Source organism: Sylvia atricapilla, chromosome 5, assembly GCF_009819655.1.
Source record: "Sylvia atricapilla isolate bSylAtr1 chromosome 5, bSylAtr1.pri, whole genome shotgun sequence".
In the NCBI taxonomy this organism is placed as follows: domain Eukaryota; kingdom Metazoa; phylum Chordata; class Aves; order Passeriformes; family Sylviidae; genus Sylvia; species Sylvia atricapilla.
In genome coordinates this window covers 54923748-54981181 of record NC_089144.1, presented here as the reverse complement: position 1 = coordinate 54981181, position 57434 = coordinate 54923748, and the positions used below count along the sequence as shown (strand labels likewise).

The following is a 57434-nucleotide window of genomic DNA, read 5'->3' as shown; positions in this document are numbered from 1 at the left end:
AAACACATCTCAACCCCATCTGCGAAGGAGAAGTTCTAGGAGAAAGCACTCCTGGGTTTCTTGCCCATCCATCCCTTAGTTTTAAATGTTTCCTGTGTAAGAACATGATACAGGGCCAACCATTAGATTTTTTTTCCCATTAAGCAGACACACATTAAATAAAAATTCCATCACTGCTGTTTATACCTGGTATTAAGTGGCTTGCCCTTGGGAACTCCTATTACAAATTGTCAAATTATGTCCCTTCCTTTTTATTTCAGCAGAAAGTTGGATTTTCATTTAAGTATGTTTTAAAAATTTCCAGTTGAGGGTTTGGGGCTAGTGAGCAGCAGACATATTACTTGTACCTATTTTTCCACCAGCCTCACAGAGGTGACACCAAAGTGGCTATCACCAAAAATTGGACTTAAGGGTTTCCATATGCCCACTTAAGAATCCCCAGAGTTTTTTGGTTTTTTTTGTTTTTTTTTTTTTTTTTCCTCAATTCAACCCATTTAAATTCAGATTTAACTGACATTGATTTAGGAGCTGGTTTTCCAAGGTGCTGAACACACACCATCAATTGCAGCTGAAATTCCCAGTGCTCAGCCCTTCTCAGGATCAGAACCTTCCTGTTTAAAAGAGCAAAAAGCAGATTTGAAGTTTATTAAAGCCAGACCCATATGCTCAAAGGAAGGGTTATTAACTCCCTAAGTGATCCTGTAGAGTTAATATGTCTTTATTTGTTGGCTCTTTTCAACTTAGCAAGTGTTGTGGAATATGCCATTATAAATTACAGAAGCGTTATTTGAACTGGCTTCTAGTGAAACATAACACACCTACTGGAAGATTGTTGTATAAATGTCACCTCATAATGAGCAGTCTGGACTAAACCACAGATTTATTTTTTTTTCTACACTACTGCTAATGCACACAAAGTCTTAAATTTGTCTCATGAAACTGGTCCCTGGATAATATTCAGAAGTGACAAAGATGGCAGTAATTACTTTGTGTGCAGTATCTCAACCATTTTACACCAGCTCTCAATTTGGTCCTATGTTTGCAGGGGAATAGAAAAAAAAAATACATCACTAAATAATTAAATGTGTTCTTGTCTCATGCCTGGGAAGACACAAAGTTTTTCTCTGCATACACCAGTAAAAGAAAGAGATGCTTTTAGAGGGGACTGGTCAAGGACTTGAATTTTTTTGAGGCCATGTAGAATTAGGCAGCAGAAACCATGTATGTGTGGATGTAATTACCCACCTTACTTCCAAAGGCACTACAGCTCTCTCTTCAGTCTTGGAGATTTGCCACCTCCATTTCTACACATACTCACAGAGTGCCTCCCCACATGGAACCAAATACAGGAAGGAAAATGATTAAAAAATATCCAGAGTTGACAAGATTTCAATTAGTCACCAGCTAGATGTCAATGCCGCAGGAGTAGCCCTGATTGCATTAACTCACTGCTGGGAGCTCATCTGCCCTCTGTCTTTTTGCAGACTCTGAAACAGCCCTTCCCACATTACTGACCTGGTCTTTCACACTCATTCAGGGCATCTTGGTCATAATCTTCATTCCTGGGCTTTCATGGGGTTTTTTTTAAGAAGAGGGATGCTGACGATGTGGCCCTCAGCACAACTGCACCTTTGAAGATCACTCCCTGCACGTTGACCACGTTAACTGCCAGAAGAAACTCCTAACCAGGTAACAAATCACTGGAGACTGGTCTGTAAGAGAAATATTCAATGAAGAGCAACTCAAATTCCATTTTTCTTTAAAGGGCAGAAGAGAAGTTTGCAGGAGGCCAGGCTTCCAAATGTCACCTTATCCAGGAGAAATAACTGCTGCCAAGCACTGGCCCCCACACTTGGCTCTTTTTTTTAGCCTGATCACAGGAGAAACATTACTAGCTAAGCTTTCCCTGCCCCTCGCTACGGTAAAATTGTGTCCTCAAAGACTCTCAGTGCTCTTCGGAAGGCTCCTGACACCAGAAACAAAACTGGAGTGCACCAGTATTGATCTTCCACCCTTACCACCTCTGTGTAGATTTTCCAGTCGAGAATGGCAGAAAAAAGGCACACAGGGAAGAAATTAGCACTTAGAAGCATCCTTGTCAATCCCTGCACTTCTCTGCATTCCTTATAATTAACTTAAAGTTGCTGCTTTAAAAAAGCCTCAATTTATAAAATTCTCATGATATCTGAAAACTGTTATGTGCTAATAAAAGAAAGGGGAAAAGAAATTTTAGAGAAACAAAGAACATAGTTTTAACACATGCTAACAGGTGATATTTAAAGTTACAACTGGTGGTAGTATTTCTGACAGACCAATACTAAGCTGTATTAGTAATAGGCACATTTGGGGTTCTTTTTAATGCCTTATTTCATGCAAAGGAAATGACTGAGAAAAAAAAATGCAAGGTGGATGCAAGCAATCACAAGAGGCCCTTCATCATTCTGCCTACATTTTTTTTATGAATACATTCACAGAACTGCAACTGTGCTCATTCCACAAGTAGCTCAGGGCAGAAGAATTAAATCAGCCAACCTTTATAATTGTTCTCTAGCTGTCAGTCAGCCTTTTTTATCTGCCAGCATGTGTGGACAATATCATTTCCATTAACAATGCCACTCATTTAGTGGCATTGGACTGAAATGACGACATTAAGTGGATACTTAAAAAAAAAAAAAAAAAGATTATGCAAATCCAAAAAACTGAAACGGTTAATTGGCTGTTTCTCAAACACCCACAGCAAGCAACACTGGCTCCACTGGTGTACCAGTAATTAAAAAGCTAATTACTATTTTATTTCGGAAAGTGAGGAACCCTAAGAATAAAGTAATGAGAAATGCAGCTTGCTGAAGTGAGAATAGTAACACCATTCTCATCAAGAGATCCCTGCAACATCATCACCTTGGGAAGGTTTGCACACAGACTTGTCACAAGAGTAATTAGCTAATTAGAAAGCTAGGAAATACCTCCTTCCCCTTTCACTATCTTAGATCCCAGATATGATTCCAGATTTGAATGGAAAACTAACTCTGTTACTGTAGTTATTTTGATGAAACCTTTTCTGGCCTATGTTCATGAGACAAATTACTTTGGGCCAAAATTTTTTCAATTAATCCCTCCCTTAACTCCACAGGCTGTTTCAGATATGTCAGCCTAAACCTATGTTGTCCTTTCAGTTGAAACCACTGCTGAAAATGCTGGGCAACCTAGAATTGCACAGAAATACAAGTAACAGAATCATCTAAATCCTGATGTTTCAAGTGAAAGAATTACACTTGGCAGAACTGTTTCAATACACATCCAGCATCTGTGAACAGCATCACTGCTGTCTTCAATGCTGTCACTTTCCTCCTGACCATAGAGCTCATCGGAATGCTTAAGCAAGCAAAAACCATTCTGGGGTGAGCCAGCACCAGCACTGCTCATGCTAGGCTGAGAAACAAGAGGGTCCTGAGCTACAAAGGGTGATGCCATTATTAAGGACAGTGCAGAAGGGGTATTTACACTGATGTCACAGAATGTGAAACACAGAAGGGCGTGCCAAGGCACAGACAGCAGAGTAACTCACGGTTACTCATACACAGTCCTCTGGAAAAGGAAACCTTGACAGCTTCCACAAATAGCTGCCACCACACCTGGGGCTGCCCCACCCCTCCTCACCCTCACTGACCACACCTGGGGCTGCCCTTCACACTGATTTATGCAGGAATTTCACTAAATCACACTCGGAGTTTCACACAACAAGCCAAGCAAACCTTGCCGCTTTTCAGATTAAAGCGGAAGCTGAAAGATGAAGAAAATGAGAATCGATCAGGATGCAGGAGCATGGCTGTGAAGTCACCCTGTGTCCTGGTTTAGGGCAAATTTGGGAGGAAACCTCTGAAGGGGGTTCCTCTGGGGAGCAAACCCAAACGGCCCCACCCCTCAGCCGGTCTGGGAAAGAATTTCCTCAGAGAAAAGAGGGAAAAACTATTTAACAAACAAAATGCCCACAAGCATGAGGAATGAAAAAAATTAAATAATAAAACCTCTCGCTGCTCTGAAGAGAGATGGCAAAACGGAGGAAGTTCTCGCCAGGAGTTAGCTCGGCTCTCTCAGTCCCTTATCAGTCCCAGTCCCTTCAGCGCTGGAAAACGCCGAGGTCCAGGCCCCGGTGGGCCATGGAGGCCAGATCCCAGTCCTTCTGTGGGTTTTCAGTTCAGGGCAGATTTAAACAATCCCAAGAAAAAGGAAAAAAAAAAAAAAAAAAAAAAAAAAAACAGTCCAGGAAGCTTCTTTGCCTCAGCTAGCTAAACTAACTAAGAGGGGAAAAAACAAAAAAAAAACCCTCTCCCTGGCTGCTGTCTGTGTATCAGACGACCACAGAGTCCCGAGGAAAGAGGAAAAAGGAATGCGGAGGAGTGAACACTTTCCAAAACAAACTGCGCGCGTCTTCTTCCCTGCTCACCCTCAGAACCGCTCTTAAAGGTACAGAACACAACCTACAGCACACACAGGACAGACGATTGGGGACACAGAGGCGTCACAGTCACCGCAGGACGCCCTGACAGGGCTGGGATGTGGCACGCAGCAGATTTCTCCTGGAGTCCAGAATGGAGTCGGCTGCAGCAAAACCCCTGGGCCGCATTTTTCCCAAACTCCAGAATGGAGTCGGTAGCAGCAAAAGCCCGGACCGGATTTCACTGGGGTTCAGAATGGAGTCAGTTGGAGGGAAACCCCGGACCAGATTCCAGCAGGAATCTGGAATGGAGTCAGCCCTTTGGGGGTAAAACCCTGACCGGATTTCGCCCAAGGGTACGGAATGAGGAAAAACCCACACTGGATTTTTCTGGAGTTTGGAATGGTGGAAAACCCGGATTGGATTTTAGTTGAATACAGAATGGGAGCAACCCAGACTGGATTTTTTCCAGAATACTTAATGGCGATAAACCAATGGGGTTTGATCCACTCTATTTTGAAGGTTTGAACACCTTCTGTTCAGAGGTGTACAGCAGAAAGTGTGTTCCTAAACCAAGAAAACCATATTCCTAAACCAAGGAAACCTAATTGCTCCAGCAGTGCACACTTCTCAAACATTCAAACACCCGACCATGGCTGGAACTGCCCAGGTGCTGTAAGAGACTGGACTGTTGGTGCTCATGGCTTGAACAATCATCGGGTGCTTCTCCACCTGGCAGATTTAGTTCCTATTTAACCTCCAGCGCCCTTTTGGACTTTGCTCAGGTAGTTTCATTCTCTTTAGGCAATTTATGGCTTAATGGTTTTTCTCTCTCCCTTCCTCCCTTCTAGCGGGCAGTTGCCACACAAGCCAGTTATAGGAAGGGAACATCACTAAATTTAAACTATTGCTGAGAGCCTCTGCCACAGCCAAAGACACCGAGTCATTTGTGCCCTTCTGCTCTGAAGTCTCTACAGATATCCACATCCCCCCGTGACAATTCAGGCCAGTTTTCACTGTCCCTGCTGCCTTGACTGAAAACCTCGCAGCGCTGAGAAGTGAAGAGCTGCGCTGCCTCCGACAGAGCCAGGCGGCGTGAGCAGGATCCCCATTACCTGCCCCAGAGGGCTCGCAGCTGGGCCCTCTCCACAAGGCCAGCTCCGATGGGCTGCACGCAGCCCCTCCGAAAGCCTCCCGTGCGCTGTGTCCTTCCCCTGGCGCAGCGGAGCCGGCTGGGGATGCACAGAGGCACCTGGCAGAGGGCCGGGAGCGCCTGCTGCCCCCACCTCTTCTGCCACACGAGCTGTGTGCGGACAGCTTAGCCTCGTAATGCTTCCCGCAGAAGGCACGCGCGAAGCGATCCGCATTAAAGCACAAAGCGCCGGCAGCGAAAATCCCTCGGCCAATTTCTCCCAGCCCCCCTCGGTGCCGAGAGGCGGCGCAGGGCGGCTCCGAGTTTCACTTTCTGTGCCGGCCGCCGGCCGAGCGGGAAATGAAAACTGCTGGGCGGGGCGGGCGCTGCCGCCGCTGCCGCTGCCTGACGCGGCGCGGCCGCCCCTCGCTGCTCCGCCCGCTGTGCCGATCCCGCTCCCTCCTGGCTGTCCCTCGGATGAGCTCGGCGCTCCGGTGCGGGCGGGCGAGCGGCGCCATCCCCCGCTGCCGCCTCTCGGTAACGCGCCGTGAGCGTGGGGTCCGGCTCGGAGCGCTGCTGGCCCCGCGGGAATTGGTAAGAAGCCGGGTTTATGCTGGTTTGTCAGATTGGATGCCGGAGGCGCAGGGTGTCAGGAGGGAAGGAAATAGGGAAATAATAACGGAGAGTAGTTCGGCAGCTAACGGGGAAAGTCTCCTTTCAGTCGCATCCCAGAGAAGTGTGGAAGTGATGCGCTCTTAGGTGCTTCTTTCCCCTCAAGGGTGGGTCGTCACACTGAGTCTCTGCTGGACCCCTTCGAGGAGCACCTCAGGGGAACCACAGAAACACAGGATAGTTTGGGTTGGAAGGAGCTTGAAGATCATCTAGTTCCAGCCCCCGTGCTGAGGGCAGGGATCCCTCAGCACTAGAACAGATCAGATCCCTTGCACTAGAATACATTGCTTAGAGCTCCATCCAACCTGGCGTCCCCACCTGCCCTAGCATCATCTGCACCCCAAGGTTCCCATGAAAAGGAGCTGACAGGGAAGGGACCACAACATGTGCCAGGGGTGGGAGCCCTTCTCGGGCACGGGGAGTGAAGGGACAGTTCGAGCAGTTCGAGGTTTGTCATGAGAAGCCGGTGTTTTGGGAGGACAGATGGACAGTGGAGCAGGCCAGGGTTAAAGGGAGGCTGCTGGGCTGGCTGAGGGAAAGGAATGTGAGCATAGATGATTATGGGATAGAGAGTATAAGGAGGGTGTCACTGCTCTCTGCCCAGTGCTGGTGCCAGCCACATGCACTCAGGTACCGAGTCCTACGCCATGCAAAGGAACCTGAGAAGCAACACTGCTCCTCCAGAGAGAGAGAGGAGAAATGGGGGGCAGGAGGAGAGCCTGCTGCTCGGTTCCTTGGCTCACTCACCGGTTGTTTTCTATCCTTGTGGAGGGAAAAGGAGGTCAACTGCAAGTCTTAGGAAGGCTGTATTTCTGATAGTCGAAACGAGCTGGTTCCAAGAGTTGTGAAGTTCTGTTTGTGTTTCTGCTCCAACAACAGGATTCCTGATAGTGGTGACTGGGAGAGAATTTCATGGAACCAGAGATACAAATCCTCCTGCCCTAATAGCCCTAAGATCTTTCTACCTTTTCCTCAAGTCACCCAAAGCCATTCAGCCCTTTGCTTGCTCTTTAATCCCACTCTTTAGTCCTCCCTTTCCTGACAAAACCAGTGTCTTGCAGGTTTGCTTTTTCCCCACTATATCCCTAGCTGTTGTTTAGCTACCTCTGTGCTGCCTGCCCCTCTCCTTTCTGTCTCTTTCGACATCCCCACTGCCTGTGAGCATCCCTTACCTTCTGGCTGATTCCACACCAGCTAAACCCACCAGCCTGAGATGGGCTCCCACTTCAGCTCAGCTTTCAGAAACCTGCATGTGTCGTTAAATCATCTCCAGGCAAACAGGCAGGCTGTGTTCAGGCTCTGTTTTGGGCAAGGGAGAAATCAGATGAAATTTATCTTTTCCTTTGTAGCTGTCCTTATCACCGGGTTCAGGTATAAAAAGTAATGTTCTTGAATCTGTCTTTCTGAGTTTATTTTTTCCAAAAAAAAACACCTTCTCAGCAAATTCAACAATATTTGGTGAATCTTGGTGTGCGACACTTAGAGTTCAAAAGTGAGCAATCAAAAGTACAGTTGGAAATCAGGATAGTTAAGCTTAAAGGTAATAATCAGGAAGAAAAATCCGTTTCTGTCTTCTCTGCCTGAATCTTCAGTAACTTTGATATTTTTTATGAAAGGCGGGACCAGAGTTTTGCTTATTTCCCTTTCTTAGTAGCTTTTCTTCATTCTTTTAATGCTTGGCCTTAGGCTGATTTTATGCACTGTTTAATATTTGTAGAATAATAATTTCTGAGCTTTTTTTTTTTTTTTTTTTTTTTTTTGGGTCTTCACATCACCTTCCCCATGAATATCTGCTTTTTTCCTGATTCTTTCTCGATGTTGGCAGTGGGCTTTTAGAAAGTTTCATTTTTGCGTAGGTGCATTTGAACTTTTATCAGAATATTTGGTGTATTTTTATTTTGCTTTAGTAGCTGAGTCACAGGAGACTGTCAGAGCAGTAGTCTGTTGAATACTCCCGTAAAAATCAAGGCATTATAATGGCTCTATTGCATGAACAGTTACTCTGCCTGTGATCACTTGAAGGAACAGAAAAAGAAACTGATATGTTGGCGCTTAAATGGCTTTCAAAATTACAGTCCAAGGTGCCACAGTACTGCAGTGACTCAGGCACTTAGAACCAACGCAGGGAGCCCAGTACAGAAACCAATTGTGCTTATCTGGTCAGAAGAGAAGGTGAAACTTGACCTTTTCAATACTTGGGCTACTTTTCTTGATAAAAGATTGCTTTTTCTAAACAGAGGAGTTTGGCAGCATTTGCTTTTGGGCAATTTTAATCATCTTATTTACCTAATCTTTCCGAACAGGGATATGTGGATTTCCTTGGCTAGGTGGAGCCATTTCTGTGGAGCTGAAAGCTCATTTATTTATTTAGCCACAAGAGGAAGACCGGATGAGCAATTATCGTCAGACTGTTTCTGTTCCCTTAGCAATAGCCTGCACACCTCAACATCCATGTTAATTCAAATATCCCACATGTTGTTGCAGTAATCTTACTGATTTTATTGATATTCCAGGCCAGGCTGGATGGGGCTCTGAGCAACCTGATCTAGTGGGTCACATCCCTGCCTGTGGATGAAACTAGATGATCTTTAGGGTTCTTTTCCAGCCCAAACCATTCAGGGATTTTTTTTATTTCATCTTTTTCATAATGAAAATGTCTCTGCAGTCCTTCTGTCCTTGAGCAATATTGTTGATGGGACAAAGAAGTGGACGTCAAGAAAGAAGCAAGAAACCAGAGGTAGCACTAAGCGAGACCATGGAGGCAGAAATTGAAGTACAAAATAATAAAGAGGAAACCCAAGAGATGAAGGCAAAAAACCAGAAGCTGACATCAGTCTTTGGTGTGGCAGACTTAAAAAATGGTAATAAAGTTTTGCTTATTCTTCACTGTCATATTTTCTATTTCTCATACCTGCTGTTCTGTTTTCTGTCCCTAGGCTCAATTTTCTCCTATTCCTTACCTCTTCACTGAGGAATATACAGATTCTCATTTTGCCTTGCCAAGTAACCATTTTGAGGTTTTAAGAATGGAATACATGAAGATCTCAGAACTTTCTCCCTATTGAAGTCCTCAAATTGGCCATTGCAGCCAAAAACTCCTAGTTGCTGGCTCTGTCTCTTTCCAGACACATTGCTGGATTTGCTAAACCTAGCTGGTTGCTGGACTAGGCCCTGGTTATTCTCCTCATACAGGCAGTCTTTGCCTCCTGTTGTTCTATTTTATGTTTAGGTGTGTTATGAGAGGACCGAAAATAGAGGAACTGAGAGAAATCTGAGCGTCATTAGCCAGGTTTACTTGGATTTTTTTCTGTCAGCTGCCAAACAAGCCCAAATGCTATCTGCTTCAGTGACAGAAGAATAGATTTAACACCTTTTCAGGTCTGACCAAGATGCTGGGCTTATGCACTGAATGCCTGAATGTGCACAAGAAGAGTTTCCCCATTCCAGATAATTCTTACTTTTTTTTTTTCTTGTACCTATCCCCAGGCCTCACTTCCCCTTTTTGTCCCCTGCAGAAGCTATTGGACTGTACAACCTTGGCCAGAGCTGCTGCCTGAACTCTCTGCTCCAAGTGTTCTTCATGAACATACGCTTCACAAGGATACTCCGAAGGTACCACCTGTTGGAGCTGCCTGACAGACAGATTTCCAGATTTCCATTGTTGCACTGTTGTCTCCACTTTTTTTTTTTTTATGTGGGATGTACATTTTGAAGGCTTGGATCCCCGAGGTGCTATTGGGATGCTTTTGGTCCCTCAGCAAGGTCTTGTCACTGTTAGGGACACAGAAGAATGAAGCAGGCAGCAGAAAGGTCAGCAGGGAAAGCTCTCTACTTTATTTCTCTGACTACATACACACTTTGACAAACAGGCCAAAGATTGGCTACACAGGTAGCCACCTCTTCGACCTCGTTGGTGAACATCACCATCAATCAGCTTTCTCCTCCCAGAGGAGAAATATGTGAACAAAATAGATAAATTCTAAAAACACACATAGTTTTCTTGAAGCTGCTTGAGAACAAAATGCAAACAATGAAAAGCAGGCAAACTTGAGGCAACAAGGTCTCTGCCTTGTTGTGTCTGTCAGACACTGAGAGGCCTTGCAAAGGGAGAATTTGCAGTGCTCAGGCTTGTTAATCATCTCTGCTTCATGTCCTGAACTGAGTCTTTAAGTCTTTATGTATCCCTGTTTTCTCTAACAGGATATAATTGTATTCCAGGTTTACTCACAGGCCATTATAGTAAAGGGTGTGTCACCTGTAGCCATATCAACTATTAATTTTGTCACTTGAAGCATGTCAACATAAACATGCCCAAATCCCTGGCCTCTGGGCCCTGGCTAGCCCCTGACAGAGAAGTGTTGCTGCAGGTCATGAATACCTAGCATTTCTTTGTTTTGCTTGACTGTTGTCCCTGCGTTTTGAAGGAGATTTGGGCTTCTGTCTCCCTACTGACCACATTAAGGACTGGTTTGATTTGTTTCCAGTTTACTCACTTCACTGCAGATTTAATCATCTAAGTGGATCATTCCTATTCAGTCCTTTCTTATGTGCTCACTACTGAGCAGAGGAGAAAGAGAACAAATTACAGACATGCACAAATGATAAGTGTCATAAATGGGCAAAGCTAAATAATGTAGACTCTAGGGTTACCATGCTTATTTGAAGAAAGAAAATCTTGTGAGCTACAGTAAATTTAGGGAGAATTAAGAGGTTTTGTTGGCATAGAGTTGAAATGCAGGCATTATGATATACATGCCTGTGAAATTTTGAGGTCATTTTGACAGTGAGGACATCAATGGGTGGGAGGCAATAAAGGTCTGAAATTGGCTGTAACAAATGTTTTTTCTAGAGGCTAGAAAGCACTTGAAGTCCTTCTTGGCTTGTCTCTTATTCAGGAACAAGCCAACTTAAAATTTTGGCCTTTTACTTTAGAACTGTCAGCCTGCACTGTGGGATGAGCTAGTGCAGGTGACTGCTTTCCTTTTTTCCTTCTTTTGCTGAAAATGTTACCCATTTGAGCTGCTGTCTCTGCTACTGCCCTGTGCTCTTCTGGTGTGATGTCTGATATTTCTCCATTGTACCTCTTAATCACCACTGGTGTTGCTTCTTCCCCTTTCAGGATCACAGTGCCACCATCTCCTGGGCAGAGGAGGAGCAATGTCCCGTACCAAATGCTCCTGCTGTTGGAGAAGATGCAGTGTGGCAAGTGCAAAGCTGTTGGTCCCACAGACCTGGCTTGCTGTCTTTCAGAGCACAGAGTGAAATGTAAGCAGCCCTGCCTCGTGCCTGCCTCTGTCTGCATTATCCAGCACTTACAAGCAGTGCAGACTCCAACATCTCCTTCAGGAATTCAGAAATGCCAGGAGTTAGGTACCCAATGACACAATGCTCTTTGTAGCTGCCTCCCAGCTGAGTGCAATGCTGTGTCTTAATTGTGAAGAGAGGAAAAAAACAACCAACCAAACCCAGCTGGATATATTTGCTGATATCCAGAAGGTGGGAAGACTGTCAGACTGCTGGAAGGTTCAGCTGTGGATACTGGCCAGGAGGAAAGGGCTGTGCAGGGCAGAGAGGACAGTTCATTGTTTGATTTGTCTTGCTGTACTGGCATCATGATAATTATTAGAAGAAAGAGATAGTGTGGAAAAGTGAGTGAGTTCTCAAAGATCCCCCTCCTGCTCCTTCTTATAAGGGCAGAGAGAAGAATTTGCAGGCTAAATCTCCCAACCTGTCAGAGTTCTAAAAGAGAGAGGTCTTTAATGCATGAGTGACCAGTGACAATGGGATGCCAAGAGTATATGTGCACAAATACACAGGGTATAACCAAATGCCCTTACCTTTGTCATATAAAAGCCCAAACAGAATAGGGGAGGTGCCCTGACCTTAATGAAAGAGGAACACAAGATGAACTCAGTATCTCTCCCTGTTGCATTATTTTTCTCCTGACTCTGGGTGGCTTTGCAGTCAGCCATCTCTCTCCCAGTTAAAAAGAGATAGGGATCAAGAGGTTTTTGTACTACCTGGTGTGTGAGATATATGGATATGCCCTCCTGTTGTTTTAATCTCAGCACTCAGGAGCATTTTAGCCTTTGTGGGGCATGAGGGGATGGGGGAAGCAGGTCTGTGGAGTAAAAAAGATGAAAAAGGAACAGAATCTTCCCTGGATTGTTTCTAAGGAGGATTCAAAGGGGGCTGTTCACAAAGGGCATGGTAGGACACGTGACACAGAAGTGATAGGACAAGGGGTTGTGGCTTGAAACAGAGCTGGTTTGGATTAAATATGGGGAAGTTTTTAGCTGTGGGTGTGGTGAGACACTGATGCAGGATGCCCAGAGAAGCTGTGGATGCTGAGTCCCTGCAAGTAAGTGTTCAAGGCCAGATTAGAAGGTGTTTGCTGGTCTAGTGGAAGGTGTCTTTGCCCATGTTTAAGGCTCCTTTCAACACAAGCCATCCTCTGATGCTGTGAAATGCAGCCCTCAACTCAGTGAGCCACCTGAGCCCTCCTCTGGTGGTAGGTACTGAGTATCCTCTTGTCCCTGCATCTGGTGACAAGGACACGATTTTTGCACTGGGTGATACAAACACTCCTGTCTCTTCCCACTGGCTCCCTCAGGTCACACAGAGAAATTGCAGCTTGTGCCCAGTGTAAGCTGTCTCTGCAGGGAGGAACAAGGCACAAGAGACTGGATCTAAGGGGGACAATAAATCTCCCTTTGCCATTTGTGGGAAATATGGGCTGGGTGCTGTTCATGATACTGACTAAGGTTGTGTTTTCTGTTTGTGCAGTGTTTGTGCAGCATGATGCTGCTCAGCTCTTTCTGACTCTCTGGAACTTGTTAAAGAAGCAGATGAAAAATCCAGAACTGGTAAGTATGGTGACTGAACCTTTGCCTCTTATAATGTGTGGTTTCCTCTGCTCCTTGAAGGATCCCATTCGCTTGCAATTTTCCTAAGTTAAATTTTTAAGATTATCTTCTCTTTCATTGGATCTTTAAAATGGGACAGAGAATCTTTATTTCATAAGCTTTGACATTTTGAATCACAGTTAAGTTTGCTCATCTTGCTTTCAGGGCATGCCAGTCTCCATTCTAATGGGAGAGCTGATTAATAACGAAAAGATTGGTCTTTTTGCAGCATTGTATTTATTTATATTTAATTTATTTTTCCCCCGAATTTCTGTAAGCACTTACTGGTGTATCTTGACACAGCTTTTCTATTCTTTGAAGTCAGCCACGTGCATTTCATTATAATTAGTCACTGACAGTATTTGATGTATATAACAGTTCCTCCCATGGGACTGGGAAGAGAAAAGTGACTCTTTCCTGACTGACTGTCACAGTTTTATTAATATAGAAGACAGGCTTCTGTTGCAGTTTCAAGCAAAACAGAACAATTCTGCATCAAAGCAGATATTTTACTCTCTGGTCTTATAGGCTGTGTCTTTCCCCTTTGTTATGGAATGATAGGAAGAAGTTGTTCTCCTTTAAATTGTGAGAAGCACCCTGTCCACATAAGTCATTGTCACACCTTGGTTCCAACCTTAAAGCAATAATGAGTGAAATGTGCTTGAAATGTGTGACCACATGGGCTTTCCCACCCACAGGGAAACAGCTCAGCTGTCTTCTTCATAAACCTTGTTTTGGCCTTTTTTTTCACCCCTCCAGGTTGCAGAGCTGAGTGATTTGTACACGATCTGCATACAGGAGCATCTGGCCTGTCAGAAATGCTCTTTTGAAATAAAGAGCAACAGCACCATGTTAACCCTTCCACTCCCAGTTTTGGATGCCAGTTCTCACAGGCTGAAGACTCTGGTAAGTTTAGCAGCAGCACTGTTTCCTTAGGAGATGATTCCCCTCTGTTCATAGTGGACTTTTCAAATGCCAGTGGACCACTGGACCTTATTGATTCTCTGACCACTTTTTTACTGTTTCAGCATAAAGGAGCTGCTTTGAAAACCTCTAAGGCTTTGAAGAAGGTATAAAAGACATACATACACCAACACCTTCTATGTGGAATATTTATACTTTTTTTTCCCCAATTATTTCAATCACAGCAGCTGCTAGGAATAATGAGGTACCTTTTGTTTCAGGCTGCTAGGTCCTTTCACTCTTGTCCTTTGAATAAAACATGCCTTCTGTAACTTTACTGTTTGCTTGGACCTTCTGAAATAATGTAGAAATAAAAATCCAGCTTGAAGGAATTCAGCTGAAAGAAATCTCTGTCTTCTTAGGAGGACTCTCTGCAGTACTTCTTCCATCCAGAGGAGCTGACTGGACAAAACATGTGTTTCTGTCAACAGTGTGGGAGGAAAACAACTTTCCTGCAGGTAACTGGAGAATTATCTCCCCATGTCTCATACCCAGAACTCCTTTGAGGACTGGGGAGAGTGGAGAAAGGACTCAACCATATCAGTCTAAGAGGAGAGGCACAACTCAGATTTGCCAGCACAGCAGTGTCAGTGAGATGTAAACCACAGACATCTTTCCTGCTGTTAGGAAGGAGGTCCTTTGTCACAAGGCAGTTGATTTTCCTCTCCTCACCTTCCTAGTCCTGCCAGCCTAGGGTTAGGAAAGCACATGAGAAGCGAAGCAGCCCTTGAGACACCCAAGGCTGGGTGCTGATGGCACTAAGGCTGAGCAGCTTGGCCCTCACAGCTCTGTCATATGGATGTGCCTTGTGTGCAGGTGGGCTACAAAGCTTTGGCATCTGCTGTCCCGTGGAATTGGCAAATACTGGAGAACTGGCTCCTCTCCATTCTACACACACTGGGTGGCAAAGGCTGCTTCCACCCTGCTTGCCCAGGGTTTGTTCCCCGGTTTTCAATTGCATTTTTGATTGCTTTACAGAGCATGAAGCTCGTCCATCCACCACAGACTCTGACCTTGCACCTGAAGCGCTTCTGCTTTGAGCGATCCTTTCGCACGCACAAGCTCAGCCACTCCCTGCCATTCCCACAAGAACTTGACCTCAGGGAAGTCTTGACAGAAGACCAGTGCCTAGCAAATGACAGTGAAAAGGTGAGATGCTCCTGTTCAAAAAGGGCAGATTTTCTTCTCTCAGCTCCATTCTCATTAAATATTTAAGAGATCACACCAATACTTGTCTCAGTTCAAAGTGCCAGTCTTTGGCACTTTGGCAAAAGTTCGTGTCTCAGACTTTAGCTGTGCCTGTTGTTGTCTCACATACCATAGTTTTAACTGGTTCAGTCATTATGCAACATTCTGTGCTCAGATTAAATCACCAAAGGCACCATAACTGTCCTCCTTGCCTTAAGGACAAAAGCCAGGCTTTGCAGATCTCACCTGTTCAGGACAGGGGACCTCTATTCCTGGTACTCCCCATGCAGTATTTGTTGGTCTTGTTGGCCAGAGAGTTTGGCATTGCTGGCCACAACAGCTTTGCCAGGTAGCTGAGATGGATCTGCCCCACTGTGGATGTGTTTCTGTTTCTGGGAAATAACAAGGAGAGGAGTGACCACAGTAGTCGCCGCTGCAGCGTTGGCTGTAGTGAACCTCCGTGCTGCTCCTTTGCTGTCCTGCTGTCTTTTACACAATCCTCTGGTCTCCAGGGAGGCTGCCAGCCCACAGCTGACAGGCAGAACTCTGAGGATAAGAGCAAAAAAACCCCAGGATACTCAAGGCAAATCTGACCTTTTTTTCCTTACAAAATGCCCATCCTTGCTGCCCTGGCTGCTGCTTCTCTCCAGTCCATGGCAGATGAGAATTACTGCCCTGAAAGCTGCTCTTTGTGTCTCTCTGCAGGCTACCTGGCAGTATGAGCTTTTTGCTGTGGTTGCTCATTCAGGATCAACCAGCTGTGGACATTACTGTGCCTACATTTGGAGCCTCACAGAGTGTAAATGGTATTGCTTCAATGACTCTGAGGTTTGCCAGGTGAGCAGAGCATGCCATGTTTCCTTTGTACCTTCCTGGACACTCCTCGAGGTGTCATCCAGTCTGACTAAAGAGAGGCAGGAAAGGAAACTGAGGCTGCAGAGCTTTGTCCACCTCTGCTACAGGATGCTCTGACTCTCACTTCTGTAGCAAACAAGGCCTAGGTTGTGTTTTGTGACCTGCAGAAGCAGCCACTTGCTGAGTATCCCACTCGGTTTACCCTACATCTGTTTAATGCATGCATTCAGAACTGTTTTTTTTCTCCAAGAGTAAAAGCAATAAACCAATTTATTGAAAGGTGTTTAGTTCCACTTACACCTCTCTTATGAGAACTCCTGGGATGGTATCCGAATGTGTCCATCTCTTAAAAGAGTTTTGACCAGTCTCCTCTTGTGTATTTTTCTTCTCTAGGTATCGTGGGATGATGTTAAATGCACCTATGGACATTCCAACCTCTACTGGTATGCAAACATATCCCTGATTTCTCCTAATGCTGCTCTGGGCTTTGGAATGAGGGTAGCAAAGAGAGGGAAGACAAATTGGTTTGGGCTGAGTATTGCCTGGGAGGTAGTGGGGATGCAGGATATGTGCCAGTCAGGATTATTCCATGCTTTTATTTTGATGCATCATAAGAAAATGAGCTTACAGGAGGGAGATAATATCTCCTATAAACTGTAGCACTGCCAGGGAATCTTGGGAACACTGGAGAGGACCAGCTTAGTTGACCTAAAGCTCAGAATGCTGAGCAGGAGCAATTCTGGAATGTTACTTGTAACCTAGATCTTCAAACATACCTTGTGTTTTGCTTTGTCTTTGCCTCCACAGGAGAGAAACAGCCTATCTCTTGTTTTACATGAAAAAGCACCCTCAGGAGCCTTGTTCAGGCGTAACACAATGTCTCTGAAAGCTGTGCATTGTCCATGGAGCTCAGCACCTCTGTGCCACCATGGACATGTACAAATGTTTCACAAGAAAGACATTCTGCACTCAGCAGCCTCGGTCTTCACATTTATTTATGAGAAAAGTGCAGCAGACGCTCAGCTAGAGAATGGATCTGGGAACTGTTGCAACTAGAGACCTTGTCTTTCATGTATTTTTTCTATTTATGTGACTCTACATGTTCATTTCCTCTTTAAAAGATGATGAAGTTATCCTTGTCTCTGCTGCTTTACCATTTTCCTTAGTGCTGGTGCCTGGATTCCCCAGTCCAGGGGAAGTGTTTGGCCTGAAAGCCTGTGTGATGTTCCAGGGAGGTGTGTGCTATGACTGGAGAGCTGTGGGAGCCAGCCAGAGCCAGTAAGAGCTTGAGATTCACTTTGTCCTTTTAGCACCATGTTAGATGCTGGCAAGCTGGGCAGGAGACCCCAAAGATCACCCCAGAAACAACTGGAGGAAGGATCAGAACCCTTAAGACATACACATCAGTGGCACACACTCCTGAAAACCTTCCTGAAAATGAATTGTTGCTGGGGCAGAGATGTGTCAAGAGGTGTTTTAAATCAGGAGCTATTGGAGCAGTTCTGATTTCCAAGATGGGTTTGCATAAATTTGTGCAGGTGCTTATTATTTCAGCAGGCTTTTCAGGCTTTTAGATGCCTTTTCTTTGCTGTAGAGGAAAATATTCAGAGCAGCAGAGATTCTGAAGCTGGTGAGTGATTTTGCACAGCACAAGCCATGCATGGTGATAAGGGAAGTGAGATGCCTTGATATGCTTGAACTTTTGGAATTTTTGGTTGTGTGGCTTTCAAAACACTCCTGGTTTTAACTCTTGGTGATCTTCTTGGATTGAGGATCCCAGCAGTTTGAGATCTGGAAGTGCCTTCAGCATAATACACCCTATGACTGTATCTTTACAAAGGTGCTGTTTTTTGTGGGACTGAGCAATTATGAAATTATATTAAGATGATATAAATTATATAAAACTAATGTAGATATACTACCATCTATGTATAGCTTAATTTCATTTTGGTAATGATGATGGAGTTCACAAATCATGTCCATTTTCTGAAGGTAAACTGAGAAACCTTAGGGCATAGCTGTGAAATTACTCTTTCATGGTAGAGCAGGTATTTATTTTGCTGTGTTAGCAAGGTCCATTATTCTGTTCACCTCTGTATTTGTATTATTTATTCTGTGTATTATTTGCCATCAAGATGAGGAATTTTCAACCTGTTTACCTTCGGGAATGCATTGCACTCTTTCTAAAGCGTCTTGTAATGGGTGAGCAAGAAAACCAAGTTTCTGTTTGCTTTTCCAACACTTTGCCTCCGTGAGGGAGCTGAAAAAATCTGCACGTTCCGGAACTGAGAAGTTAATGGAATAAGAAACTGACATTTCTAATTAGCAATAACTTGAAATTTCAAAATTTATGCTTATGAAAAATGTTTTAAGTGCATCATAACCTTCCAAGGATGTCATTCATCAAGGAAACAATTGCAGAGATATATTTAGCAATCTTTTCAGTCAGTGAAAAAAAAAAACCCATTTAATTTCAATGAAAAGTAATCAGTGGTTTTTTTAAAATAAAATATTATGGGATACATTCCTTAGAAAATCAGTCTTGTGGTTTATTCTTGATGTATTTTTCCCAAACACTGTGAATGCAGGTCAAGTATTCAGGATAGAGCTGCTGCTAATGTTTATCTCCAAGAGCCAAGGAAAACCAACTGAGCCTGGACACAGTGAGTTTGTTTTCAGGTTTGCTGTCACCTGAAAGCTTAAATTGCTTCCACATGCAGATGGGCCATGGGGGAGAGGGAGGGTGAGCAAACTGCAGGCCAGTGCAAAAACTCAGGTTCAAAAGCTGCCTGAGCTGAGCTGCTTTTGCAAAAAGTCACCTTGGCTGCTTCTGTGTCCACAGCAAAGCTCAGCCTTGTGCTGGATAAACTGCCCAAGGAGTTATTTCCATCCAAGGCGCCCCCTTTCAGCCCAGTGCCTGGGGTGTGCAGCTGAACAGCCATAACACACAGAGTGGTGGGAGCCTCGCCCCAGCACTTAAAACAGCTCCTGGCATTTCTGCCAGAAACACTTTTCTACCAAAAAAACTGCTACAAAGGAGCTGGGATTATTTGTCCTGTGTTTGACCAACGGCAAGGGCTTTGAAAAGCCAGATAAAACCAAGAGGATGTGTTTGGAGAGATTATTGTAGGTCCTGGTAACTCCTCGTTTCCGTTTTTTGTTTGGTTTAGGATTACCATGCAGTAGCAAATGACACATTCTCTGTTTCATCTCTGCTAGACTCTTGCTCAGATTCAAATATTCCTCACCTTCAGGAAATGCACAGAAAACCAGGAAAAATAAGTAAATGCATCTAGTAAATGTCTCAGAAAGGTGTGATTTTGAAAATGTCAATATGTAATTTACAAAATCACTGAAGGACAGGGAAACAATGATTCAGGTCATCACAGATCTCTCTTCTACATAATTTTCTCACAAATAAGGAGAAAAACCTCATAGGTGAATGAAATCTCCCCATTAGCCCTGGGCACAATTGCTGGTTCACCCTGCTTTCACTGCAGAGTTTAGGCTAACAGGCCTAACCTTTTTGAGCTCAGAAATAAAATTAAAAGGGTTCTGAATAGAGTGACTACTCATTGTAGAGGCTGAGCAAAAGCTATGGGGAGCCTTGAGATCAAATATATTAAAAAAATATTAAAAAGTATAAAAACATAGGTGCCTGGTGCTGTGGGGATGAAGCCATATTGGGAATTTTTTTAACAATGATTCTTCCCGTGGACAGGTTTATGCTTCCCTCTGAGACAAACAGGTGGCCAAACAAAGCTTTTTGGCATCTTCTGGTGATGAGTTCAGGGCAGGTGAGATGAGAAATGGTTTTGGGGCATGTACCAACTCTCCAGATACCACTTGCAGAAAAGCCGTGACCCTGAGGTATACAAACACTTGTTTTGTATAATGCCAATTTGCCAATTGCCAATGCAAAATTGCCAAAATTGCCATGACGAGCTCACTCAATTAATTCATGAGGAGCCTGCAATCTGTTTTTGAGATCTCCAGAGAGTGAGATAAACTAAAATCCCTGCCTCCTCTTGTTGGAGCACTTCTGCCCATATTTTCCTTGTCTGCAGCCAGTCAGCAGGCAGGAGGGAGGGGCAAAGTTGATTTAAAAGGTTTTGCCAGAGATCCACAGCCTGTCTTTGCCTGTGGTGCTGAGAGGACGCTGCACATGGCCACTTACCTGGAGCTGCCCAAGATGCCCATCCTGGGACTGGGGACCTGGCAGGTACCTGCTGCAGCTGGGGACCTCTGGTCAGGCAGGTGACACCAGTAGATTGCTGAGAATCACAATAGGTGTTTTTTAGCAATCTCCTCATCGGGGGAATGCAGCAAATCCTCTGTGCCATATTTCCTTTTGAAATATCTCTGGTAATGCAGGTGTTTATTCCTGGCCTTCAGGAAATCTTTGGAGCAAGTGGAAGTAGTCAAGTAGGTACAAGATTTTTCTGAGCTATGGAAAAAAAAAATTACATGCTACAAAAGTAAAAACTTCTGCCCAGCTCATTTTTCCTTGTATTTTGGTCCCTTCCCTTCCCTTCCCTTCCCTTCCCTTCCCTTCCCTTCCCTTCCCTTCCCTTCCCTTCCCTTCCCTTCCCTTCCCTTCCCTTCCCTTCCCTTCCCTTCCCTTCCCTTCCCTTCCCTTCCCTTCCCTTCCCTTCCCTTCCCTTCCCTTCCCTTCCTCTTTTGGTACTGGGTATTGATATCCCAGCATGTCATGTAGGTATCATCTTTCGTGAGTGTGTGTAATATAGGAACTTAAGGGGCAATAAGTAGATTTGGAAATGGGAATTCACAATAATTCTTTAGAGAGTGAGGGTAAATTATTAGCAAATGAGTATGCAACACTTTGCAGGAATATAGTTTGGGTGATTCTTTACCTGCAAATGTTACCTAAGGGATTTAGGTAAGAGAGAGTAGGTTGAAGAATATACTGAATTATAAATGCAAAAGGAGTCTGGAAATGAGCTGAAAATTTTAAGAAGCTGATTTTCTTAAGAAAGATAAAAAAATTTAAAAAGTAGATTTTCTCCTGGATCTGAGACTGGGAACAAAATATGCCATATCCCAACTTCCCAGCTCCATGAAACACTTTTCTGGTCGCCATAAAAATATCTTAAATCCTTACCATATTTTTGGGTCACTTGATGCTAATCAGCATTTAACTTTGTGTGCACAAACGGGGGTGAGTTTGTTTTTAACCCTTTCAAGTGTTTATTTTTCTGATGAGGAAGCATACTACGAAGCCTAAAGCAGTTCCAGCAGGCTTTAAAAACCAAAGTGTGCCTTGGGGGAGCCTCTTAGGGCACAAGGCTGTGATGAAGGGGCTCTCTGCAGGAACTTGTTAAGTTGCTAATAGAAAGTTATGAGGACTAAAGAGAAGGAAACTTTTGGACACATGATCCCTGCCACCACAAGACAATATCTTCTGTTATGTAATGAAAACGTGGCCCACGCCCACAGTGATTATTTAATTAAAGCTATTTGATTTCAAGGTTCCCACAGCAGCCTCAGCATTTCAGTGCAGGAACAGGGCCTCCCCTTTACCTAGAGGCTCTGACTCGAAGCTGAGCTTAGTGAGCACCTTGTAAAAGGAAAACAATGGATTATTTTCTCTGAAAAACATCTCACATGACAGAATTTTATGTAATCTCAGGGTATGCAGTGGCCTTTGCTCTCCATGGGCTCCTCCCCTGAGGAGCAATACCAATGGTTCCTGCATGGCAGCTTTCCCAAGCTGCTGCAGCAGTGCCCAGAGATGAGGTGCTCCAAAAATTCCAGAATTTGGCTACTGTTAGCTTGCTTCTCCATGCCTGCCTCCCCATGTAGAAAGGCATGGCATGGGAAAAGAGACTGCAAAAAAGAAAACCTGTAAAATTTTCAGCTGGCTTGTTAGTTGTGTGTAGCCTTGTGGGGGAAAAAAATAGCTGCCTTTTCTATGTTTTTGCTGTTGTTGTTAATTCAGGAGAACCAACTCAACACCCTTTGACTGGAAAAGCTTGGAGAAGTGATATAATAATAATAATAAAAAAAATCCAAAACACCCCCCCCCAAAAAAAAAAAAAAAAATAGGAGGTGGTCATGGTTTTGAATCACGTTTCTGTTTGGAGTGCCATTTTCTGGATTCAGTCATCAAACAGCTCTTTGGCATCTCCAAGCCAAGAATCTGAAGTGGTTTATTTTGCTTTTAAGTACCAAGTGTATGTTTTACCCAGGAGGTGGCACTGTCTGTAGTGTTTTGAGTCTCCTCACCTCCCTGTCCTGTGTCAACAAGAGCTGGATTGTTTTTGTGCAGGGCCAGCGCACATTCCAGAGGTGATTGGTTTCCTCATGTCACCAGTATGTCACACTAAAGTTGTGTGGGAACACAACTAATTCCTGGGGAAATTAGAACTCATTTCAAGTAGCCTCGTGTCCCAAGGTAAACTTCCAATCCTTAGAACAGGGAGGATCACCTCAGGCACCTCAACAGTCACTCCCTTTGCCATTTGATTTCACAAATCAATTCCAGACTGGAATACCTCGCTGTTTGGGGGCTTAAAAACGCCAGATTTGCAGAACAGCAAACTTCTTCATCTGCCATTTAGCAAATCACTGGCTCCTCTTCTGGTTTCAGTCTCTGCAGGGGACAGCAAGGGACGCAGTGAAGTTCGCCATCGATGTTGGGTACCGCCACTTCGACTGCGCCTACATGTACCAGAACGAGAGCGACATCGGGGATGCGCTGAGACAAAAGATTGAGGAGGGCGTGGTGAGACGGGAAGAGCTCTTTATTGTCAGCAAGGTGTGTCCTTGGAGAGTGTTCCTCACGTGGGGCCAAGCTCTAGGGAGGAGAGACGAAGCCCCGACATGGAAAGCGCCCCGGGATGAAGCTGGGAATTAACTCCTCTCTGTCAGGGCAAAGCGATTTGTGGGTGATGGTGGGGGGTGTGAAGGAATGGGTCAGCCCCTGAGAAACAAAAGGCTTGGTTTGAGAGGGGTTTTTTTGTAGTGTTTATCCATTGTCAGCCATGGAGACAGGAACTGAGGCCGTGCTCTCGGCGGCCTCTGGGATAGGAAGCGGGGCTATTGTTTTCATGGTCGCTCCCGCTGCGCCGCCGGCCTCAGCCTGTCAGCTCCTGTATGTTATGCTTTGTTTTGTTTTTTCCCCCCAACAACAATGGTAGGAAAAATAAAGTAACTTCTATCTGCTGGAAGCTGGCGGGTCGATTTTCACCAGCTTCACTTATTTTCTTTTGTTTTAATTGTTGCAATAATTGATGGGATTTTGGAGTATCCCGTTCTCATTTTACTTACTTAGCAGTACCACAGATAAATTGAGGTGCCTCAAGTGGCTCCTCCTCAAGATGAGAAGGTGTGCCACATCCTGAGCTGTATCTGTGCCATGTGTTTCCCTGCCAGGGATGCTCTGCCTTTATGAGGGCAGGAGAGCAGCTCCCAGGTTTTGTGTTCCCCCACAGCTGTGGTCCACCTTCCATGAGAGATCCCTGGTGAAGGAAGTGTGCCAGAAAACACTTGCTGCCCTGCAGCTGGATTATTTGGATCTCTACCTGATGCACACTCCCATGGGATTCAAGGTAATGCAACTTTAAGTCCTGGCATCCACACGTTAGGGCTCTGCCCCTTTTGCCTTTGGGACCAGACATGTCTTTAGTCCTCTCCAAGGAGGAGTGTTGGTACACCTCGTTAGGACATAATGATAAAACACTGCAGGGAGAGAGAGCCCAGGAGGAAAGGTAAGGTCATGGCTGCTTAAACTAAGTCTTGTAGTACAAAAACCAACCTATTTTTCCCTGCACAGCATCTTCAAGTAATGGATCGAATTTCCATTCAGTTCCCATTCTCCTTACAGCGTGGGGTTTGGCTGCCATTTCCTTACCAAAATCAAACATACAAACTACTTAGTTCCAATTTTCTCCTCTCTCTACGCTCAGGTTAAATTAATCCTGGTTCCTTCATCATGTCACCTCCCTGGCCTTCTCCCAACCTGAGGCACACAGAAGTGCCTGCCCTTCCTCTGCCTGCAGGACACAGTCCCAAGAGACAGATTTTCTTGAAGATTTCTCTGTTGGTACAGGTTACTCATTTCAGTCATGTCTTACCCCACCACAGACATAAGTCAGGTCCAGCTCAGTGCCTCCAGCTCCACTCACTTGCCCAAATTTCTGGTTTCTTTAGTACTTGTTATTCAGCTGACCTTAATGTTGCTTTTCTTTTTGTGCTGATAGGCAGGAGAGGAGCTATTTCCTGCAGATGGAAACGGCATGATCATTCCCAGTGATACAGATTTTCTGGATACGTGGGAGGTACATTCATTTACAGGCCAAAAATATCTTGCTAGTTTGAAATAACAACCTGAAAACTAAGCGTTCTAACTCTAAGCTGTGGGAATTGTTCTGAGAGAATTTCTAACTAAGTATTCAACATTGCTGATTTCTCTGTGTCCTTGGGCTCCTTTTTGTGTCACTGTGCCAAAGTCTAGGTATTTTTATATCTACTGCTTACTAAACTGGCTGGGTTGGCATGAGAAGAGGAAATCTTTGACTGTGTGTGTAGCCTGCAGTGGCTTGAGCTAACAAATGCTGTCACTCTCATCCCTACCCCACTCTGGGCAATTTTTGGTGGCTTTAGTTGTAGCTATACTCATCTCACTGCACCTGAGCTGTCCAGACACCAGGAAAGCCAACAAGCCTGTGCCAGTGTACCAGAGCACTCAAATTTCTGTCTCTAGAAGGTAGTGGAACTTGGCCCAAGTCCTTTGCTAAGCTCTGTGTGCAGCACAAGCTGCATGGGAGACCAGGCTTGGGCACGAGTTCAAATTCCTGCTTGGCTGATAGTTTGAGCTTCCTTTCCCTTCCACTCCCACCGTGTGCTCAGCACAGCCAGGCCAAAAGCAGGTAAGAAACTCACCAGAGTCAGAAGAATTCAGCGATGCTTTTTGCCCTCTGTCAGATGAAGAATAAGACACATTTTTGTTGTTCATCTAAAGGGAAAAAGTGCTGCCTGTGACAGCAACTTCAAATGAAAATTATTTCTGCTTTGGAACAAGGGGATCTTGTGCTCTAAAGGCTCGTAGTAGATATTTTCCCCTGTTTAATTTCTGCTGGATGTGACAATCTAATTAGGCCTGTCTGGCTGTTTTACTCTCATTAGTGTGAAAGAAAACTGGTGATGGAGGGGGAACACAGTGCTGCTTATCCTATAATCCAACTGCTAAATGGTACATCTCTCTTGGGAAATTAATCAGCGTTGATCATCAGTACCCATCCTGTTCCAGCTGTCTTGTAACAGCTCCTTGTTCAGCTGTTCTGTTCCAAAGAAGGTGCTTTTTATTATGAGATGATTATTTGATTAGCTCAGGAATTACCCTGAAAGTATTTCTTTCATCTGTGTGAAGGTCTGCCTGGGAATAGTATTTCAAAATAGTCGTATTTTACTGAAATAATACTACCTCAGGAATTATGTGACTGTTGCTGTTATTTATCTGTATGGTGACACACAATGTGAGATCCTGAGTCTGATCATGTCCTGTTCTCACAGCACAGCACAGGAGGGAGTCCAGCCAGGGAGGTTTTTACCACTGAAGTTTTTGTGTGGGCATTTTTTCTACATAAAAATGAAAGAACTTAATGGGAAGTGTGATTCTGTGGTGTTTCTAGGCTATGGAAGAGCTCGTGGATGTGGGGATGGTGAAGGCTATTGGAGTCTCCAACTTCAACTGCAAACAGATCAATCGGCTCCTGAGCAAACCAGGCTTAAGACACAAACCTGCAAATAATCAGGTAAATTTTCCTCCAGCTCCTCAGTACTGACATCACACCTGTCTGGGGTGTTGCACTAGATGAAACATCTCTTAGATTCCTTAAAAACCCCACACCTGCAAAAAGAATAACTTCTTCAAAGCTGACATGGCACTTGGTAGGTCACCACAGTGATGGTAAACCTCGAAGTCCCTTCTGCTTCTGAGAGGTGAAAGCTATTTTTTTTTTTTTTCAGATTGAGAGCCATCCCTATCTTCCTCAGGAAGAGCTGATTAAGTTTTGCCAATCCAAAGGGATCTCTGTCACTGCATATTGTCCCCTTGGAGCACCCAACTGGCCAGGGTAAGAATGTTTTGTGAGATTTCTTTCTTAGATGTAGACTGGAGTCAATGCAGTAAAGCAGTCCTAGGATGTGTATGAAGCCTCAGAGTAAAACTACTGTAATTAGAAAAAGATTTACTAATTCATTAAAAATCACACCCACAGAAACCTCACACTTGTTGTGATATTCAGTTCACTACAGTTTTATATTTCGAAGAAAAATGATCAGTTGGTTGATGAAAGCAGAGAAGAGAATACTTAACTGAGCTTTGGTGAGCTTATTAAATGTGTAGGAGAATTTCTGAACTAAAAATAAAACCCTCACCCACAACAAACCAAACAAAAAACCAAAGCAGCAGATGCTTATGGAAATAAGCATCTTTGAAATAGCAGCTATGGAAATAGCAACTTTGCAGTCCTGCTGAGACAAAGGGATTCAGTTTTTAAAAGGGTAAGCTGCAGAAATTTTGCCTTTACTTCCATTTTCATGGCTTTCTCTGACCCAGGACAGAGTGTTTGCCAGAGCAGCTGTGCTTGTAAAGGACAAGATGAAATTCTTGGGATCTGGATCAAAGAAATTCCCAAGCTGGACATAAATATGTTACAGTGACCTGTTTTTACTAGAAACTACAGGCTTCTTCTTGTGTGCTCACTTATTATAAAAGATTGAAGGCAGGAACTGAAGTAATGAGATATTAAATTAAAGTGTTAAAAAGCAAGATTATGCTTTTTTAATCATGTAAATAGTGTTATGATACTGGGCTTGAGGGAGAAAACAATGGGTCATTCAGCTACTGAAGTCTGTTTTTTGTTTTCACAGGTCCAAGCCTGACCATATTTCCCTTTTTGATGATCCTCAAATTAAGGAAATTGCACTCAAGCACAACAAAACCCCAGCTCAGGTTAATACTGGTCAGAGTTATTTTCCCTGCTGACATGTATTCTTCCCACTTGTGCTAAAGTAACTGTTTACAGAGGTATTATGGAATAATATGGAGTTCCAGCTGTGTCTTGTGCAGTTTGATGCTTTAGTAAAATATTCTCTCTACCTTATGATGGACAGAAGATTACCAGTGGCTTTGGGCTTTACCTGGCACACTGGCTGCCTTTCCACAGAGCATCCCTGCCAATCTTGAACTCTTGCTCAATGCACTCCTTTGCTGTCATCTCAGCTTCAGAGCTGGATAAGGACTTAATGAGCTCATGTAGTAATTAGGAAGGGTTTAGGTAGTGCTTCTCCTCTTTGAACCCTCTCTGATTACCAGTAGAGCTGCTCTGTGTAACCATGCAGGTACCTTTGGTTTTCAGCTTTCAGAAGACAGGCTGCACTTCTCATCTCTAAATTCCCTATTTGTTCCTGCAGGTGCTTATCCGCCTCCAGATTCAAAGAAATGTGAGTGTAATTCCCAAATCTGTCACGCCACAGCGTATTGAAGAAAATTTTAAGGTAAGAGGGTCCTTTACAGAGTCATGAATGGTGTTAAACTAAACAGGAAAAAAAACCCACTCTGCCAATGGTACAAACCACCCCCCTCAAACTTACACTGGCAAGACCTTTGCCAGATACCACACAGGTTATTACTTTATGAATGTAAAAGGTCACTTAGAAAGTAAGGAGCCACATCTTCACTAGAACACATCAGGTCAGGGCCAAACTCTCCCACGCTGTGGTACAACCATGACACCTGCGGACCCCACCACCACTGTAAGCTGACACCTTCATTTATTGCTCTCCTGCATGGGTGCCCGCTGCACACCTGGCGGGTTCAGGCTGCTTTTGGTATTCTTTCTGCAAATAAACTTCCTTGTCTCACTGAAAAACTGAAGCAAACTGTAGTAATCAGCTGTTTGGGACCTTCATGCAGGTGTTTGACTTTGAGCTGACTAAAGAGGAGATGGAGACCCTCCTTGGTTTCAAGCAGCGCTATCGCATCTGTGCATTAAGCCAGTGAGTACCTCCTCCTCCTCCAGGCTTTATGAGGATTGGATTAGCACTGGAGATCCTCTTAACAGACACTATTTGATAGCCCCACCTCCAAATAAAAACACAGGGAGCCTTAGCCAACACCTGGTCACATCTGCTGGACTCTCACTCTCGGGTTTATTAAAGCATTGCCCATCCTGTACAGGTTGGGAACACTGGGATTTCTGCAGGCACAATGTTCTTAAGATATCCTGTACTGGATGCATACCAAACTGATGTCTGAAATCAAAATCAGCTGGAAATTCCAAAAGAAATAAGCAGCCATTCCCCCCGCCCCCCCCCAACCCTTTTCTTTGGCTCCTTTACATAAGGGACAGTCAGAGTAAATAAACTCCATTTTAAGAATGAGAGTTGTAAGGGTTTGGTTTTTTTTCTTCTTTCAAGGGAAGAGCTGTGCCTATGTACTCCTGCCAGCACTGGGCAGTGCCTAGATAACAGAATGGTTACAGACTCAGCATGCTGGGGGCTTGGGAGTTCCCAAGAGAGAGATTTATTATCTCTAGGAACTTGGCAATTTCAGCTGAGCAAAAGATACATTATCCTTTGAGAAGATGATCACTGATACACGTGAAGGTTACAGAGAATTCACTTCCCCTACCCTGGGTACACAAACAGACAAACGTGCTTTTAATGTAGTTCAGTTTTAGCCCTTTTACCAGGGGAAAAAAGCTTTTCCTTTAATCTACATCCTTAAAATGTTTTCATCATGCTCTCTTTTTCTAGATGCAAAAATCACAAGGACTACCCTTTCATTGAAGACTGACATAGGCATCAGCTTCAGATCGTCCAGGGATCCAGACCATTTATTGTTATTTCAAGCAAGTTGCAGTAGTTTGTGTATTAATTCATGATGGAAGGGGAATATATATTAAGAAGTGGGAGAAGGTAACTCACAGGCATTCTGAAGAGTCAGCTTTGAACATAGACACATTTGCTTCCCTTTTTATCAACCAGTTGTATCAATCCTTTTATCTGCTCTTTTAACACAGTTTTCAGTTGCAGCAAACTATATATTCTCTCCTAATGTAGTAATGATAATGAAGTTTAATAAACCCATGTATTTGGATTAGGGAAAAGCAGTCCTTGTCATAACTATAAATCCTGACAAAGTTCAGCGAAAATCTAAATTCTCTGATTAGTTATACTTTAGGACAAACAGTCAATACATATAGTATCTTTTAATTATCAGTACATGACAATCCATTTAACATCAGAAGACCTTAATGGCATGAGATGCTGCTTGAGATGCTGAGTTCAGTAATTGCAGTGTGACAGACTGAAAACTCTTTAGAGGACACTGCTGAATTACAATTCAGGAGCTCTTTTCTTAATGAGGTTTCCTATTTATGAACTGCTGAAAACTAATAAACTACCAGGAGATTTGTATGTTTGGTTTAGAGTATCTACAGGAGTATATAAATACTGCCTTTATCAGTAGAAAGGCTGCAGCTGAGACTGTGAATCTCTCCTAGAAAATCCAAAGTCTGATAAAGGAGACACACAGGAATTATTTTGTTTGGCAACTGTCATATTTAGCAAGCAGAAAAGCTGGGCAGCTTCACAGAAGCCAACAGCAGATTTTCACTCTCCTGTACTGTTCCCTAGGAACTGTTTGCTTGTGTTTTGACTTAAAGGATGTCTCTGGTTTAAAAAAAAAAAAAAAAAAAAAAAAAAAGAGTCAGTGCTGCTGCAGTCCTTGCTGGTGTTTTAGTGAGATGTCTGTTAACCAAGACTTACTCTTAAACTCTAACACTTGACTCAAAACTCCTGTACTTGCTTTAGGCTCTTGCAGCCCAGGATAACAACAACGTGGCTCAGCACTGCATGCAGAGAAGGACAATTGTGTTATTAAGGTTCAGGACTAGGGTACACACTTTTTGGATATCCTCATCCAACTGATTTTCTATGTAGTTGATAAAGGAAATGATGAGATATCTTTGAGCTACTTCAGACTTTTCCAAGAGGTTTGAATAACAGGTGCCCTAGAAACAACAGATAAAATTTCCATCAAATCGGATTTCCTACAGCAATTCTTCTAAAGAAAGAGGTCTAAAAAATCTATCAGGAATTGACACTGAACAGATATAATGCAGTGATATGGACAGGAAGGTGCCTGTAGTGGGCATTCTCTTTTTTTCTCCTCCTCAACATGCTACATTTAAAAGGCCAGTTGCAGGATATCATCCTAGATGCAATCAGAAAGTCAACTCTGTGAAAGGTGCTCTGCTCCAAGGTATTCAGCCTGTGGTCACTTGTCAATCTACAGCAGCAGCAGCAATACCTACTCTGAGGCTGTAGCATACAGCCTGTCTTGAAATATTCTCTACTTCTTAGGAATTTTCTAACCACATTCCAATTTAATCACAGCTATCAGACTTGAAGGATTTACAGGATGTTTATAGACTGCGGTAGGCAGGAAGTCAGACTAGATGATCACAGTAGCCATATAATAGTAAAAAATTCAAAACAAGTTAGAAGCCAGAGATTGTGCATTTGTTTCAGAGACAATAGATCTTTTTCAGCTGCAGAGACTTTGGTAAAGGTAAAAGGAGAAGAATTTGGGTGGTGTCAGTTACTGGGAAATAAAGCCCCTCTGTTTTGCAGCAGAGCCACAGCCCTATTTACAACATGCCTTTCTAGAAGAGAGTTGCTGCCTCACAGCAAGCACAGCCCTGAGCCTGCTGCCAGGAGCTGGATGGAAAGGTTTATAGTATCCCAAATTGATTTTCAGTTTCTACCAGCTGTGCAGCAGTGCTCTTACACCAAACTCACACATACATCATCCCTAGTCAGCAGCAATATTATCTGTGCCAATGAGCCCAGTAAAATGAGAACACCTTAGCTTAGCATTTTGTCTTTGTATCACAACGTGTTGTCCCATGACTTCAGCTTTTCATTGTGGCATTCATCCATTCTGGTAGAGTCAAGCCTCATGAAAAGTTCCAAAGGGGCTGAGTGAAAAAAGTAAAATGTTATGTCTGTGTTTGGGAGGGAAAACTGGATAACACAGGTCAGGAACAATAGGTAAAAATCCCAAACTCTCTGCAGATCATCACTGCTCAAGGTTTCCATCCATTGTAATTCCAACCTCTCTCCTAGTGAGCTCAAGACCATTCAAAAGCAAACGGAATGAGAAGCCAGACAGTGAGATACAAACCTATTTCATGAACTTTTTGCATGCAATCCTGCACAAGAAGTACTGGTCCTTGCCTTCCTCTGAATCTTAAAAAAAAAAAACCAACCAAACAAACAAAAAACCAAAAACAAACAAAAAAACCAAACTAACAAAGACTGATTAGAATAATCAATAGCCTTGGAATAATTTGTACAGATGGAAATTAAGTAGACTAAGACTTTCCTTGACCTGACACCAGTACAAGGAGTTGTGCCAGGTTTACCAAACCTGGAGCAGCTTGCAAAGTGTGACTGGAAATAGACCAGCTGTTATTTCCTTCACTGCAAAACCCATAGAATCAAACAAACCTTTCAGCAAATCAGCCCGAGACAAACAAGAGATGGAAATTCTTCACAAACTGTAAGTGTGAAGCATCATTCCCTTGGAACATGACAGATTCAGAAGGTAATTGAACAACAAAGAGGTAACTGGTGGCTGTTAAACATAAAAGAACATAAGCTGCTGTCAGAATACTTAAATAACACTGCTGCAATGCTCAACTTACTCATCTTCAGCAACTTATTTTGACCACAGCTGGAGACAAGATGCAATATGTAGATACTCAGTCTGATTCAGTTCAGCTGTTCTTATGAGCAACTACCAGCTGGCTTGTCATCAGGCCTGCTTCAGTTTACAAAAGCTAGCTTTTGTATTTAGCTTTTTTTTAAAAAATATGGAGTATTGTAGATGTTTGCAGTAGTGGTCCTGTATCATGCACTTTGACAAGTAAAATGCAAGAGCAATGTGGCTTATTTAAGAATTTTAAGAACTGCCTCACAGCTAAAATAAACAAGGTCCTGCCAGAATAAGACAGGGCTCTGTGCTTTTAGAGAAACCAAGGACAAGGCACAAATGACAAACAGTTACTGACAGTTTGTAGATGTTACTCTAGGGGAGTATTAAGTGACTGAAATGAAAAATAATTTGTCCCAAGTTAACTGTTCTGTGCCCCAGTTAAGCAAAAGACAAATAGAAATCTGGAGTATCTCCAACAGGGAATACAGATTAAAATCCAGAGACAGGATTTTCTTTTCCAGTTTTGAATACTGTAACTCCCCGTGCCCTAGTTTTCACAACTCTGAAACAAGTGCATTCCATAGCATTTTGCAGTCTTGTGAGCTCAGCAAGAGGAGAGGTCCTATCTCCTTTTTCCCTGAGGGAAGCAAACAGCAAGTTAGAGAGCATCATACAAAAAGTGATTCCAGACAGGCAGGCCTGTGTATTTGTGTTCCAATAGCAGAAGTAAAGCTATTTCTCTCAGAAGAACATCAACTGCAACCTGAAACAAACGTGCTGTGCCTGTCAGACTGTGCTGTCCTACCTTCCACCAGCAAGATGCCAATTCCAAATATTTCTTGTATTCTCCTCTACCACACAAAAAAACCCTTGTAGGAACATTATCTTGCCTTCTCTAATGAGATCGATAATTGCTGATTTTCCTTGCCTGTTTTTCCTGATAAATCAGCTAATCGTTTTTTTGTTACCATGTAAATGATCTGTCAGGTGAGAGCCATTTTCTTTTAAACATGAAATAAAGGCCTGCTAATCTGGTGTCATCTGGAGCAGTGAGTGCAACTGGAAGTGAAACAGATTTTGTGCAAGTACTCATTTTACCAGTTCCAAGGACATTTTTTTTTTCTGTTAGCTGCTCTTATTCTTTCCTTGTAGACTGGAAACCCTCTTCCCCAGAGTGTGCTACAGTGTCACACTAGCTCAGCTGCTGCAGCAGTGTCCCCAGAATGTCTAGGAAGAGGCTGACAAGGCGGAGCTGAACTGCCAAGTTCTTAATTTAAGAACACAAAACAAAACACAACCAACTTTTCATTGGAAGAGCTACAAGACTCTATTTGTCCTTAAAAATGTCTTTGATCAGAAACCCAGAGATCTGTCAAATCACAACACAAAAACAAATGCTGTGAACAGTTTCAGCAGGAAGAGCTCAGTTAGCAGGAATGCTGAGCTCCGGATATGGAACTCTTTGATCTTTCCACTTTACCTTTTAGGAGATGAAAAGAAATCTTTGCTCTTGTATGCAGAGAGTATGGCACAAACATGGGGGTACAACAGACTGTATTTTACTGTAACAATTCCTGGATCAACCTAGACTAAAGGACAACTGCCTCTTCCTCTATCTCAGCCTTAATTACATCTACCCTTGGAGAAGCAATCCAAAACCATTTAGGGTGACAGGATTCCCTGTCACTCCCTTCCCATGCTTCTTGACAACAGCCTGCCTTCTGTTCAAGCTTGTGCATCATCACCCCTGCACTCGGGTGCTTCTCTATTTTCCCTTTATTGCCACTCTGATACTTCACCAAGATCCAAAGCCCTCTGCTGGCTAAGTGCTGCACTGTGTCCCAGAACGACCCTTTCCAAATTCCTTCCCACTAAGTCATCCAGTGAAATACAGAGAGCGCCTGTTACAATGCCACTCCACCCCAAGTGCTCGCTGCTCTCCCTTCGGCTGTGCAGCAGTCTGTCTTCCAAGCTGTCTCCAGGAAAATTCCTACTTCCAGAATGGAAAATTTCAGGCACAAACTTTATGAAAGTTACAGTGAAATGAAAACAGAGGAAGCTAACAGAACCTGATGTACTATTTTGGAAACCCTGACCCTCAATGTAACTTCTTGCCAGAACACATTTGTCACAAAAATGTTATTTGCAAGCAAGTCAACATTGCCCCGAACAGTTTTCTGTCACAGCTCAGACTGAGCAAAGAACATCAGCTCTTCTGGCTCTTTTAGATGCCTAAGGGCTTTTGTTTATCACATTAGAGATTCCCAAAAACACTCGCAGAGCTGAAGCTTTCTGTACGTGCTTTTAAGCCCAGAATTTAAAGTGATTTATAATCAATTTATATTAAAAGAATCAGCATTAGAGAAGCATATTGCTTCAAGTCAGACACTGATTCTCTCCTCCTCAGATTTTAAGCTAATCTTGTCTGCCCAGGTTATTGTTAATTATTGTGACCAAAAACATGTTGCATGCTAATTCTGGTCTCAGCATTACTGGAAAGATGTTTAAAAAGAATTTTACATTTTTTCTTTGTAATAAATACTAGCCATTACATTGAGAAAGCAGATTATTTTTTGTAGTTTCCAATTAGTATGACTCCTTAGTCAGACTCCTTTTGATCAAAACCAGGAAACAAACCACTTATTTCACAAATACTTTGCTATCAACTTGCCTTCATGTTGCATTTTAATCTGGCAAAGTTCACTTTAAGGTTTGCTACACAGTTATGAAATTACAGTCCTACATTTACCATTTAGATTGGTTATGCATTAACAGCCCTGGTATCTCCCTTTTTCCATCTGTTCACAGGGAACCTCCTATAAGCTGCCAGGTCTACACAACCTCCTCAGAGAGACCACTCACATCCCAGATCTACTAAGACATCTAAAAAACTCTCACAGGAATATGCAGGAAATCAGCATATTCAACCCAACATTAACCACTGCCCAAACAATTTTGTGAACAGTCTTGAGCAGCTCTCAGATGGCAACAGCTTTAAAACCACTATATGCAAGTACTGTGAAAACAAAGGGACAAACACACCTCACAAACCACAAGTTCATTATCAGCCTATTTTTCTGTGTTCCCTGAACAAAGCATTTTCTGATCTGCTAGCTCAATGACAGGATTCTCTTAGAAAGCCACTTTCACTGTATTTGCCAATGGTATCTTGTACAAGCACAGAATTCCTGCCTGCATCATGTGCTCCCTGCTGGACAGGGCAAGTTTTCTACTGCTTATTAAAGCAATCCCATAGGATGCTGTGCAGGCTTCAAGTCTTCAGTGGAATAAGTTTTCTACTAGCAAAAGTGTACTATCAGCTCAGTAAAATAAAAACTGCATTAAAACATGACTGTATTGGTTGTCAGAACCAAAACAGTTCTATTTAAGGAGGCAAAAACAGATTAATTGGCCACAAGTTCAACCATGAGAACAGCAGGCAGCTCCCAGGGAACACATAAGAAGTCAACATCAACAGATGATCTTTTGGGGATGGTAATTTTCCTTGCTTTTGTGTGATCTCTAGAGACAGCTGATATTATACAGCTGCTCCAGCATTACCACCATTAGAGCACTGCTGAAATAACCATCTCATTACACACAGTAATGAAACTGTATTTTATTACAAGCAAAACAGCTTTTAGATCAACAAGAAACCAGGATCTATACACTTTTCAAAGAGCTACCCATGTAGAAATAACTTAGAAATCAACTTGTACTTCCAATCAGAGGGAAAAAGAAGGTATGGAGTGTTACAAAGAAACAAAATCAACCCCAAAAGTAATCAGAAAAAAAAATCCCAAAACACCAGACCTCATTATCCAATATCTGCCAATATCCTGGTCCTTCCAGACAACAATAGTCACTAGCTCCAAATCACAGTATTCCAAAATAAAAGTGACTGCGTGTTCAAACTTGCTCAATGCTTTCTGCTTACCAATTCCAGACTTGCTGTTTGGTAAGGAAATCTACCAGTCCACACAGTGTGCTCTTCAGAACCATTTCAGCATTTCCTTCTTCCAAAAAAGAAAACAGCACAAAGGCACGGAGTACATATACTGCATCTTTGTGGGGAAAAAAGGAGGAAAAAAAATGGGAGTGTGGAGGGGTGTCTGATGCAGCTACACAGACAACTGATAGGCAACAGCAGAAGCATAGCTGGGAAGTCTGGAGAAAGGCAGGAAACCATCTTCAGTATTCTGCATTGAAAGGGTAGCCCTTGTGAGTTTTGCACCTGGAGGAAATCAAAAAGCAAAGATTATCTGAGGTCCCAAAGACATTGTCTGCAGCTGTAACCACTTTAAAGAACCACCAAGGGAAGAGATTAACTGTACAAAAGCAAAGTCTGTCTCTCTTTTCCATGGTGACATGCTGGCATTTCTGAACAAAAAGATTCTGAGTGCCTTCTGGTGTTTGGGTGATGGGACCTAGAGGTGCTTTGTAGACAACTAAGTCAAGGTTTTGCTGTTTACTGACAGGGGGAACTTTTGTGCAGCCTTCCAAAAAAGACTTCATTTCTGGATCTACACTTCCAAGTTGCAAATCCTCATGTTATATTTTGAATGTTCATCTACCTTCCCAACAACTCCTGAAGAACACACAGATTTTGTAACGTTCTTAAGAGTGACAAGGAAGAAAGACAAAACATCACAAGCAAAGCTAATCAAGATTTTAAGCCTGCATCATGTTCATTCCTCCAATACAAACAACAACAACAACAACGAATAAGCAGTCTTCTATTGCAATTCTAGCTCAAAGAGTTTCTTGGCAACTGAACTGAAAATGAAGTTTGCTCAATGCTCATCATGCTTTGGTTCATAAAATGAACACTTTTAAAAAATCTTACTCTGGAAAGTTATTTTTAAAGATGACCCCTTTGAAAATTGAGTTTGCATACCCTAAATTTCAGTCAAGACTACCATCTGTAACTTCATTTACTGAACTATGTGATAACTTAATAGCTTAAAGAAAAGGAAGTGCCACTTACATCATCATTTCACAGGCCCTCCAGTTTCTATTAAAGCTGAGAATAGTTGCCATCTCCTCTTTAGTCAATTCAAAGTCAAACACCTAACAGGAGAAAAAGCCAGAAATCACCTCTTTGAACAAATCAGTGTTTGTAAGCAAATAAAACAAAATAAGAAAAAACCCCACAGAATTAAAGAACAAGTCCACAGTGTAGGGTTCTTGTTGGAAGTGACTGCTTCATGAAGGGAAAGGACAAAGACACAACTCTCTGGATTACTGGGCCTCCAGGTGGAGTGGGAGAGGAAGGGGTGAGCAGGGAGAGTCAGGAATTACAGAACCTCAAGTTTCAGTTACACATGCCAGATGTTTTAAGAACTTTGGGGGGCATTGTGTAGCAGAATGCCTCCATCTTCCATTAGTGAAGGATGCATCTTTCTGGGCTATGCCAAAGTAGTAGCTGCAAGACCTCCATATTGCACCTAAAGCCACTGAGTGTTTGGAAGCAAAATCCCAACACTGGGTCCAGTCCAGGACCACTGAAAAAAGATCAGCAATGTGGTTTGTGGACACCAGGACTATTTCCTTAAAAGTGCTTGCTTTACAGAAGTCTTTTGGGGCATGCTACTGCACTCAGGCCCCAAGTGAGCTGTCCAATGACTCACTCACATGACACAGGACAGAAAGAACCACAATGTGACTGCTCATATTATCGGGATATAGTGTTTCCCAAAGCTTTGGTCACTCTTGCTCTCTCATTGTGATCTTAAATTCAGCCCTCAAGTGACTGTAGGTAAACACATGGAGAAAAAGCCCAGTCCTCTTGTCAGAAGAGCACCTGGGAAGGGTGGGAAAAGATCACTGCTTGCTGTGCAGGGAGAAGCCAAGCCATGTCCCTGGACATGCCATGCACCCAGCTCACTCCCAATGCCTCACCTGGAAGTTCTCCACAATGCGCTGTGGGGTGACGGATTTGGGGATCACAATCACGTTTCTCTGGATGTGGAACCGAATGAGAACCTGCAAGAGGCACATCACTACATCAGACAGGGGGTGGCTCTTGCTCTGTGGCAAGCAGGGCCTGTTTAGCAGTTACAGCAGAATTAACCCATTCTTTGGTGCTCCTCTTCAAATGATACCTGAATTCTAAACAGCACCTCCTGAAGTGCACATAGGAGTAGTGGAATCCCACAAGGCCTCCTTTCTCCTCTCCCCAGCAATTTAGTGACACTCAATTTCTTGCCTGCTCACCCAGATTTTGAGTAGGCTATTCATATGTTCCCTTCTTTGCAACAGCATTTGAGATGGGAAGACAAACATGGCAGCATCTGAAGTTGGATCAAGAAAATGTTTGTGATGATCAGAGCACCCTTGCAACCAAGGAAGGCCACATAAGGAACAAACCTGAATTGCTACCTAACACCACAGGTGACAGGGAATGAAGAGACAGCCTGTCCTTTACACTGTCATTAGCTGTCCTTGATGCTTGGCTACAGGAAGGGGTACTCTGCCACCTACCCACCTGTGCTGAGGTTTTGTTGTGCTTGGCAGCAATCTCTTTGATCTTGGGGTCATCCAGAAGGGAAGGATCCTCAGGTTTAGCCCTACACAGAGAAAACAAATCAGTGGCAAGAAACCTCCACAGGTCCAGTGTTGTAAAGATCTGTATCTGGATGAAAAATGAATGCTGCACATGTAGTCTCAGCACTTGCAAAATAATCCACACCAGCTCCTCGGCAAAGCAGTCTTACCATGGTCTGTCAGGAGAGCCAAGGGGGCTGTATGCTGTCACAGAAATCCCTTTGGAATGGCAGTACTTGATCAGCTTCTCCTGGGTAAGGTATGGATGACACTCCACCTGCCAACATAAAAGGATAGAGATTGACAGTGACCTAACTGCTTTAACACGTTCCAGGGATTAGTTTTTAAATCAAAGGCTGATTTTGACTCAGTAGTCTCTAAGCAATATTATACATTCTTTATTTTCTCTATGCCCCACCCCCTTTCTACTCTTTGTAGTAGCACTCCTTGCAGTGAAGGGTCCAAGGAATGTGACAAAACTCCTTAAAATTTTGCTGTTCCAGATCGTCTCCAGCATATGGGTGACCAGCTACACGATTGCTTCAATGGGACAGTAAAATGCACACCGAGGAGCACTGTAATCATAGCAAGAGGCGTGCAGACCAGGAAAGCACAAAGTTCACTTTTCACCCCTAATTAAACATGCCATAATATTTCTTTACAGCTACCACATTTACCTCAAGGTCAGCATTGATTTATTAATCTTTATTTGCTTTGTATCAATACTCACACTAAACACCTCTAGCCTGAAAATGTTAAGAATGGTTGCCTGCTACAGATTTTAGACCTTCAGCCCACTGCCCATTACAGACCTTTTATGAACACACATGCCCTCAGCATGAACTTCCTTAAGAATAGCTGGAAAATGGAATACAGATTCCTCCACAATGGATCTGTGTTCTGGCACGCAAATACAGAGATATGGAGTATGGACCAGGAACTGTTCACGTGTCAGGAGGCAGTGAATGAGCATGAATATTTGATACTCTGCACGGAGGGACTTTCAGGATAGTTGCACACCAGGGAGCAGTACTTTTCTTTCAGCAGGCAGCAGCAAGAACCCTTTGGACTACACTGCCATTTGACCTCCTGCAGCTGCACTCTGAGGGCAGTCCCTGGAAACTTGTGCTGCTGGCAGGTGGAGCAAGGGAGTGCAAAACATGGAATCAGTTTACAGCCTCGAGCACTTTATTTATGGTTCTAGCTGCCTGCTGTTATCAGAGGCCTGCATGCCTGTTTCCCCTCTGAGACATGCTGGAATATTAAACAGAACAGAGAGCTCCATTTTTAGGACATATTATACATATTTGCTTTGCTTCAGCAGTTGCAGAAGACAAGCTATTTAAGAGTAACAGAACATCTAGTTTTCTCAACTATTTGGTAGGTAGAATTTGTGCAACATAAGCAAGGCACAGTCATCCTCACCTGTCCACTGGCACTCAAGTTGAAAATTTAAATTAAGTACTAGCATCACTGATAAGTAATTACTACATTGCCAAATTAATTTCTCACTACCATTGAAACCAACACACAGCCTGGCTGCCTTCAAATAAAAAATGGGAATGACATGAAAGACAGTGGATTACATGTGAAATAACCTGCACAGAGAAAGTGTTTTCAGGAAGCACTCTCACTATTAGCCCAACTGGTAAGTGTTAGTAACAGCAAGCTTTCAGGCTTGCAAGCATTTCTTTAGAAGCAGTAGTTTATGGACAGGGAGCAAAGACCCAATGCTTTGTGCTAAACTTGATTGTAGTCAATCATCTAGAGCTTGGGAGTATTTACAAATGTCAGAGATCCTTGATCAGTGAACCCTGTGCCAGAGATAAGGGTAATTATATAGTGATAGTGGCAATGAGGTGTGGCAGTTATAATAAAAATTGTGAAATGTATAAAACTTACACTAAGTTTTCTGAAAGTGCTTTGGGGCTCAATCTCAAGATACCGCAATAAATGACCCAGTTTCACCAATCCAGAATCAATAATTGACCAGAGTCCTTCAAATGACATAAGAGTCAAGGTCAAGACCAGACAGACCCCACAGGGGTCTATCCTGGGACTTGTCCTCTTCAACAACCTGTGCCAGTCTATAATCATGTCAATCTTTAAGGTGATGCCAAACTGTGGAACAACCAGCCAACATACTCAATGGCAGGACTACCACTTCAGAGGGACCCATTCAGGCAGAAAAAAAAAACCCTGAAGGAATTCAACAAGGCTGCACAAAAAGCCATGCACCTGGGAAGGAAAAGCCCCTGGCAACAGCACAGGCTGGAACCTGTAAAACAGCTATGCTAGAAAGGACCTGGGGGCTCATAACAGACTGAGCAGGACATGAACCAGCAGTGAGCCCTGGCAGCAGGGACACAGCCAGTAAACTGTGAGAAGTGATCATTTGCCTCTACTCATCCTTGCCGGACCACCTTCATAATACTGTGTCCAGTATTCCTCTTCCCAGCTCCCTTCAGTAGCAGAAATATTGACAGACTGCCATCAGCTCAGCAGAGAAACCCCAGGATGGGTAGGGGGCTGGAGAACCTGTTCTACTGGAAAAGGCTGAGGGAGCCAGGCTTGTGGTGCCTGGGGAAGGGAAGGCTTCAGGCCTCCTACAGAAGCAGCTTTTCAGTACCTAGAAGAAGGTACATTCAAAGACAAGCCAAGCTCTTTAGTGGTGCTTGGAGGAAGGCAACAGATGCAAGCTGAAAGCAAGAGAGGTTGAGACTGGATGCAGGAGAACTCCCCCTCCCTTTCCCTGCCATACACTCGAGGGGGTCATGGAGCAGAGACAACTGCCCAGGGAGGCTGTGCTCTCCAGCCTTACAAGTTTTCATGATGGATAAAGCCCTGGACAACCTGGCCTGATCTCAGGGCTGATGCTCCTCTGAGCAGATCATCTTCCAAGGTCTCCTGCCATCTGAATTTTCCTAAGATTTCATTCAAGTGCTGTCTATAAAACTTCTACTCTATCACCTGCCCTGCAACTAACCTTCCCCCTAACCCTCTCTAAGTCTTGAGTCCATAAAACATGCTCCTGATCAATTCCCACAGTCATCTGCAACAGAAATTGGCTTCTCCACAGAATTGTCATGAAAAGATCATCTAATTATCTATATATACATACACCAAGTCTTACTCTACTGCAAGGAAGTTTTTAGAGCTCATCTGAGTTCCCCCTCCCTTCTTCCTACCAGAAGGGATTCTGGAGCTGCTCATTGCCAGATTTCCAAGCAGGAGCACAGAGCTCATAAAAAAACAGCACCCTGGCATCCAAAAGCAGCTGGAGAGTTAGACTGAAGAATATGTAGTGTCTACTCCAGTCTCTTTTTCTATTACCTTATTTCAAAGTAAGATCTTTGTCATTTTCTTAAAAAAAAACCCACAACAAATGACCACACAAAAAAGACCACCACCAAACATTTGCCTCTGCCACTTTACAGCTCACCTGATTAGTTGCAGGTTTGTACTTCAGTCCTGGCTTGTTCAAGATTCTTTCAATCTGCTCATGGTTGAAGTTGGAGACACCGATGGCTTTTACCAGGCCAGCATCCACCAGCTCTTCCATGGCCTGGCAGAAAGCAGCACAAAGTCAGCACCTAACACACAAAGGAAGGGCCCGAAGAGCACATGCTTCCTGACATAGCTTGTTTCCTCCATAAGAAACCTAAAATAGGTCTCTAGATTTTCAGAGTTCAAGTTTGAGGGGAAAAAAATCTCAGAGCACTGGTGTATATATGCCATGCCTCCCACACTTGAAGGACTCATTTTTTGAGATTATGGAGATTCACAGCAAGTCAGAAGTGGAAAAGGATTAATTGATTCACAATCATTTGGTATTGTACCAGTGAGTCCTTCCAAGTAATTCTAACTATATGAGACTGTCTTCTGCTCTCAGCAGTCTGATGCCCTCATTACCTTCACCAGTCTAAACTTTCTCCTGCTGTGGCTGAACTTACCTCCCATGTCTCTAGAATATCAGTGTTGCTGGGGATAGCAATGCCTTTGTCATCTACAGGGAACAGGTCTTCTCCTGCCTGTCAGTGAGAGAGAAATTGTGTGAAACACATGTTATTGGGAGGTTGGGTTAACACCAGCTGAAGACCATGATCCTATAAACTCTTATTACAGGACAAACTAATCCTTATTATCATACTAATTATCTACATATGTATTAGACACTAATACTCACTATCTATAGGCTTCAGTCTTTTGTTTTCACATGGTATTATGGTGGTTTTTTGCCTACAGACAACCCAGTAAGGACAGATACTTCTGATGGACACCGTGTCCCCCCAGCTCATCAAAATCCGTATGGTAAACTTAAGTCTCTACTTGTAAGACAAAGTAGAATTATAGCCAGTTTACAAAAATACAAAGTTGTTACCTGCTCATAATGAGCTGTTTCAGCGAAATGCATAATAAGGACCCTCTTAGGACTTGGAATATGCTCACCTTATACTAGACCAGCTTTCCTGACAGGTCTTTCATGGAGAGTCTCATTGTTTAAGCTGCTGGCATAGGGAAGGCTAGAACACCCTGTGTCCCAGTTAGAACTATCTGCCAGGTTATCAGCTCCATTTAAAACCAGTTATTTTCTACTCACTCATTATTTACACCACAACACATTTTCACTTTGATAGTTCTGTCTGTGTGAAACTAATTTTAAAAATACAGATGTTATAAAGAATAGTTTATCTTGGTAGCAAGAGGTTGAAAGAAAATTTTGATTGAGCTCTCACTGAAAGCCTAAAGCTTGGACATACTCAGACTGAGGTATCAGTTCCTTTGCATGCAGTCAGTAGAAAAGTTAGGAACTAAAAAGTTTAACTCTAGAGCCTGTGGAAAGCTAAAGCTCCTACAGCAAAGGCCAATTCAAGCTGGATTGTACTTAACGATTCAGTGATTGAAGACAGAAATTAAAGACAAGCAGTATCTTATCCTGTGATTCTGTAATATGCAGAGGAAAAGAACTTCTGTCAGACAGCAAAGCATAGCCCTCTTCCCACAAAGGAGGAACCACACTGAGCATAACTTTGGATTTGTAGAAGACAACACATACAACAATCCAAAGGAAAGAAATATAACTTCTGCTTCCAGCAGGGAAACCCATCCCTAGGGTGCAAGCTCTGCCTCTTCAACGACCAAAAGGGCAGCAGATACATGCAATGCAAGCAGGGATCTCAAAAGTAAAAATCAACAGCGCGGCTCACATGGCCACAGTAAAGCTGAGCACCAGAGCAGTTACACAATACACATAGAATGATCTGTGCAAGTGACGAGATTACTGGGCTATAAAACCACATAGCTCTTCATAATTGCCACTCACAGAAAAAGTCAAGGGCACTGCTGCTACTGTACCTTCAAACCAAGAGGCCAGTGGATGAGGTACAGATCCAGGTAATCCAGTTTCAGGTCTGCGAGAGTCTTCTGGCAGGCTCCCTTCACCAGAGCCTTCTCATGAAATGTGCACCACAGCTGGAGACAAAAAGCCAAAGCACATTGGGACCTCTTGGGTTAACGTTCTTGGAACTCTTCTGTATTGTTCAGCAGAGTGCCTGTCCCCTTGGGAAAGTGATGTGAAACCAGGTCATCCTACAGTTCTTCAAGTGGGGCTTGTGAGCAGGACTGGCCCGTGACACTGGGCAATGTGTGCAGTGGCAGCACACTGACTGACTGCACGGTGTCCTGGCAGACAGCAGAAGTAGTCTAGTTTCACTTATTAAGACTTAAGCTGAAAGCATCACCCAAATTTGTGCTAGGGATCCTGCATAATTCTCAGTACAGGAGGACGAGGTAAAGTAGGAATCTCGGGAACGGCTTAAGTGATGCTCTGAATTGTTCCACGCTGCACAACAGAGTAGCTAAGTAAAGAACTTGGGGGTTACTTTAAAATAAAAAGGTAGCCCCTGGTATATCTTGTATCACCAGACCCTTACCTTACTGACGATGAAGAGATCCTCTCGTTTCACAACACCTTCCTTGATTTTCTTCTGGATCCCTTCTCCAACTTCGTTTTCATTCTGGTACACAAAGGCACCGTCGAAGTGGCGGTACCCGGCATCGATGGCAGCCATCACCGCGGCTGTCACCTTACCTGGAGGGGACTGAAAAAAGCGATGGCAAAAATAAAGCTCTCATCAACACAGCATTGAACACCTTTCTCAAGCCCAGACAAAACTAAGCAACCCACCACATGCAAAGCAAACCCCAATTAAATAAAGCCAAATCCCGGCGGCGGCCCCGCAGCATGTCGGCAGCGCTGCAGGGCCCGGGCCGCGCTCCTCCTTCCCCCCGTCCCCATCGCCCGCACGCCGCCAGCCCCAGGGAGCGCGTCCCGGTACCTTCCATGTGCCCAGCCCCACGATGGGCATCTTGGCCCCAGTGTAGAGCTGCACGTAATTCGCCATGGCCACTCCGACAGCAGCGCCGCGGCCGCGGCCGAGCCCCGCGCCTTTAATAGCGATGGCGGCCGGGCCCGCCCCGCCCAGCGCGGCGCGGGGTGTGCCCCAGCCCGGGGCCGCTGCCGGGGCACGGAGGGGCCGCGGCTGGACATCCCTGCCGGGGGCTGGGCCGCGGCCCCGGGCTGTGTCAGCGCACACGGGGCTCGCAGCTCTGCCGTGCCCCGGAGCCTCATCCCCGGGGCGGGAGTGACAGAGTGGGACGGGGCTGTGTCCCCGCGGCCCGAGAGCTGTGTGTGCCTCAGGCAGGGAAGCGCGGAGCCCCGTGTCCCCGCCACAGGGGTGCTGGCCCGGGCTGCTCCCCCTTGCCGGAGTCTTGTGGCCCTGGGTGCTGGTACAGCGACACGACAGCAGAAACCTCGGTGTGCCTGGCCTCTGAGAGCCGGGAGAAGCTGTTCCTGCGCCAAGTGGGACAAACGCAGCTTCCACTGCGAGCTGTGGCTTTTTAGGAGTAATTCAGGACAGAGTGCATCTGAAATAAATCCCAGGTTTATTTTGAATTTTAGAAGAGATTTTTTTGAAAGTGTTTTGAAAGTCTCAGAAGAGGAGCGGTGACTTTTTAATGAGTGGCATAAAGATCATATTGTCCTTCTGTCTTTAAGGGAGTGCTGAGGACATTGCAGAATAAAATGCACGATTGTAATCAAACTCGGTAGTGGCCAGCAGTCTCACATCAGAAACTGGCTTTGATGCTTTTGCAGACAAGCATTTGCTGTTCTGCTGAAGACGTCACAGCGCAGTGGAAAAAAACCAGACTTGCCTGGGAGGCTTTGCTGCTTATTCATATGTGGAGAGTTTCTTCAGGAACAAGTGTTTGCTCTGGGTGCCTCTCCCTGCTCTTTGCAGCTTCATATTTTTTGCTCCATTTAGCTAAGGACAGCAAGGTAATTGGTTTTTTCCTCTTTAATGTTCCTCCTCTTCTGTATCAGCACCATCAGGCATCCCTGGCAGGATGTGATGTGCTTTCACTTGGATCACAAAACCTTTACACAACTTGGTGCTTATCTCTTACCGCTTGGGTTGAATTTTCCCTCATGGTTTCACGTCAGAGAGATGCCTCCGTCCTGTCACAAGAGGCTTCAGGCAGAAGTTCTGTATTTTGCTGTTAGCTCTTGGGAGTTGGAGCCTTTCCCCTCAGAGCTGTTAGGCCAGTCAGCTTTCCACTGTTTGCCTCTCCCCAAGGTCTGGTGAGGGCCTTGGGGGAGGAAGAAGTACTGCACGTGTCACCCTGTGACAGCCAGCCTGCTAAATCTTGTGCCCTGTGTCCTTGGAAACATGGCCATGTCTTCACAGAGAGTGCTGACAATGAGGAACTGAGAGGGGGAGAAGGGTCTTGCTTGCTTTTTTTTTTTTCCCCTTAATCCACGTGCACTGAAACAGGAGGCATTATATCATGAGTTTTCAGTTTGTTTTGCTAACTTTGCATTTAGTAACTGTAATCTCGCCACAAGTTTGGCTTCGGTGACCTGCGGTGTTTGGAATCTGAGAACAGGGCCCAATACAACAGAAGTGGGTATGTCCTTATGGACAGTGTTTACCAGAGAGACCAGGTGGTCTGCTGAAAAAGCCTGAAGGCAAAGTAGGGAGATGACAGTGTTGCAAGGTGTTATCATCTCTACAGCTAAGGGGAACTGCAGGGATCTGCAGCTTCGGAGCTACCAACACACAGGTGTAACTTAAACCGGGGTTTGGAGGTGAGGGCATGCAGGTTTCAAGCTTGAATCGCTGGGAAGTGCAGCAGGAATTTCTGCTTCACTTGGAGGGGAGATTTATCTTGCTCAGTGAGGGCTGATGCCAGGAGGCAGATCTGAGGGACTTGGCCAGCCCCAACTGTAGAAGACCTCGGCCTCTGTCACTCTGAGCTCAAATCGGCCCAGGAGAGTATCTTGGTGGATCTCCCGTATTGTCAGAGCTGATGGTGCTTTTATTTTGTCTTTTAATCGTACCTGCTGAAATAACAATCTCTGGGCACAGCCAAGGATGAGGAAGTGATCCACCAACCCTCTGTGGTGATTATTGTGGGAGAAGGGCGACTTTAGTGCAGCAGGGGAAGCCTCGGCAGGGGAAAACCATGAACTGCCCCAGGCTGGTCAGGACTGATTCTGGCCGGCTCTGAAACTGGTGCTGTACCTGGGGTGACTGAGTTCTGCTGATGAGAAGCACCTGTGTGTCCCCCAGAGTCCCCCTGGCCGCTGAGGAGGGCAGCACCTCACTCCAAAGGGGGGTCCTGTGGGCTGGGCCACCCCTGATGGGCAGGACAGTGGCAGCCCTGGGGACAGTGGCAGCCCAGGGGACAGCATACTGCCCACCCAGGAGCTCCAGGGCACAGTAAGCAGAACCAAGTGGTGAAAGGAAGCATCAGGCACCCAGTATCACCCTCGGTGCCACCCTTGGCTCCAGGGAGGGACTGGGATGGCCTGGATATAATCTGTGGTGATGAAATCAGGGTGGAGAGGAGGACAGGGAGCACACTGGTGTTTGGCTTAAACAGAGTCTGGGGAAGGAGGAGAAAGGCATTTATTAATTTGTTTTTATGTGTTCTTTTCTCTCTCCTCAGTTACCTGAGTCACAGCCCAGAAGAGGAGTAGTGAGCTGAGCTCTGGAAGGAGCAATGATCCTGGCCCTGGGAACACACAGTAGTGGAAGTGAGCACCCAGTGTATGCCCAAGGGGAAGAACACACAGTGTGCAATTGCCTGAAGAGAGATGTCTGGGCAGACCACTGCTAGGTAGGAAGATGACTCGTAAAAGAGAAACAGATGCTTTCTGAAAGCTGATGGCAAAGTGAAAACAAAGCCTCTTCAGGCAGCCTGAGTTGCAAGGTTAGGTAGGCCTGTGGAGGTGGGAATGCTGCTCCTCAGAATGTGAGTTCTCTGCTGACAGTCCTTTGCTCAGAATGAAATTGCAGAAATATTGAAGACTTGCAGCAAATGTCCCTGCAGTGGCTGTGTCAGTGCTGGGAAACTGAAGCAAATGATACAGGATTTTGCCTTGTAAGAGCAGAGTTCTGGGAAGCTTGGGCTCTTGGGCTCTCTGCTACTAGCAGGCACTGCTCTTCCCAAGAGAGGAAGGCTTTAGGACTCACCAGTGAGGGGCTGTGGGGAGAAATCATCTGATCCTGCTGATCCCCCCTATGAGACTGCCCTGCAGTTGCTTGGACTGCTGGGTTGTATTTACAGGCAAGAGAGAAGGGACCCTGAAAAAGTGGTGATCACTGATGCTGTTGCCTGAAAGCTCCAAAGTGTGAGCACAGTTACTACTGGTATCACTTGATAAGCTCTTGGGACATCAAGGAGTAACTAACACACGTTGTTCTGGATGGTGCATGCCAGCAGATGGGCAGATTAGTAGCACGAGTAAGGATAGTGCTGGGAGTTCAGCCTGAAAAGAGTTTTAGAAGCAGTTGGAAAATATGTTGACTGTTGCAGTGCTGACCCTGATAATTTTGTTTGTGGGAGAAGGGCTGAGTTTGGGATATGTGTCTTAAGTTTGCACTGGTGAGGTGTTAACTACACTGGTCTGCAGGGGCAGGGGGTGGAGATTATAATGAACATGCAGTAAGATGGTGATTATGTGAAAGATGGAGTTTGAATGAGGGTGAAACAATTCATAATATTTCTTTCAATAAGGTGCGGGGTGGAATGTAAAGGATATAAATTGCAGCTGGCATCAGGGGATAGCAGTGGTGACCTGTGTGGAGACCACTGAAACAGATAAAAGAGCCTGTCCCATGCCAGAATTTAGGCTCACAGTACTGTAACTCAGGAATATTTCTGGAGACAGAGGTGCACTTTTTGAAGGAGATCTATGCTGAAAGGACTTAATTCCAAGGGGACTGCAGCTGGTGGATGAGTTACACTTGAACAAGGAAAAAAGCCCTGAAGGCTCTCTGGCCACTGGGTAACCTCTGCTGGAGAAAGTATTCACTAAAAAGGCAGTGCTCCAAACTTTTGCATCACAGTAACATTATACCTTTATTGTTCAATAAAAATGTGTATTTGATCTCAGCAGAGCTAAGTCTCACCTCGGCCTGGGCATTACAGGAGGTTTTATGGGTTGCCGCAAAGCAAACATTCTTGGATTACATTTCATGAATCAGAAGTGGAAATTTTGGGACGAAGTCCATAAGGTGCTCATTTTCTTGAACAAAGGTTTTGCTCTTTTGCCTTGAAACCCAGTGTGCAACTTCACGATTGTGTTTGGTCACCTGCCCACGTGTTGGCAGCGGAAGAGTGACACAGCCCCAAAAGCAAATGCCTCCTGATCTGCCCTGGGGCTGTGGGGCCAAGGGCAGAGGCGAATGGGTGGCTGGGCTGAAGAGGGAGGTGGATGGAGCTAGAGGGGCATCAGGTGCTGCCAGGAGAATTTGGCTCTGAGGCTGACAGAGCCAGAGGAGATGCTGGCCCCGTGCCACTGCCGGGGCTGGGGCCGGCGGGGAGGGGACAGCGCCAGTGGCTGAGGGATGGCCGCCCTCTGCTGCCCGCAGGGGAATGTGCCTGTCCCAGGGAAAATCCACATGCTCAGGAGAAAACCTGGCTGAAAATACTGCGGGAATATACTGCCGACCACACGCCTGTGTTTTCTGCTTATGGAGTTGTTTTGGTTGGTTGGTTGGTTGTTTTTTTTCCCCAAGGAAAGTTTTTTCTTAAATAGGAAAAACCTCCTTTCTCAGTTACTTCTGGAGTGATAAGAATTCTGGCCTTTAGTTCACATTTCTCAGATTTTTCTCCCATAACTGCCAACTATCCTCCTCAGCCTGTTGTGTTGAAGCAAGGTAGATTAAAAATGTGAATGTGTAGTTCAAAGTCTCTCCCTCGCTAAATGTGGATTACAGAAAACTATTACAGCCCCCATTTTATTATTTTGGAACAATTTTACTTTATCTTTCAGAAAGAATAAACAAAAGGTGATCACTGAATACATATGCTGTGACTTCACTGGCTGCAGGAGGAGAAATGCAATAAGAAAGTCAGATAAATTGATAGAAAGAATATCAGACCAAGCTTTGAAGGGGGCAAGATATGAGCATCTTCAGTATTCTGCATTGAACGGGTAGTCCTTGTGAGTTTTGCCCCTGCAGGGAATAGAAGACTTTGTTTTAGTCATAATTTTCCTTTCTAGTTTTGCTTAAAGAAGCCACCAAGGTGGGATCTGAACTCTGTAACTGAAGAATGGGTTCCTTCCAGATTTGTTTTCCTCTACAGTATGTGCTTTTTATATGCTTGGAACATCCTAATTACTTCATCATTCAGGATCTTGGCATTCTAGGCAGTATTTAGATGTAAAGCCTCTGTGTATATACTATTTATAACTTATGGGTTTGGAGAAAAATCCTGAATGCTACCACTTACATGCTCATTGTATAGACTCTCCAGTTTCTGTTAAAGCTGAAAATAGTTGCCATCTCCTCTTTAGTCAATTTGAAGTCAAACACCTAAAAGGAGAAATAGCTGGGAATCACCTCTTTGAACAAACCAGAGGCTGTAAGAAAAATCTGCAAAATCAAAGAACAAGTCTGCAAAGGAGGGTAGCTGGTGAGAAGACATGACTGTTTCATGGGAAAGGCATCTTTCTGTATCACCAAGAATGCATTGGCAGAGGGAATAGAAAAATTAATCCAAAGTTGCAATTACACATGCCAGCTGTTGCAGGACACTTGGCAGGCTCTTGCATCTGCCACTTGTGAGAGATGCATCTTTCTGTTGTATTCCAAAGGCACATCTACAAGATTTCCATATTTCACTTAGTCTGTCTAGGTTTTTGAAATCCCAATGACAAGTCACAAAGACCACTGAATTAACAATAGAGCAACATGGTTTGTCAACACCACAACTGTTTTCTTAACACTGCTTGCTCTACACAAGCCTTTTGTGGTGTGCTGCTGCACTCAAGTGCAAGTGAAAAACCACATGGCAATTCATCTCCAGTCTGCAGAATGCAAGACACCATGTAAAGTGACTGCTAGAATTATCAGCATACTAAAAAAAACTTGGTTCATTCCTGGTCTCCAGCTGTCACCTTAAGTTTAACCCTTAGCAGAGTGTGAACAGACAAAAGCCTGTTCTTGCCTGAGCAGGAGCTGGGAAGAATGATAAAGGATCTTCTCCCTTACTATGCAGAGAGGAGCCAAGCCATCCCTGAGGGGCTGCACCCAGCTCACTCCTGATCCTCACCTGGAAGTTCTCCACAATGCGCCGTGGGGTGACGGATTTGGGGATCACAATCACGTTTCTCTGGATCTGGAAGCGAAGGAGAACCTGCAAGAACAGACAACTGAATCATTCCTCTTGCTCTGGAGGAAGCAGAGCCTGTTCCAACAGTGTTATTCCTGTTTCAAATCATTCCTGTCCCTGCAGCCCTGGTTGCCCTGCCTGAAGAGCAAAGAGGGAAGTGGTGGTGCCTCACAGGAAAGGCTTCCTTTCCCATTCAGTTTTGGGCCAGTCAAGTCTTCATGCTCACCCAGACTTCTATCAAGATTTCACTCTCTGCAAGAGGACTTGAGAAGAAGACTGAAACATTCCAGCATTTCAAGATGGGTCAAGAAAATGTTTCATGATGACAGAGCCCACTTGAGAGTGTACATTGCAAGCCACACAGAAAACAGACCCTGCTCTGCTGCCTCTCACCACAGGTGACTGGGAACAAAGAGCCAGCCTGTCCTCTACATTGTCATTAGCTGTCCTGTTACAGGAAGGGGTACCCACAGTCTAGCATCCAAGTACCTGGGCTGTGGATTTGTTGTGCTTGGCTGCAATTTCCTTGATCTTGGGGTCATCCAGAAGGGAAGGATCCTCTGGCTTAGCCCTACACAGAGGAGAGAGAACACCAGAAATCTGTTTTGAGATCAATGGCTAACAGTACACTTACTGTCTCAGTGCTCCAAGTGTTATCCATGCCAGCTCCCTCCCAAATTGCCAAGCAATCTTACCACGGTCTGTCAGGAGAGCCAAGGGGGCTGTAGGCTGTCACAGCAATCCCTTTGGATTGGCAGTAGTTCACCAACTTCTCCTGGGTAAGGTATGGATTGCATTCGATCTGCCAGCAGAAGAGTACAGAGATGGATAGAATACAGCTGTAACCCACTGCAGGGATTATCTCCTCAGGCACTGGTATTTGTCCTCCTGTGCCAGTCTTTGCAAGGTATTACTCAGCCATAGTTTTCTGCAGCACCTGCTTCTACACTGAGATTTCTTGTACCTCTGGGTCTTTGCTCTGGGAAGAGAGCATTTCATAAGGCTCACCTCCGCGTTCTTTGGCCCTGGGTCTTTGGCATGTTCTGAGGTCCTTCTAAGATTTCTAAGCAGCAGCTTAGCAAATAGTGAAAACCCCAATGCCTTGTATATTCAGCAATAATGTGGAGTGGGATGAGAAAGACATGCTGCATCTGCTCTGTTCTCCCCTGTCTGTTCTAGACATAAAAGGGGCACCTTTCTCATGAATTGGTGCCCTTTTCTCATGTGTTGTAGTTTTGGAGAAAGATACCTTTTTTTTTTTTTCCTTTCGGCATGCTCTTTTTTTCTAACTACATGCAGAAGAAGGACTGGCAGGCTCTGGAGACTGAAGGAACTTAGTACTCTTAGTGAATATGCAAGAAGTACTGAATTCAGAACTGTAAGAGATGTCTGAGTCTGTCCAAGGCCCCTTGAATGGATAAACTTCTGCACCTCCTGCATACAAAGGGGCAGTGGCAGCTGTATGCAGACAAAGAAAAATCACTAGGTGATTTTTTATGTGTGTATAAAACCACTTTTTTTTTTTAATTTTATTTTACATAAATCAGAGTAGATACCAGGAAACCCCTAGTGTGTCAGTAAATGCTCTGCTTCTGTATAGAAGTTAAAACTGATATCCCTTTCTAACTGGGTGACTGAACTGTGGATTCCTGCATGAGAAAAAATATACATTGCATGAACAATTAACTGCTATGAATAACAGATTGATGCCAACACTAATAACAGAACAAGTATTTTAAGAAGTTCTTGTTGTAATTTGTGTACCACAGCTTCATTCTCTGTCAGGACACAGATCTACAATACTTTTATGTGTACTCAAAAATAATCACAGGGTGTAATTGTGCTGTGTCTGCTTTGTTCTTCCTTTTTGCATCTCCTCATGCAACTGTAATTGGATCTTTATAATCCCACAAAACCAGTCACCTGCAGTCACTTTGCAGCTCACCTGGACATTTGCAGGCTTGTGCTTCAGTCCTGGCTTGTTCAAGATTCTTTCAATTTGCTCATGGTTGAAGTTGGAGACGCCAATGGCTTTTACCAGGCCACAGTCCACCAGCTCTTCCATGGCCTGGCAGAAAGAGGAGCACAGGCAGCACCAGTATAAAAGATAGGCCCTGAAGGAATGATTCCTTGTGTGGCTTCATTTCCCTTTGTGGGCAAGGAAAAACAACTGTTTGGACCTGCAGAGATTGTCCCCAGGGGGAAAATGCACACTGGTGTATTTGTGCCATGTCTTCCATCTCACCCAGACCCAAGGGCTCCTTTCTTGAGATGACAGAAATTCCCTCTCAGTTATTTTTACATGGGAAATGAGAATAATTAATTATGTGTTCTTGAGCCAGCACCAGAGGGCTGTAGTGCAGGCTGTGGGTATGATCACAACCTAATTTATTTCAGTAGAGTGTATTTGAGCAGTTTAAGAACAGTGGTGGGGACAGTTCTCATTCTGTTATGGTCAAGCAGTCTGGCTTGCAGCTTCACTAAAGATTATCAGCTTGACTGAGCATGTATGTTTTGAAAAGCTCCATTGTATATGGTGCAATAAATACATAAGAACTCTGGCTGCTGAAGGCAATGAAAGCATGGAAGAGACGGCCAGTAATAGAAAACATAATTTCTCACCGTGGCTGAACTTACCTCCCAAGTGTCTAGAAAATCCGTGTTGCTGGGTATAGCCATGCCTTTGTCATCTGCAGGAAACAGCTCCTCTCCTGCCTGTCGGTGAAAAAAAAATATTTAAACACTCTTTTTATTAGCAAATTAATACCAGAACAACTGAAGACATTATGGCTTTAGCTACTAGTACAGAAGATACTAACATTTGTCTACACTGTTCCTGTCAATTTTGCCAGCAATCATTCCTAGTAGGATTGATCAGGAATCATCCCTACTAGAAATGCCAGGTCTATCTCCTAGATAAGCAAAGTGGTGACTCACTAAAACACATAAAGATAAACAATTCACACCACTTGTGGAACAAACAAGCTTCCTGAACTACACTATTACTCCTTTAAGAGAGAACTGGGATCGGTTTTTTGTTTTTGTTTTTTTTTTTTAAGGACCTGTTAAGGTCCCAGGAACATTTCAGTCAGGTTTAGGCTGAGCCACATCTGCTGAACAAGGTATTATGTAAACACACAGGTGTCCCATAAGGGAAGCCTCAGTTTAAGTTGGTGCAAATCAGAACACCCCAGATGTACAAACTCAGAAACAGAACCTCACATCTCCACATTGCTCCGCATCCAGTGTGCAGATGTCAGAGTATTATGCCATGACACTTTTACTCAAGTTCTTTGTTCACATAAAACCAACCATGACAGCTTTGCAAGTGTGACAGTTGACAAGCTGAAAAGCAACAGAAAGGATGGAGGTCTTAACCTGTCTGCAGCAGAAAGCAAAACCAAGACTAGACACAAACTAAGACATCAGCTCCTTTGAAGTACATGGAGGATGAGAGGTATTTCATGTACTTCTGACACGGATGTCAGAAAGTCTCACCTTTTGAAATGCAGGGTCTGTGGAACAACTTTAAGGCTCCTACAGCAAAGGTCAGCTCTGTACTGTATTAAGGACTCAGTGATTAAAGAAAGAAATGGAAGACAGAAACATTCTCTTGCTCTGTGATTCTGTAACACGTAGAGGAAAGAATTTCTGTCAGGCAGCAAAGTACAGCCTTCATTCCCTCAAATCAGGAAAGGATGATTTAGCCCAAAGTTAAGCAGCATGAGTTAATCTTGCAGTTGGGAGGGCTGACCTCAGTGCTGGGCTGTGTCCCCATTATCAGGAGGGCAGAGGACGCTGTGCAGGCAGCAGTGTCGGGGCAGAGATCAGGGGCAGAGCAGAGCAGGATGGGCAGCACTGGCGCAGTGCTGGCACGGCAGGCACAGGCTCTTCCTGGAGCAGCAGTGCTGCTGCAAGTGCTCCTGGCACTTCTGAGGGGCTCTGCCAGGAGAGGAAACCAAGGGCCCTGCTATTACTGTACCTTGAACCCCAGAGGCCAGTGCATGAGGTAGAGATCCAAGTAATCCAATTTCAGGTCAGCAAGAGTCTTCTGGCAGGCTCCCTTCACCAGAGGCTTCTCATGAAAAGTGGACCAGAGCTAGAGAAAAAAAAAAAAAAAAAAAAAAAAAAAAAAGGCAGATTGTGACCTCCTGGGCTAAAGCTCTTTCCTGAAGAAGGAAGAAAAGCTAGTACACTTTCTGAGACCATTTCTGCTTAACACATATTTTGAACAGTCCCATGGACGATGTGGAACACATCTTAAATAATGCTCTACAAAATACAGTGACAAAAAGAAGTTTCTACCAGTATGAGCCTGAAGTATTCTCCTAATTACTCCACACTATAGCACACAGCCTTTCCCCACTGCTCTGAATTTCCCTCTGTGCATATGTTGTCACAAAGCTTTCCCCTGGATCCTAGGTCACCCTACCTTGCTGACAACAAAGAGGTCTTCTCTTTTGACAACACCTTCCTTGATTTTCTGCTGGATCCCTTCCCCAATCTCATCTTCATTCATATAAGCATAGGCACAGTCCAAGTGGCGGTACCCAGCATCGATGGCAGCCATCACTGCAGCTTTGACTTGCCCAGCTACAGCCTGGAAAAAGAAGGTTAAGATCCCAAAAATCCAAGCATACAGGCCACTTCCTAGTTATCTAGCAACTAAAGAAACACATACAGTGTGGTTCTAAGTAGAGTTTTTCCATGCCATGTTCTTAAAGCTCTCATCATCTTACAATCGTAGGCTGTTGGGTTTGAAGCCAGCCTCCAGCCATTTATCCATAGCCCCAGTCCCAAGCAGGCTCAGCCAACAGCCAGGTAGAGCAGAGCCCCCAACACTGCCAGAGATGGACCAGGGGGAACCAAGTTTTGTGCCAGGGAGCTCTGCAATGCCTTTTGCTTAACACTCCTCACTTCCCAGTGCTGTGTCTAAGAAGAGAAACAGCCAAACTGCCCAGGTGGGAGAACTTCAGTTCTATGGGGAGGGCAGTGGTCTACACCTTAGTCATCCACATCACTTTGAAGTGTTACACTGTGCTCTAGCCCAGCTCGTCCTGGGGCACATCCCACCTGGAATTTGAACTTTACGTCACCTGCTTCCTTCAGAGACATAGGAGGTGTGGAGTTCTATGTGTTTTTATACCCTCAAAGGGCGTGCACAAAGAAAAGTTGGCATATCTTGTTCACACAAATCCAGCAATGTTTGTTTCTAGGCATTGTACAGATCAGTGATTTTGTAGTCATCGTAACAACGGTGCAAACCTCTTTGTCAGAACTTGCTCTAAACGCATGAATTGTCTTCTAAAGCCATACCTAGTTACCAGATTATTCCCGGGGACCTCGCCCAGGATTACAATTACTCAGCACGGAAGCAGCAGGGAAGTGCTCCAGTGCAGTGGCACGGGAAGGGGCAGGGAGAGGGGCCCGGGAGGCTGCGGGAGCCTGGTCGGGATAGCAGGGGATGGATGGGATCCGCGCATCCCTGGTGGGTACAGGAGGGCCGGAGCCGCCGCCTCTCCCAGGCTGGGGATACCCAAGGGTCGCGTCTCCCCCGGGGCAGGACAGGGCCGGCAGGGCCGGAGGGCACGGCAGGGAAAGCGGCTTCAAAAGCAGCGCCGGGACTCCGCCTGCCGAGTCCACCGCAGGGACAGGGCATTCCCGGCGGGATGGCGGGGATGGCGGCCGGGGACGTGTCACCGAGCCGAGCTGTCCCCGCTCCCTGCCCACCCCCGAGCGCTCTGGACCTCTCCGGAGGAGATGGCATCCAGCCCCTGTGAAAGCGAGCGACCGCGGTCCGCGTTACCCCGTTCCATGTGCCCAGCCCCATGGCGGGCATCTTGGCCCCGGTGTAGAGCTGCACGCAGGTCGCCATGGCTCCAGCCCGGAATGCTGCCCGCTAGTACCGCCAGCCCAGCCCTTAAAGGACGGCAGAGCCTGCCCGCCCCGTCCTGGGACACGCCCGGGACAGCCACAGCCCCGGGGGACACCGGGCTGGGCCAGCGCTGCTTCTCCCCGAGCCCCCGCAGCTGCACTGTGGGCTCGGGGCTCCCTCCCAAGGTGGGATGATGTTTGTGACAACTGGAGCGGAGAAGTGACCTCCTTTGTAGGGGTAAATTAGAAAGCAGCTATTATAAAGAAGAATGTTATTTTTGGTGTTTGGGAGAGGCTTCTTTTAATGTTTTTTGAAAGCTGATGAAGAATAATAGGTGTTACGTCAAAACTTTGCTGCATGCTTGTGCTTGGAGAATTTATTCAGGTGTGAGCATCAGTTGGTAATACAATAGTGCATTTTTCTGT

General features: G+C 44.6%; 4 protein-coding genes across 6 annotated transcripts; 2 read left to right on the top strand and 2 right to left on the bottom strand.

Moving 5' to 3' along the window:
• The first annotated feature begins 6125 nt into the window (after positions 1 to 6125).
• USP18 (ubiquitin specific peptidase 18) lies at positions 6126 to 17283 on the top strand. Of its 2 annotated transcripts, XM_066319545.1 has the most exons (11): positions 6126 to 6161; positions 8905 to 9100; positions 9755 to 9851; positions 11359 to 11504; positions 13026 to 13105; positions 13904 to 14050; positions 14470 to 14565; positions 15086 to 15256; positions 16001 to 16132; positions 16544 to 16593; positions 16958 to 17283. In XM_066319545.1, the coding sequence occupies exons 2-11, from the start codon at positions 8932 to 8934 to the stop codon at positions 17034 to 17036; spliced, it is 1167 nt and encodes a 388-aa protein (XP_066175642.1). In that variant the 5' UTR covers positions 6126 to 6161; positions 8905 to 8931; the 3' UTR covers positions 17037 to 17283. The 2 variants fall into 2 exon arrangements, with proteins under 2 accessions (XP_066175642.1, XP_066175643.1); XM_066319546.1 differs by lacking the exon at positions 6126 to 6161 and having other exon boundaries at positions 8869 to 9100.
• A 3021-nt stretch (positions 17284 to 20304) lies between these two features.
• LOC136361541 (aldo-keto reductase family 1 member B1-like) lies at positions 20305 to 29324 on the top strand. 2 transcript variants are annotated; one of them, XM_066319542.1, is made up of 10 exons: positions 20305 to 20372; positions 22761 to 22928; positions 23605 to 23721; positions 24373 to 24450; positions 25804 to 25926; positions 26141 to 26247; positions 27047 to 27128; positions 27590 to 27673; positions 28092 to 28174; positions 28934 to 29324. In XM_066319542.1, the coding sequence occupies exons 1-10, from the start codon at positions 20316 to 20318 to the stop codon at positions 28971 to 28973; spliced, it is 939 nt and encodes a 312-aa protein (XP_066175639.1). In that variant the 5' UTR covers positions 20305 to 20315; the 3' UTR covers positions 28974 to 29324. The 2 variants fall into 2 exon arrangements, with proteins under 2 accessions (XP_066175639.1, XP_066175638.1); XM_066319541.1 differs by lacking the exons at positions 20305 to 20372; positions 22761 to 22928; positions 23605 to 23721; positions 24373 to 24450 and adding an exon at positions 24977 to 25219.
• Positions 29325 to 35505: 6181 nt separating this feature from the next.
• LOC136361552 (aldo-keto reductase family 1 member B1-like) lies at positions 35506 to 44919 on the bottom strand. The gene is made up of 10 exons (XM_066319563.1): positions 44786 to 44919; positions 44381 to 44548; positions 43803 to 43919; positions 42401 to 42478; positions 41890 to 42012; positions 38618 to 38724; positions 38389 to 38470; positions 37803 to 37886; positions 36889 to 36971; positions 35506 to 36135 (listed from the first exon to the last, which is right to left on the bottom strand). The coding sequence occupies exons 1-10, from the start codon at positions 44849 to 44851 to the stop codon at positions 36093 to 36095; spliced, it is 951 nt and encodes a 316-aa protein (XP_066175660.1). The 5' UTR covers positions 44852 to 44919; the 3' UTR covers positions 35506 to 36092.
• Positions 44920 to 49512: 4593 nt separating this feature from the next.
• Positions 49513 to 57042, bottom strand: LOC136361550 (aldo-keto reductase family 1 member B10-like). The gene is made up of 10 exons (XM_066319560.1): positions 56941 to 57042; positions 55567 to 55734; positions 55117 to 55233; positions 53772 to 53849; positions 53080 to 53202; positions 51830 to 51936; positions 51624 to 51705; positions 51075 to 51158; positions 50253 to 50335; positions 49513 to 49975 (listed from the first exon to the last, which is right to left on the bottom strand). The coding sequence occupies exons 1-10, from the start codon at positions 57007 to 57009 to the stop codon at positions 49933 to 49935; spliced, it is 954 nt and encodes a 317-aa protein (XP_066175657.1). The 5' UTR covers positions 57010 to 57042; the 3' UTR covers positions 49513 to 49932.
• Positions 57043 to 57434: the final 392 nt, after the last annotated feature.

Bases quoted from the DNA above. Each gene is read 5' to 3' on its own strand.
- USP18 (XM_066319545.1), top strand. From the start codon at position 8,932: ATGGGACAAAGAAGTGGACGTCAAGAAAGAAGCAAGAAACCAGAGGTA. The intron at 9,101-9,754 runs GTAATAAAGTTT...TGTCCCCTGCAG, and splicing joins TGTGGCAGACTTAAAAAATG to AAGCTATTGGACTGTACAAC. The intron at 9,852-11,358 runs GTACCACCTGTT...TTCCCCTTTCAG, and splicing joins TTCACAAGGATACTCCGAAG to GATCACAGTGCCACCATCTC.
- LOC136361541 (XM_066319542.1), top strand. From the start codon at position 20,316: ATGGCCACTTACCTGGAGCTGCCCAAGATGCCCATCCTGGGACTGGGG. The intron at 20,373-22,760 runs GTACCTGCTGCA...TTCTGGTTTCAG, and splicing joins TGGGACTGGGGACCTGGCAG to TCTCTGCAGGGGACAGCAAG. The intron at 25,927-26,140 runs GTAAATTTTCCT...TTTTTTTTTCAG, and splicing joins ACAAACCTGCAAATAATCAG to ATTGAGAGCCATCCCTATCT.
- LOC136361552 (XM_066319563.1), bottom strand. From the start codon at position 44,851: ATGGCGAATTACGTGCAGCTCTACACTGGGGCCAAGATGCCCATCGTG. The intron at 38,471-38,617 runs GTAAGACTGCTT...TTCTCTGTGTAG, and splicing joins GGCTCTCCTGACAGACCATG to GGCTAAACCTGAGGATCCTT. The intron at 36,136-36,888 runs GTAAGTGGCACT...GATTTCCTCCAG, and splicing joins AGGGCCTGTGAAATGATGAT to GTGCAAAACTCACAAGGGCT.
- LOC136361550 (XM_066319560.1), bottom strand. From the start codon at position 57,009: ATGGCGACCTGCGTGCAGCTCTACACCGGGGCCAAGATGCCCGCCATG. The intron at 51,706-51,829 runs GTAAGATTGCTT...TCCTCTGTGTAG, and splicing joins GGCTCTCCTGACAGACCGTG to GGCTAAGCCAGAGGATCCTT. The intron at 51,159-51,623 runs GTACTTGGATGC...CTGTTCTTGCAG, and splicing joins ACAACAAATCCACAGCCCAG to GTTCTCCTTCGCTTCCAGAT.